Below are 72,089 nucleotides of genomic sequence, written 5' to 3' on the forward strand. Positions count from 1 at the left end.
GGGTCATGATGTGAGTATAAATACTGTACCAAAAGCACGTACAGATCACTGATCTCTGGGTTAGTCTGGGTACGCCTATTGTGCAACTTAACGTGGAGCAGTAGGTGACCAAGTGCCACACCCTAGATCAGCCCTAGCAAAGGAATTAGTGTGGGCGCGCAGCACGAGTTGCCGTTCCAGCTTACCTCCCTTTGTTAGGTTCTTCACGTCTTTGCCGGCTCGGTGAATGCCCTCGGACCTAAGTCTAGGGTTCATTCACCACCGCTAAAGCGTTGCCCCCCGTGTACCTTTACCTAGAAGCCAGATCACGTCATGATCCCCGCCATCTTAGCCATCTGGGGGTAAGATAATTTGCTAGTCAATAAGGCATAACTTAATTAAATAAAGTGGGTTACCTGTGGAATCCGGCGTATTCTTCCCCCTCAACCAACCCTTAACGTGACATGGTGGAGGCGCCTCGTTTCATCCCCGTCTGCTAATCCCCACATTAGTGGACACGCCCTCGCAGACGCAGTTAACGGCGCAGGAAAAGGGAATGAATAAAGGGTACAATTTGAGATCGGCAAAGACTGACAGCCCATTTGCACCAAGGCACAGAAGCTCAAGTGTAGGGGACATACGGAGTCAGGATACAGAAGGAACACCGAGATATATCACCCTGACCTTGGTACGTCAAAAAGACGCAACAATAACAGAAAAAAGAGACGAAAGACAAAGCGAAAACGAAGAATCAGAAAACGAAGAGAACGTAACGATACGTGAACAGACACACCCCCAAAGGATAATCAAGGAATTAGAAGCGCACACCGGAACAATGGCAAACATCACAATCTCCACAGTGGAAACAGGAGAAAAAACGCCCGCTTTGCCACAATTCATCAGCCCCCCGACATACAACCCTTGCACAGATTCAGCGCAATCATTCATAGCGACATACGACCGAATGGCCGTGGCCCACAATTGGAATGATGGCCTAAAAATTCTATACTTTCACTCCTTCTTGCAGGGGGCTGCAAATATATGGTACACAGAATACAAGGAAGGCCACCCTGACAGTAATTGGTCCCTCATATGTCAGGCCTTCAAAAATGAATTCTGCGACGATAACAGCAGCCTACGACTACTTGCGAAGGTTCGAGAAAGAACACAGGGTCCCTTAGAACCCACGAAGAACTATTTCTACGATCTAAGGGTCCTTTATGAAGAATACAAGCGGGAAGTCGATTTCGGGGAATTCCAAGAGATTTTTCAAAACGGTTTGACGACCGAAACAAAGGCTAAGTACTACTGGCTCACGCATTTTCCCAATCAGCCACCTAGATCATTAAAAGAAATTAAATTGCTATGCATCACGATAGATAACGCCCCTACAGAACCACCCCCACGGCCCGCTACACCAACATTCCGGCCGCAGCGCCAAGCATACGATCACTCGGGCTTCAGAGAACCGGCACGGTACGAAAACCACCGCCCTTATGCAGGCGAAAGGACCCCGCCACCGCCCAGGAGAGAATACGACACAAGGCGCACACCCCCGCCTCAAAGGCGTTACCCTAGCACAAGGGCACGAGACAATAGGCCAGCATGCTATAGCTGCGGAAAAATTGGGCACTTTGCCACAGTCTGCAGAAGCAGACCGCATCACCCAAACTTCGAAGGGTGGCAAAATTGAGTCCCGTCACCCTCTCCACTTGGGGGCCAACGCGCAATAAAGTATTGACAATCAACGTCATTTTAAATGGATTCTTTATACCAGCAATAATAGACACAGGGGCGGAGCTGAACATAGTAAGCGATCGCCTAATAGAAAACAAGCAAAGAAGCACAAGACACTCCACCCTCCTGCTCACGGCAGGGGGCCAGAAAATCCCCAGCCTGGGGGAAACGAAAACATCACTAGAGATAGTAGGGAGCTACGTAGGAAAATGGGACATACGAGCTACTATACTAAGAAACCCACCCCAACCACTCATCTTGGGAATGGAATTTTTGGTGGATACAAAAGCGACAATCGACATGGCAAAGAAAACGTTAACCCTCGAAGAAGGGTTGACCATAAGTTTCAGCCATCAAGCAAAAAGCACAAGCAAACAAGACCCACGTTTACACCCGCAAAACAAAAAAAATAATAACCCAAGCAAAGCAACCCAGCAAGCAAAAGCAGGAAAAAACAGGAAAAAGCAAGCAAATTCTCGTTTACCAGAGCCTAGCATACACGAGGTGCCCAGATCGATTTTCTCCTTCCCCAAGAACACGGCATGGGCATTTACAGTGTCCACGACACCCTGCAACGACGGGGGTATTGCTAGAGTTATCAGGAGCCACGCAGGGGTAGAAAAAATAAATGTCTTCCACCTGGGAGAACTGGACTTCTTCTCAAAAAACGGCCGACAGATAGTTCAGATGACGGCCAAAGAGGAGAACGCCCATTCGGTCGCCGTCGAACCGTTCAAAAGATGCTGCACGGCACTGAAACAATGGGCGAATCAACACGAGATTAGGAGCATCGCCTTACCAAGATTAAGCCAACGAGACGATCCCACAAGCTGGCTAACCAGCAAGGAAATACTAACAGACGCGTTTAGGGGCACTAACATAAAAATCTGGATATCGAAAGGAAAAGGAAAGAGGAAAACACGCGCCAGCAAAGCAAAAACAGGATGGGAAGTCCTACCTAACTACTTTGAGGAAATCCCGCCAGAACAAACTAAATTAAGGGCTGCGGAAGATGTGGTCATCATGCCTGGCGAAACAAGAACAATCACAACAGGACCGCAGAATACCCCAACAGAGGGAACACACGTGGTACCTAATGAAAACTGGTTAATCAGGAACCACTTGCTGGGCAACTACGGGCAAGACGGAGAGAGCCCCACGATAGAGCTCAAAAACGTCGGCCCAACGCCAAGAATAGTGTATAAAGGTACCACCATAGCAAAGATGGAAAAAGAAACGGCGTCCAGTCAAGTATTCTCGGTCCGCCAATCGAACGATGAAAAGGTGAACCTAGAGGACCATAAGCTCGAACACATACCAGAAGGACGCTTTAAAGAAAAGTTAAAGCAATTATTAGCGAGTTATGAAGACGTGTTCTGCAAATCACCTAAGTTCATGGGCAAAACAAACCTTATCGAACACAAGATAGAGGTAACTGAGAACAAACCAGTAAAATGCCGCCCGTACAGAGTCTCACAGAACGAAAGGGAAATAATAGATGCCCAGATACAGGAAATGTTAGACTGTGGGGTAATAAGACCCTGCCATTCACCCTGGGCAAGCCCGGTAGTCCTAGTCAAGAAAAAGGATGGTTCCACCAGATTCTGTGTGGATTACAAGAGAACCATTAACCCGGTGACAAAGAAATCCTGCTACCCCCTACCGCAGATAGATGATATATTGACCTATCTAGGAAACGCCAGATATTTCACGACACTGGACATGTTCTCGGGGTACTGGCAGATTCCGATCGAAGAATCTTCAAAGCAATATACGGCTTTCACAGCACAAGGCCATGGCTCGTATGAGTTCAATGTACTAAGCTTCGGACTCTGCAACGCCCCAGCCACCTTCCAGCAGCTAGCAGACAAAGTTTTTAGAGATCTTAAGTGGAGAGAAATACTGATATATTTAGACGACATAATAATATTCTCCGAAAACCTAGAGGATCACATCAAGAAGCTGGAAAAAGTATTCACAAGAATGAGAGAAGCTAACCTCACGCTTAAACCCAGCAAATGCGAGTATCTGCAGGAGCAAGTAAGAATACCTGGGCTATACAGTAAGCGGGGAAGGCATATACCCCGAAGAAGGGAAGTTAGCAGGGATTAAAGAATTCCCGACGCCGAAGAAAACGAAAGAACTTCAAAGTTTCCTGGGCTTATGCAACTTCTATAGGAAATTCATAAAAAATTATTCAGTGTTAGCTCGACCCCTACACGAGGCCACAAAGAAAAATAAATTTTATTGGGGTACAGAACAAGAAGAAGCATTCCAGGAACTGAAAAAGCGGCTAATAACAGCCCCGGTGTTGAAACACTACAACCCTAACATCGGGTGCACTCTCCACACAGACGCATGCACTGAAGGCATAGGGGCAATACTACTGCAGGAAGGGGAGGACAAGCAAAACCATCCCATAGCGTACATAAGCAGGTCACTATCAAAAGCTGAACAGAACTACTCTATAAGCGAACTGGAACTGCTAGCCGCTGTATGGGGGATGACGTACTTGAGACATCTCATTTACGGGAGACCGGTAGTAATAGTCACCGATCACCATGCACTCTGTTGGATCCACAACATAAAAGACCACTCGAGGCGGTTAGCACGGTGGGCACTAAAACTAGCCGAGTTCGACTACTCGGTGGTATACAAGAAAGGCAGCAAGCATCAAGACGCAGACTGTCTATCTCGCAACCCCGCTCTACATATAGATAATATGGAAATCGAAGAATTGGATGACGTACCCACCTTTACCATCTCGACAGTAAAGATAGACGAACTTCAAAACAGGGACAAGGATTTAAGGGAATTAAAAGAAGCAATTGTACCCCCTGATAACAGTACCTGCGACGCAATAACACGACGGAAGGCGAAGAATTTCAGGCTAAGGGACAACATATTATACAAAGCCACCACAGATAAAGACGGCTTAAAATATGCGCTCGTAATACCACGGGCACTAAGAGAGGAAGTGCTATGGGAAGCCCACAACGCACCCACAAGTGGACACATGGGCATGACCAAAACCCTGAGTAGACTAAGCCCAAAGTACTACTGGGACAACATGGTGAAGGACGTGCACAAATACATCCGGGGATGCAGGGATTGCCAAGCAAGGAAAGGACCCTCAAACAGAAAACCCCTAGGGCTACTACAGCCTATTCAAGTGGGACAAGTGTTTGATCAGGTGGGAATAGATCTGTTGGGTCCTTTTCGTAAAAGCAGTCTGGGAAAAACAACCATTGTGGTGGTAACCGACTACGCTACTAGGTACGCGATAACTGCAGCTCTACCCAACGGCAAGGCAGGGCCGGTAGCAAAATTCTTGCTAGAAAAAGTGCTCTTAATACATGGTGTGCCCCGCACTATTCTGAGCGACAGAGGAAAGGTTTTCCAGTCCGAGATAGTGCAAGAGCTTCAACAAATAATGGGCATCCAAAGCACCTTCACCACAGCATACCACCCTTCGTGCAATGGATTGACGGAAAGGCTAAACAAAACACTAGCCGACACGCTGTCTCTGTATTGTAACACGGAACAAACGGACTGGTGTTCGTACCTGCCCTTCGTCACCTTCGCGTACAACACGGCGAAACAGGAGACAACACAATTCACGCCCTTTGAATTAATATTTGCACGAAGCCCGACTCTGCCGTTGGATGCAGCACTCTTGGATAAAGAAACGCGCACGAATGCCAAAGAGCTAAGGGAAAAAGCGTTGATAATAAGGGCATTGGCCGTAGACAACATACAGAAAAAACAAGGGAAAGATAAGGAGCTCTACGACGCTAAACATAGAGAAGGGGAGTATGAAGTTGGGGACAGAGTAAAAATATTCATACCAATAAGAAAAGTGGGCAAGAGCGAGAAATTGTTGTTAAGGTGGTTTGGGCCATATAGAGTTACAAAAAAAATAAGCGAGGTAAATTACGAGGTAAAGCAAGAGGGAGGCAGAAAAACTGATGTGGTACACATAGGCAGAATACTACCATTCTATGACGAATGGACATTGGGGGACATATCAGAAGAAGAAGAAGAGGGGGATGATGAGGAACACAGGGCGCCCAAATCCTCGTAGCAGCAGTAGCAGTACAAAAAAAAAAGGGTAGACAATTCAGAGTAAGGGAAATTAGTAAGGTAGTAGAACATAATTATCGTTAATGAACACATAACATAGTTTTAAGAAAAAAATATATAAACATATTTTTCCATGATACCAGGCCACACTGCAACAACGCCACCTAGCACACAACCCAGACACCGGACCGAGACGAACCACCGGCCAGTAAACGAGTTTAACGTCAACACTGTCACCCATAATTGATAGTTTTTCAGTTGACTTATCTGCACTCAAACACGATTTAGCAGCAGAGTACTTCTTCTCCAGATTGCTGAGGAGGTGACTTCTGATCTGTCTGCGAGTTAGGGCTTTCGTAAACATCAGCACTTAGATTTGGGCTTTTTGCAGGTGTCGCTATTTTTAGGAATGGAATGGAATGGATGGTGATAGAAGATCCGAAAAGCGGGACGTATTCCCATGTTCTTCATCAGATGAGGTTTGCTGCATATGAAGCCATCATCACTGTCTTGTTTACCTCTATTTTCATGATAAATGTTTTCAAGACCTTGCAATTTCAGACAAAGCAAATCAATATCAAGGACATAGTTCTCTGTCTCTTGTAATTCTACTCTCTACTCTCACTACTCTACTCGAATTGACTTCCTCTGATTCTAGATCGTCTGTTTTGACCTCCGAAACTGGAATAGCGTCTTGTTCTTGCATGTGGATCAGAACTGGTTTTTCAGCAGAGTGCTTATTCTACAAATCCTGTTTGGTACTGATTTCCGTGCATGTCACTTAAGCCAGACTTGCTGAAAAATCGATTTCTGATCTGCCTATGGGCAGATTTGGCCTTTTTGCAGGTGTCACTTTTTTTTTAGAAGTGAAAGACGTTTGACTGGAGATAGAAAATTTGAAAAGCATAAAATTATTCCAATGCTCTTCGTCAGATGACGATTCGCTTTAACGCCTCACTGCCTCGTATGCTCTGCGTACTCTATGCTCGCGAGTCGCTTTCACTTCTCTGCATAGCAGTAGCGGTGATTTGTGACATAATGCACTACTTGCATTCTGACTGTAACCTTGCCTCGCGCATTTTATTATTTTTCCATCTTCGAATATCTGCTTCAAATTAATGAATTTACATTTTTTAAATAATAAGTCTATCTTTTAAATTAATAAATTTTCCATTCGTGACATATGCCCCCTCTCCAGAAAAACTGGTTCCCAGCTTTAAATCAACGAAAGTTTAGATTGACGTACATAAAATGTTATGTTACTACTAGGTACAGTTTGATTAAAACATAGTACCTTCTGCTTATGGTTAAAATAAATAACTTTTTGTTTCAAGCGGTCTCAAATAAGCCTATGTGTACCTGTACTGCCGGCGTAGAAAGGCTATTTCATATCCTAGGACGTAAAAAAATAATGTCCAGAACTTGATCCGGACTAAAAGCGTTGCATTTAGAAAAAAGCAGATGAAATTAATGCAACACTTACTATGCTTTGATTGGCTTATCAGGCTTGGCTCTGCAATACAATCCTTTCATGTTCTTATTCTGAAATACAGTTTTCCTGAAGGTGTCAGGGCTAAATTTGTGATCAAATTCAAAATCAACATAAACAAACGGACTGACACAGAAAGACAAAAACTGATTGAAACCACACGGCTAATACGATAACAACACGAAGCTATTTCCAAAGTTGTCTAACAGAGGGCGTATCACGGCTGTCTAGCGTCATCTGTCGATTACGGTTACGCGCTCCGAATTTACACGGAACGCGGTTCTTGAAAATAGGCTTTCAAAAACGTTATCGGCCATTTGCTCAGGTTTTCTGGCTTCAAATCTCCGTTGTTCTATGAGAATGATATTTTTTCAGTAACCGTTATATATGTATATTTACCAGTCCGAATTAATCGGTTAACCTGGCTAAGAAACGATACACATCCTATGTTTACCTTATTACGCTTTCACTGTGTCATCTGTCAAAAATCGTGATGTCCATGGCACACTAATTCAAAATTCAAACACCTTGTACTAATACTACTAATTGCGTTGTTGTATTGTCAAATAAAGTTTCAGTGAAGCCGTAAAGCGACCTAAATCGCCGAAATGAGTGATAGTACCCTGTATACATGCCGCTTGAAAAAAAAATAGTATACGTTACACGGACGTAGAAAGCGCTTATTGTGCTTCGCTCAGTTGTCGACCTCAGCTTCGCTTCGATCGGACAATTCCGAGCTCAGCACAATAATCGCCTCTTTCTACGCCTAATAACATAATGTTACGGTTTGGGCCTACTATGCTCGATACTCGATGAAACCGATGCGCGATATTAAAGTAGGCCACAGTTAGGAAGCGCGACACCTGGAAGTATCTTGATTATTCGAAGCAAATCGCGAAGCGGTTCGCGGTCATTCTAGAACGTGGTTTGCGAATATAAAAGAAGCGGCGTCGACAGTGTAGTGTAGTAGTGAATTTGGGAACGCGGTAAAGTTTAAATAGCGGAGTAATTGTGGAATTGTAGTAGTGTTTTTAGTAGCTGTGTTAATTATTGTACGGAGTGTTTTGAAGTATCAATAAAGTTATTAATTGTTGAGTTAAACTGACTTTGTGTGAACCCACGGGAAAATCGTAACAATTGGTGTCAGAAGTGCGATCAGACTTTAGTGCGACGTGAATTGGAACTAAACTTCAGGTTAGAGACTTGTGTTCAGAACCGGACTAGAGATTTTCTGGACAGTGGTGTGTTAAATTTATTTTATGCCAATAACAAGACGTCAAAGTGCAAACATGGAGGCCCAACTTGCAGCTATTATGGCAATGCTTGAAAAACAAGAAGAGAAACAAGAACAAACAGAAAGGATTCGACAACAAGACAAGGAAGAACAAGAAAGGATTCGACAACAAGACAAGGAAGAACAAGAAAGGATTCGACAACAAGACAAGGAAGAACAAGAAAGGATTCGACAACAACAAGAAAGAATGCTACAACAAGATATAGAAATGCGTCAAGAAGATAGAGAGCGGCAAGAAAAACGTAACGTAGAAATATTGAACGTTCTAGCACGGAACAAGACAGAAATCCAAGAGTATGTATCCGATAGTCTCAAAAAGATGGAGTATGACGTTCAGGTAAAATTAAATGATGCTCGGGAGGATATTAACAAAATTCAGAACGATGTTCGGGAGGACATTAATAAAATTCAGAATAATGTCGAGATAAAACTACGCGACTTAGAGCGGAAAATTGACAGCAGAGGAGCCAGCTCTACAGTGATCACCAGAAACGGGCTCAACAAGATCAAGCCTCCCACATACGATGGTCAAACTTCATGGGCAATGTACCAACTCCAATTTGAGGCCGCTGCAAATGCAAATGGATGGAGTAACGAGGAAATGGCTGTAGCACTAATAGTGGCATTACGAGGACCTGCATTGGAGCTGTTACAGACGGTGCCTATCGCCCAACGAAGCAACTATGAAGCATTAGTAGCTGCATTAGAACGTCGTTATGGGGATCAACATAAGAAAGGACTGTATCGAACGCAATTAATGGCAAGGCAGCAGAAAACTGGTGAAAATCTAGAAGAGTTTGAAACCGAAATTCGTCGCCTTGTGCATATGGCTTACCCAGTCGTCCCGGATGAAATCCAAGAAGAACTTGTGGCACAGTATTTTGTAGATGGGATTCGAGATCCGGAGGTAAAGAAATAGCTGAAGATGTTCAAAGGGAGCAACAACAGCGAATTACTGGTTCGAGCGCTGGAAATTGAAGCTGCGTGCAATGATTTAAAGCCAGAGCCTATTCAAGAGGAAAGAGTACCGCCAGCCGATCATGCTGCTACACCAATGAATAAAATTGAATCAATGTTCGGCCAAATAGTGCAACAAATGGCAGCATTAGGAAATGGTCTTTCCACACAGTTAGAACGATCACGCCCGATCACGAGAGTGGAGTGTTATCGATGCGGACGTACGGGACACATTAGAAGGAATTGCAGACAGCGGTCTTGTTCTCCAGACCCGCAGTGCCGACGGAATCAGGACATTAGAACAAATCACCGGAACTCTTCTGCTAAAAGAAACATTACATGTTATATTTGTGGACGTAAAGGACATTACCAATGGAATTGCAGACAGCAGTCTCGTTTATCGACCCCGCAGAACTGGCGTAACCAGGAGCAGGAAATGAAGAACCCTGAAGGACATTTACCGCGATATGTAGAGGATCGTCAAGCTTTGGATAGTGACTTAAGGTATCGGAAAGGACAAATTCATAATGGTTGGAGGATTGGTCAAATCGCGATGGTGACAGATAAAGAGGCTACAAAAAGAATGAAGAGCTGCGTTTCTAAGGAGGACATAATAAAAGGACAGCGCTCAGACTCTGATTTGAAAGTAATCAGAAGATGGTTGGAGAAGGATTTGAAACCGGATTGGCAACAGATTTCCAGATATGGACCAACAGTAAGGGGTTACTGGTTGCAGTGGAATTCGCTTCGACTGCGAGATGACTTAATTACTCGCAAATGGGAAAGTCCAGACGGAAAACGCTTTGTTTACCAAACAATAGTGCCCAATTCCTGCAAAGAGAATGTGCTGCGAGAACTACATGACAGTCGCGGAGGAGGACACTTTGGAGTAAACCAGACTTTGGCTAGAATAAGAGATCGATTTTACTGGATTAACTTCAGAAAGGACGTTGAGGAATGGTGTAAACGGTGTGACCAGTGTTCGTTACAGAAGGGATCCATCACAATTCGGGAACTTGAGAGAGAGAAGATGAAACCAAACAACAACCGTATGAAGATGACACTGGACCACAGACCAACTGGTGGCAATTATAAGGAAGGTGATGCTGTGTGGATGTTTCAACCCAGGAGGAGCAAAGGATTAAGTCAAAGATGGCAACGACACTGGGAGGGACCTTACAATGTGGTAAAAAAGATTAAATGACGTCGTGTACAGAGTCCAACGCAGCCCCAAAGACAAGATGAAAATTGTCCATCTGGACAGACTCAAAAAATACCAGGGACTAGATGAAGCGGATCGGGACGATCAGCTTTAAGAGGGGGGCAGTGTTACGGTTTGGGCCTACTATGCTCGATACTCGATGAAACCGATGCGCCGCAATATCTGGCCGGGCGCGTATTAAAGTAGGCCACAGTTAGGAAGCGCGACACCTGGAAGTATCTTGATTATTCGAAGCAAATCGCGAAGCGGTTCGCGGTCATTCTAGAACGTGGTTTGCGAATATAAAAGAAGCGGCGTCGACAGTGTAGTGTAGTAGTGAATTTGGGAACGCGGTAAAGTTTAAATAGCGGAGTAATTGTGGAATTGTAGTAGTGTTTTTAGTAGCTGTGTTAATTATTGTACGGAGTGTTTTGAAGTATCAATAAAGTTATTAATTGTTGAGTTAAACTGACTTTGTGTGAACCCACGGGAAAACCGTAACAATAATATACTATTAATATACCTAAAAAAGGATAATGGAGTAAAATTCTAAAGAAAGAAATATCTAGGCTTTGAAAATACCAATTATTGAATGTGCGTAATACTCTACTCCATTTGACTTAAGTCGGTTCTATTTAAATACATTTTTAATCTAACATAATTTAATAGCGCAATACAGAAAACATTATTGTTAAGGCGATAATTGTTCACTCTTACCACGAAGGTTTGCACTGCACAATGTCCGCACATCACTAAATGTCAATAAAATGTGATGTGGTTAAAAGTCTAATGACGTGTTGGTATTGCGTGTGGACTATGTTGTACACCAACGTCGACAGTCGTGGAAGAAATTAAATGTCTTCAGCAGAGCAGGATCAACGTGGGATATTACTTCGATCTGGCTTATGGACTCTCCTGTGTGCGTGTACATGAAATAAAAATATTGTCACGTTAAAGAGTAGCTCAGAAGAAGGAAACCACAGGTGTACCGGTAATCCACTTTTATTCAAGATGATTGATACAATGGTCTTACTCCCAGATTGCCAAGATGGCGAGGATCATGATGTACGGTGTATCAGTGGGAGTGGTTACTGAGGTTCGCGGAGGGTACGCGCTTACCGGGGGTGAATAGAACCCTAGACTAGTGTCCCAGGGGGGAGATGATTCAAGCAATGAAAGCAAGCCAAATAAGTCAAGAGCAGTTCGAGGAGTTAAAAGCAAGTCAGGAACAAAAGTTCGAAGAAATGAAAGCGAGCCAAGACCGTAGTCGCCAGTTCTAGTGTCTGCTCAAATATTAAGCCACCAGTTTTCGACGGTAAGACCTCATGGCAGGTTTACAAAAAACAGTTTGAGGCTGCTGCAGAGGCCAACAATTGGACATCAAGTGACAAAGCCACTGCCTTGGTTTTGTCACTTCGAGAAGAAGCACTGGAGGTTTTGCAGACTTTGGACGAGAGCCAGTACAAAAACTACGACTACTTAATCCAACATTTGGAGATGAGATTTGGAAATAAGCACCTAGAACAAGTATACGAAGCTCAGTTGTCTAGTAGGACCCAAAGAAGCACGGAAACACTTCAACAGTATGAGGCCGACATTGCTCGATTAGTTTGTCTGGCCTATCCAACGGCCTCTCACGACATTAGAGAGCGAATGGCAGTACGGGCTTTTGTACGAGGTCTTAAAGATTGTGACACAGAGCAAGCAATACGATTAGCGAGATGCCAAACATTGCATGATGCTCTTGCCTACGCTTTGGAGTTTGAGGCGGTCAAGCAAGTATCACGAGGACATACTCGAGTGCGTCAAGTCAGAAGCCTTACACCGGAACCGAGAAACCGATATTCCAATTCAGATCACACAATCACTCAGTCAGACTTGAATCGTCAGCTGGAGACATTTCGAAAAGAACTAATGGGAGCTTTAAATAGAAGAAGTCAGAACAACCGAAACGCTCAAACCACCACGTTTACTCGGTCATTGGAATGCTGGAACTGTGGAGAAAAGGGGCACATTCAATCGCAGTGCCGCAAACCTAGAAGAATGCAGAACCAGGAAAAACGAAGAGTAGCCAGTTTTCCGGGGCAAAAGCTGGCTACGCAACACTGTCAAGCCCCTCCAACCATAATTAAAGTAGCCCGTCTTCAGCACGAAAACACCAGCTTAATAGTGACCGGTAAGATTTGCGGCCGGGATTGCCAAATGGTTGTTGATACCAGTTCTTGCCATACTATCGTAAGGCCGGACATGGTGAAACACTGCAGGATTAGCGACACTGGTACAAAGTTTATATTGGAAACTGCCGCTGGTGAGTCAATGCCTGTTCTGGGAATCCATGAAGCTGAAGTGAAGCTTGGGCGACATGTCTTCAACCATACCGTTTTCGTGGCCAACATAACTGATGACGTCTAAATGGGCTTAGATCTTATGGAGCAACACAAGTTCCAGCTGGATTTGGAGAATAGACTGATCAAGACTGGACAAGACGAGATTGTTATGATGACACCCGAACAAGATATGCGTGTGAGGAAAGTCACGTTGCAAGAAGATGTCAACTTACCTGCAAGATCAGAGACCATCGTTAACGTTAATTTGGATAGAAAAACGGAATTGAGCAAACTTCAGCTGATAGAACCGAGTTATGAAGAGGAAGATGATGCTGTGAAGAAAGGAGTTCTTGTAGCCCGCACCCTAGTCCAGCAGAAAAACGGCCAAGCATACGTAAAAGTCACCAATTTGAAAGAATGTGGCCAAAGATTAAAAAAAGGCGATATAATAGCCAAATCCGAACCAGTACTTATGGTGACTAAGGAGTCGCACGAAACAAAACCAAACTCCGACAGTGACCTTCCTGAGTGTTTGGTGCACTTAATTAAAAAGACGAGCTCAATTTTGACTGATCAAGAAAAACAGACTTTTGGCCGTTTGCTTCACGACTACAAGGACGTGTTCGCCTTAAATGAAACGGATTTGGGAAGAACTCATTTAGTGAGGCATAAAATTGAAACAGGGGATTATTTGCCCATTAATCAAAGACCCAGACGACTCCCATTGGCTAAGCAGGCAGAAGTGGAAAATCTTATACAGGACATGGCGGATCGCAGCGTCATTGAGCCATCCACCAGCCCTTAGAGTTCTCCTGTGGTACTTGTTACTAAGAAAGATGGGTCGTTAAGATTCTGCGTGGACTATAGAAGACTAAATGAAGTTACTAAGAAAGACAGTTATCCCTTGCCCAGAATAGATGACACCATAGACACTCTGGCTAACGCAAAGTGGTTTTCCACCTTGGATCTAAAAAGTGGATACTGGCAAGTGGAGATGGATCAACGGGACAAAGAGAAAACTGCCTTCTCAACTGGAAATGGCTTGTGGCATTTTAACGTCATGCCTTTTGGACTTTGCACTGCTCCGGCAACCTTCGAAAGATTAATGGAAACTGTTCTACGAGGATTGACTTGGAAAACCTGTCTTGTTTATTTAGACGACATCATTATTATGGGCAAAACATTTGAAGAACACCTGCAAAACGTTGAAGAAATCTTCAAGAAGTTCAGAGGGGCAAACCTGAAATTAAATCCGAAGAAGTGCAGCTTTTTCCAAGAAGAAGTCGAATACTTGGGACACGTTATATCGTCAAAAGAAGTAAAAACCGACCCGAAGAAAACTGAAGCTGTAAAGAAAGACAAGCACGAATTAAGAAGTTTTCTGGGATTGTGTTCCTATTACAGAAGGTTTGTTCGTGGATTTGCTGATATAGCCAGACCCCTACACAAATTGACGGAGAATAACCAGCCCTTCGAATGGACTACAACATGTCAGGAAGCCATGGGAGAACTGAAAGTAACCCTTTGTTCTCCACGTACGGTCTCATCTTTTCGGTGCCCCAAACTATGGCCAGACACTCTTTTTCAGTCACAGAGTACTTCTTTTCGGCGGCGGACAGACTACGGCTGGCGTACGCTATGACATGGTCGCCATCGGTGTCATGCTGAATTAGAGCTGCCCCTAATCCAGCGTCGGAGGCGTCAGTCTGTAAAATAAACGGCTTGGTAAAGTCAGGACAGGTTAATACGGGCGCCTCTGTAAGCCGGATTTTTAACTGCTCAAATGCAGCCTGCTGTTCCTCCTGCCATTGCCAGCGTACGTTTTTCTTTAACAGGTGGTTCAACGGGGCGGCTAATTGTGAGAAATTTTCCACAAAACGGCGGTACCACGATGCAACTCCCAGAAATCTTCGTACGCCCCTCACGTTAGTCGGCGGCGGTAAAATGAGTATTGCCGAGACCTTTTCCGGGTCAGTGCGGATTCCCTCGGATGTGACAAGATGACCCAAATAACGGAGCGATCGGCGCCCGAATTGACACTTCTCTGGATTCAATTTCAGGTTGGCGACTCGTAGACGGTCAAATACCTGTTTTAAAAAGTGTAAATGCTCGTTAAATGTCTCGCCCAGTACTATTATGTCATCTAAATAGGCGAAACAGTACGGCTCTAACTCAGGCCCGATCACACGGTCCATTAGGCGCTGAAAGGTGGCGGGGGCGGAATGAAGACCAAACGGCATTACTCGGAACTGGAACAGGCCTCTACCCGGTACGGTAAACGCGGTAATCGGTTTACTTTCTTCCGTCAACGGTACCTGCCAATAACCTTGTTTCAAGTCTATACTAGAAATGTATCCGGCTCTGCGCAGCTTGTCCAGCATTGCGTTGATAAACGGCAACGGGCACGCATCCGGACGAGACACAGAGTTCACCCTCCGAAAATCGATACAGAACCGGTGCTTACCATCCTTCTTCTTGACAATCACCACCGGCGAGCTCCAGGGGCTCATGGAAGGCTCAATAACGCCCTCTTCCAGCATCCGATCAACCTCTGTGTTGATCACTTCCTGCATTCCTTTCAGTTCCTGCAGACTGCGGGGCTGGTATCTTTGTTTTATTGGGTCGCTTTGTGTCAAGTTAATGTGGTGGTAAATCAGCGGTGTTGTGACCTCTATTGACTCAAAACTCGGCAGTTCGGCGGCCAAAAAGTTCTGAACTCGGTCCTCTTCATCGGCGGTTAGCAACAGTTTCGGCGGTTCGGTAAGACCCAACGGACTGCATGGAAGAGGCAGCGGTACTACGGAAACCTGACTGGTGCCCAGATCAATCTGAAAAGCATGCTGCTTCAACAAATCCATGCCAAACACAACGTCGGAAGTGAGATTCGGCAAATAGCTCAGATCTGCCTGCAAACTAAGATCATCAATAGAGACGGTAAGCCGGAAAGCTTCGGTGATCTTGACCACGCCTCCACCAGCAACTTGAGCGGAACTGGTGTGCGGGGTGATCTGTTGCGAACGTTTAGCAACACACAACTCCCTAACGGCGTCACCTATGAAAGAATGAGCTGCTCCGGTATCTATTAATGCCCTAAACGGTTTTTCTAAAATTGTAACAGGTAGGTGCGGACGGCAATCTTCTTTTGTACGGACAGGCAAGGTTTCGGTTTGACGGTGCTGGACGGACCTTGCTGCAATGCAACACCGGCCTTGCCACAACGGGAGCAAAACAGCCTTGCCTGGTTGCTGCAAGCCGAACGGTAATGGCCTTTTTGACCGCAGTTCCAGCATTGAGGGCCGTTATCCGTAGCCTGTTGGCTTGGTCCGGCCCGTTCTTCGGTCCCGGTTGATGGTCTAGCTGGCGCCACTGTCGTTGACCTAATTGCCCGGTTTGCTTGATTATCTGTGAATTGACGGGTGTTAGTAAAATTTCGGGGCCCTGAGAATGGCCGTGACGACGGTACAGAGGCGGGAATCATAGGCGGCGGCGGTGAGTGCAGCTCCTTGAACAGTAGTTCGGTTTCTCGAACCGATCGGACAAAGCTGGTGCGATCCGAAAAATCACCCCGACGGATTTGTTGTCGGTATTCCGGCAAAAAATTACGATAGAGCCACCTCAGCTCTTCTTCCGGGCTAATCCCCCCATGGCGGCGGATTAACGTCTGTAGCTCAGTTATATACGCACCGGCCGATTCATTCGGTCGCTGACGTCGCCGACTGATTTCCAGCTCCAAATCTTCGGCATAATTTATGGGGAAATAGAAGCTGCGAAAATCAGCTAGAAACTGCCCCCAGGATCGCCAACTTCCCCTGTTATTACGGAACCACAATGCGGCCTCACCCTGTAACAGATCAGGCAAATGTGGCAATAAAACGTCCATGGAAATGCCCTGAGCATCACAGAGCTCTTGGACACGTTCCACAAATGCAACGGGGTCGTTTCGGCCATCAAAGTACACTTTCCAGTTGTGTACTTGCACATGGGCAGTCGGCGGCGGTACGGTGGTAAACGGGGATCCAGAAACGGCGGGCGGTGAGTGAACGGTCGGCGGCAGGGCAAACGTGACAGCTGGCAAGCCTGTCATAGTGACAGGAGGTGTTGTCACCACAGAAGTACCTGTAACAGTCGTAAAATACCGGGTGGTAGTGGACGTTACGGCGGTAGTGGTTGGCGGTGACAGTGGGTGGTTTGGAAACCCTACAACCGGTACTGCAAGAAACGCAAACTGTTGCAGGTGTGGGAACGGTGTTGCCACACCCTCACGCATTTAACGCACCAGTCGTCTACGCAACATATCCACGGTCCCAGTCACATCCAGGCAAAACTTACTGAGTTGACCCTGCAACTCTTCCTTTTTCAACCCGTAAATCCAACTCACCCTCACGTCAGTCGGTCCCGGTACTCCCGAAAACTCCATGTTGTCGCTGTCTCGACATTCGGTCACTCCACCAGCGGTCCTGTCTCCGCTACAGCCTTCCTCGTCCATATCTCGTCAACTAAAGAAAACCGGCAAAAGAAAACAGACTATAATAAAGGGAAAAAAAAACGGTCCCTGCTCGGGCGCCAAATTTGTAGCGCTTTTCTTGCGGATTTCTTCGGTTACGTTGCCTCGGGCGCCACCTTCGTTATTTATAGTGGCTGAAGGTCCACTTTGCGGTACCTGGGTAGCCTTTAGACAGCTGGAGAAAAGTTCCAAAGGGTTCGGGAAGAAAACAAAATTAAAACAACTGTTTCCTCTAAATGCACTGTATTGCGGCTCTCGGTACTTACAGTAAATACTTACGGTAACGGTTACCCAATGAAACGGAAGTTACCTTACTCGGTGATACGAGGAAAGCGTGTAACGGTTATGAAAACTAGCTACGGACCCTTCACTACTGTATAGCCTGACTACTGTAGGTTAAGACTGTCTGTGACACGGTGTAAGTACGGCTGTACGGTACGGTTATGTAAAACTGTCTACTCGGCGCCGGAATTTATTCCAAAAACCCAAAGAGGCCCAATTACGTGACCAGCGGTGTTCCCGTCACTCGACCTAACCTCTAGGTGCCGCCCCGATTCCCCGGGGTTCGACAAATAGAGCCTCCGTTGCACGCTGTTTCCCCAATCATGCAACCGAGGTTTCAAGTCTCGTGACGTTGCCAGTCACACAGCCGCTAATCCCTCCAGTATCCCAAACCCGTTTACTACTCCGTTTCCCCGGAGCTAAGCAAACGAGCTACAGGATTCACCGTTCCCGCTTGCTACACCGTTTCCCCGGTGTCCAACAAACAGGAACAGGACCAGAAGGATTACTTAACTGTTTTCAAAAACAAGTTACTGTAGCCGGCGCCGTCTTACCAGAAATACCCTCAAACGGAAAACCCCGGAAAGTTATAGCAAATGCCCCAAACGGAAATCCCCGGAAAATTACTGAAAATGCCCCCCCAATTTACAACTTGTTAAAATAGTTACAGTTAACGGTACGGGTTTAAACAGCAAACAGAACAAATACCGGACGGTCGGTATGTGCCTATTTTTTACTTACAGATTCGCGGAGATAAGAGGTAGCGGTCGGCACCGAACGGCTAAGCTGGCTGGTTTCGATCTTTTGATGATCGAAGAATCCCTATTTTCCGGTGCGGGGCCTTCTTTTATACACAAAACCCACGGTGGGGGCTGTTAGTGGCGGTACCCACTCTCAGCGCCCACCGAACCATTTCGAACGGCACCGGACGGCCCCGACAAAATCGACGCCACGACGGCCGCGGTCTAGCACCCAGCAGTGAAGGTCACGCGCAAATTCGATAGAAACAGCGAAAAATTAGTAACTTCGTTACAACATTTTCGAAAAAATATATTACCCTTCTAGTTTTTTTTAACATAAAAATTATTATTAAATTCCTTGTTCAATTCTAAAAATAAAACCCCTTTTATTATTTTTTGCTACGACGCACCGCTTTCGAGTAAAAAAATAAAAACCATCTTAATGCGTGCCTAAAATTAAATGCTGTTTTAATTTAAAATGTCAAATTATTAAAACTTAGTTCAAAGGCGGCTGAAATCTTTTATTCATGTTTATGTCTGATGATAAAGAATAACCTGTAGTTAGTTAAAATTAAATTTAAGTTATTTTTTATTTTGTTTTTTTTTTTTCAGTAAAATTTTGACACCCTGTATCTTCGTTATTGTTCATATTTCGAAAAAGCGTCAAACGAAAAAAAAACTTATTTTTTGAAGCCCTATTCGTAGGTGAAAGGAAAGCACCAACTTTGGAATCACCCTGTATATATACAGAGGGTGTCCCGCGAGGTAAGGGACAAAATTTTACTACGAGTTCTTTAGGTAAATTCTGGTCGAAAATGTCCTATGAACATGGGTCCGCCAATGCTTCCTTACCAAGATATGATTTTTTTAAATTTAATAGTATTATCGTGTGTTATTGGGAAAGCTATCAGCCACATCATTAAAAGAGCTAGACTATGCTTACAATGTGAAGGTGGACACTTTGAGCAATTATTGTAAACAGTTATTTTCACAGTAATATAATTTTTTTTTTCTTAAATAAAATTATTTTTCGGCATTATTGTAGTTTTTGGCACAATAACACTATTAAATTAAAAAAGTCATATCTTGGTAAGGAAGCATTTGCGGACCCATGTTCATAGGACATTTTCGACTCGAATTTACCTAAAGAACTCATAGTAAAATTTTGTCCCTTACCTCGCTGGACACCCTGTATTTACTAAGTAGTTTTATACTCACAATTGTTTACAGAATAAAGTACCTACCTTTTTTGCTATGAGAGGGAATCACTTAAGAGCAAAAAAAAACTTTTTGATCATAATTCTTACAAAATTTTATTACAAACAACAAACAATAAATAATCATGCATTTTTAATTCAAGTATAAAGTAGAAAAATGTATTATATTTATAGACATGCCAATGTATAGTTATTTTGTAATATCATCGATTTTAAAACCTTATATAAATTTTCTTCCTAAACCAAAATAAAATGGTAATAGTAATAAGTTATCAAACTTTTTATGTGGTGTAATAAGGATATAAGGTGTATAAGGTAATAAGGATATACAATATCTTACAATATATATAATACATTACAATATTCTCATCAATATCAACCTCTAGAACGCCATATTGTCACGTTAAGGGTTGGTTGCGGGGGAAGAATACACAGGATTCCACAGGTAACCCACTTTTATTAAGCTGTAGTGCAGAAGGAACACGGGGGGCGACGCTTTAACGGGGATGAATGAACCCTAGACTTAGGTCCGAGGGCATTCACCGAGCCGGTAAAGACGTGAAGAACCTAGCAAAGGGAGGTAAGTTGGAACGGCAACTTAAGCTGCGCGCCCACACTATTTCCTTTGCTAGGGCTGATCAGGGGTGTGGCACTTGGTCACCTACTGCTCCACGATTATGTTACACAATAGGCATACCCAGACTAACCCAGAGATCAGTCAGTGACCTCCCTCTGGGGAGACCCCAGAGTTCGGTAATCTGTACGTGCTGTATTTATACCCACATCATGACCCCAATTCGCCAATATTGCTGACACAAACATTGTACTGGGGGAGACCGGGGCAACTTAGGGTAACGGCGCCTAGTGTAATCTTTATGTTACAATATTTTATCCAGTACAAAGACTATAAATTCCATAGCAAGGCCCATAACGTCCATAGAAACCTTAAAATATCCAACTAGCCAACCCCTATCCCTTACACTTCTATGGATGTTATGGGTTAAAGACTTTTGTTTTAAAAAATATACATCCACTTGAAAATACATAAAACCAAACTTACCATCAATGTAAAATCACTATAAATACAAATTCAAATTATTCTGTTTAAAAAGCATAATATAATATAAGGTCATAACGCTCATACAACATATGAACCGTATTGACTTCCTCAAATCTAAACACCCAACCCCTATCCCTCACAGTACAATGAGCGTTATGTACTTATAATGGTATATAATTATAAGCATAAAGTATAAGTTCATATATACAATATACTGTTACGGGTTTTTTTTTTGGCAAAAGGTTTGTTTTCTTTGATTTTGGGGGGGTACTTACATTTTGCTATTCTACTGCAATTTACAGTGGGCTGTCACAAATTACCTTTTTTTTAACTAATTCACACACTATCTGAGCAAGTAAGCAAAATGTTTCACTTCTTCTAAAGTAATCTAACATTAAAGATAGTAATAACATAAAACTTTAATTTCAATAAATAAATACATGTAAACATTCTCTGGTTTGACATTGACATGATGGTTCAGCGACGGTTGACTGTATTGATTGATGTTTTGATTTTGTGGTTTTGTATTCTGTCATATTTAGAGTTCAAATTAATGACCAATGGTAAAATAGTTTTATTACAGGTTTCTATTTTGACCAATTGCAGCTTAACTTAAAAATGGTCTAGAATCTAGTTTAGGCAAACTGCCATTTTCTTTTTGGGTTTTGATTCCACATGGTGGACATTAACCATTAACGCTTGAGCGGATTTTTCAAATCAAAGTAGGTTCATCAGTCTTTAAAAATATTGTCACGTTTAGGGGGTAGCGCAGGAACAGAAACAACAAACGTAGTACAAGCATGACTTCTTTATTCGGCGCTGCATAACTCTTAGTATTGAACACTGTCCAAGAGGGGGTGTGTAGATGCGTGGGTGTGGGGGTATGGGCGTAAGGCCTTCTGAAGTGCCGCCAAGCGGTACCCGCTCGATACGAGCAGGGTGCCCCTATGTCCGACACGCCCAAAGGACTTACTTTAGGTACTGCAACAGGGTAACGAGCCGTCCGGGCACTAGGAAGTTCGGACTGTCGCTCGTGACCTCCCTCTGGGGATGACCCCAGAGTTCGGTGGTCGTCGATGGCTTGAGACGCCGATTAAATACTCGTCTCATGACCCCAATTTGCCGGTCTCGCTGATTCGGCAGTGCACTGGGGGAGACCGGGGCCAGACTAGGTACCGGAACATGGTGCAACTTATGTTATTCGTGACATCTCCCCCTTCCAACAAGTGTTCGCCCCGAACACTAAAATTCTATATTACAAAATAAATTTCTCGTCTTTCCTTTTTCCATATGAATCTTAAAATTAACCGATGTTGCTTATTTGCTAGAGAGGGTATGGGAAAAACTTTATTCCAAAAATATAAACACTTTTCTCTTAAAACTACTTCTAGATTCCTAGATAATGTTTTCAGCCACAAAAAAATTAATTCTTTCCTTGGGTCACCTTTCAACCTTGTGTTGCGTCTATCTTCTTGCTCTCCATTTTGGCCAAAATTTACGTCAACTGCACATTGTATTGTATACTCCTTTGGGCACCATCATCTAAGTGGAAACGCTTCACCTAGGCTTCATCTCGTAGTGCCGTCTCTTGGCACTGTATTCTCTAAGCGGCAAACTTCATCGCTTAGCTTCACTTCTTCCTACTGTGTCCTTTTGCGTGCTCCTTTAGCACACCTATCATTGGACATGTATACTTCTTCTTAATTAACGTGAGCACATTTGGAGATGCTTCTTCAGCTCGACTTATTAAAAGACTCTGGGTGCACACGGGTGTAAGTAGAACCGTCGTGGCGGGACCCATCTGAAGATGTCAGCTTCTCCAAGACTTGCTGCTTTACTTCCTTAAATGATATGGCAATGCGTTGATAGACGCAACAAGGTCGTCCGGTGGCCACTGAAATAAACAATATATATATATTTTTTAAATTAATAAACAAAGAATCCTATATCAAGTACTTGCACTTGACCTAGTTTTAAATAAACACACGATACTTGCACTATTTTGCTGTCTCAGCAAGGAACCTAGGTCACTGGCTTAGAAAATTGAGACAATGTTATTACTAAACTGCAACTATGCAAATTATATACTTATTTCTACTATACCCAATTACTCAGTTAAATTTTACCTTTACTAAATTAATATAAATTATACTTATTATTGTGCTCATCTGCACTGCATAGACTCTGTTGCTTTAGGGCGTCCTCCAGGTCGCTCTTTACTTTACCCTACTCGATTCGGGCAAATGCGAGTCTGTAAACTGGTCCTTCAAAATCTTCAACATCTTCATTTTTTGGGAGGGTCGTAGCGTCAGGGGTAGAGCTGGGGTGTGACTACTGATATGAAGATCAGTAGTCCGAGATCAAACGAGGCGCCTCCACCATGTCACGTTTAGGGGGTAGCGCAGGAACAGAAACAACAAACGTAGTACAAGCATGACTTCTTTATTCGGCGCTGCATAACTCTTAGTATTGAACACTGTCCAAGAGGGGGTGTGTAGATGCGTGGGTGTGGGGGTATGGGCGTAAGGCCTTCTGAAGTGCCGCCAAGCGGTACCCGCTCGATACGAGCAGGGTGCCCCTATGTCCGACACGCCCAAAGGACTTACTTTAGGTACTGCAACAGGGTAACGAGCCGTCCGGGCACTAGGAAGTTCGGACTGTCGCTCGTGACCTCCCTCTGGGGATGACCCCAGAGTTCGGTGGTCGTCGATGGCTTGAGACGCCGATTAAATACTCGTCTCATGACCCCAATTTGCCGGTCTCGCTGATTCGGCAGTGCACTGGGGGAGACCGGGGCCAGACTAGGTACCGGAACATGGTGCAACTTATGTTATTCGTGACAATATTATAGAATTAAGTTTCTGAAATACCTTCTTGGGGATTTAAAGAAAAGACTTTGGTAAATTCCTATTTTGTATTATCAGGAAAAGCCCATCAACAACTCGGGTAAGTTTAAGTTGCAATTGTGCTTATAAATACTCACTTAATGTAGGTTGCTATTGTCAATCCTAGCGTGCTTGACAGTCATTGTAACTAGAACATGTTTTCTATGCTTTTTCCTTTCCCACTTTTACCTCCGGTGCTCCACAAGGAAAACAGCATTTGACACAATCGATCACCAACTCAATGAACACCAACTCAACGAACACCAGCACATACACTTGCAATCAGCCCTTGTTGAGAGTTTAAGCTGTCCTGATTAATTGACACATTAGGCCTGCCTGAGCAGCATTAACTGAAGTGTCCAGGGAGTATTAGCAATCTTGAAATAAGGTCAGTTTAGTCATAAGCAGATCTGCATGCTGCAAACACAGTTTCCTGGTCTCTGATTCACCATTGAGCACAAGCAGTCGATATATAGTGGTAGTAAGGAACTTTGACATCCTCCATTACCAGTGAGAGTGTGCTTACTAAGATTTTTGGGTTTGTAAGCTCACACTAAATGCATTTAGTTGGGGTCCAGTGCTGCTTGAAGGCACAAGTTTGTCTAGTTTGATCTAAAATATTTGATTGAAGGTTACCTTTTTCTTTTGCCAACCTTCTGTGAACACAATTTAACACTCACCTATCCAGACTTGTACCGTAGTTAAGGTTCCGTATTCCCAAATACCCAACTTTGAGCCCATCATTAAAATAACCATTTACCCTCCCTTTTGTAAACTGATTTGATTATAAATAGCATACACAACATGTGGTACATATTGCTGTGCTTTTAAACTTAACATTTTAAGGTTAGGTTCTGAATTGTCACTCAGTACATTAATCGTATACTTTTGATTTTTGACAGTCGGTAAATTTGCTTTTAAATAAAGAAGAGGCCTTTGCCATAAAACGGGGTACTTGGTGGTATTATTTAGGATTTGTATTTTGCATTACTGATATTTAGTCTAGCGTTTGGGGATTTCCCGCTTTAGCGTTCGTTTACTGCTCTTCTCAAGCCCTACACGACGGTGCAAAGTGGGTGGCGCCATTGAAATTTAGCTTGTTAACCTACACCACTCTCCGTGAGTAGTTAGCCTGGGGCATTCACCGAGTGGCTTGAAGAGGTCCCGTGACCACCCAATCTTGTTTTGTAAAATAAAATCTTTCGGTTAGTATTTTCAATCTAGCAAATTCTATTGTTACAATACATAAAACTAATTTCTCAGTTCTTTACATTTGCAAAGTATTACAGCTACGGAATACTGACAACATTTTTTATATGCCACATGTATTTTGCAAAAATAAGACGGTCAAAAATCAAATTTGCTAATGCAATGCTTTGCAAATATTAAGATCAATTTACGTTCCATTGTGCTAATCTTAACAATAAAAATATACAAATAAAAATATACAAATTAACATAAAACAATAACATATTACATTAAACTACATTGTGATTTACAAAAAAAGAACTAGTGGCCTTAGTGATTTATTTATTACTATCCGACACACTGGACATCGCGCAGCTGCTTCATTAAAAACTCTTGAAGTGCAGCTCCCACGAAACGCGTGCCCACAATGCAAAACGTACTGCACGACGTTTGTCAAACAGACTTTGCATAACAGGAGAGAACTGGTCTCTTCCTGTTGTGTTGTGGGACGATCAGGTTCCTATGCTTTACAAATATTATTGTTTACTCTACAATTATAATATATAAATTTCAAGTTATACTTACGGTTTTCTTCAATATTAAAAAAAGGGTTCATTTTCGCTCCCGTCTTCGTCCAAACCTTGGCCTTGTCCTGGTACCTCTGGAGATGGTGGAGTACGGGGAGGGAGAGGAGGACTTGGGAGGTTCCAAATAGGAAAGTTAAATTCGGGTGACGGCAAACGGGGTGGAAAGAAAGGAGAATGTGAATGAGGTGGATTGGGAAGATTAAGAGGGAGGGTTGGACGGCCTGGATTAGAAATGTTAAAATCAGGAAGAGGAGAGGATGAACGCGGTGGATTGGGAAGATTAAGAGGAAGGGTTGGACGGCTTGGATTGGAAATGTTAAAGTCAGGAAGAGGAGAGGGTGAACGAGATGGAAGTGGTGGTAAAGGAGGGTTTGGGATGTGTTGTTGGGGAACAGGAGGATCAAAAAGATTTGGGAAGTTTATGGGAAATTCTTCTTCTTCTTCAGGTGGTACGTCTTGGTTCCATTCTTGTAGTTGGACATCGAAGTTTTCCATGAAATGAACAGCTTGCCTACTAGAACAAAAAGGGATTAAAGTTATCGTTCACAGGAAGATCAGCACACATAAACACACACAACAAACCTGAAGAAGTCTTGTAAATTAAATCTACCATCGGCCAACTTGTCCCATGCCTGTGCCAATCGCCTGTCAAATACCTCGTTTCGCTGAGCTACCCGAAAGACTCTTCCCTGCTGTTCCAGTTGTTGCAGTTCCAGTATCGCAATATTTTGAATGTCGATAAGCGTTTCTAAAATAAAATTAAGATTTGAAAAAAGTGCTAGCAGAGGTTCTAAAGACTAATGATAAATTTACAGAATAATTGTAGTAAGTAAGCACAGACTGTCAAATTTGTTAGGTAAGTGGGTAAATTTAAATTTTCACTTAGCAATTTGACATACCGATGGCTTAACCAGAGGAAACACAAACCCACATCAATATTTATCTCCGCGGTTCTACAATCAGGGCATCTCTATTCCAGAGATACGGTAAAAAACAGCAAAAATTCTACCATGATAATTAATATTAGCTTCAAGTAAATTTTAAGTACATGCCCACCTTTCGTTCAGTTTCAACTTAAACCCAAACCAATAAATATAGCATATTTTTTGGAACCCTGCTTAAAAAAATAATTAAAACCAAAATGCTCTTACCCATCAAATCCCAAATACCCGGATGTCTAACTAGTCTTCCATTCACTCTTCTGTGGTAGGCTTCCATGACATTATTGGTTCTGTGGCGCTCCCGAAACACGCTGAAATGGTGTGGTGTAACTCGGTCCATCCATTGCCGTCTTATATAAGTTCGTAGTTCTTGAAAAGCCTCACGCAGTTGTTCATCCTAAAAATAATAGAAATAGAGTCTTCTTGAATAAAAAAGTACAATTTTTTATGCATACCTGTAAAAATTCAAAAGCTTCTTCCATCCTGTCCGCAGGAACAAGCGCTAAGGCGTAGTATTTTCGAAGTAAAGCCTTTCCGTGGGGATTTTCTTCGACGGCTCTCATTACTCCTAAGATCCTCGCTTTCTGCATCACAGCCTGTTTAAGAAATAACCTCATCTGATTTTTGATAGTCAAATGATTGCATATTTAGATTATCTACTTATACAGGGTGATTCACGGTGATGGCATATTAAAAGTATCTAGAGAACAACAGTTCAATATTTTTGCGGCAACACCGCAAAGTCCAAAATATTTTAGATAGAGAGTTTGGACCCAACCTAGGCTAGACTTCAAATTTCAACGAAAATATAGGTATTTAGTCGTTCTCTAGATACTTCTAATATATCTACCATCAGCCTGAATCACCCTGTATATTACACATGTAGGAACTATTACATTAATGTGTTCTATGAATAGAATTAAAAATTAAATATGGATGATTATTGTTTTAAGGACAAAATAAGCCAAATCATATTATAAAAAGAAAAAAATGCATAACCCTTTATAATCCAAAGCAAAATATCATTTTTTTTCACCAACTAACCTGACAATGATGGAAGAAGCACCCTCTTAATGATGCTTGTGGATAGTTTTCTCGCAGGGATTCTACAAGCGCAGCTTCATAATCTGTTATGATTGTTCTGTTGAGGAGAGAGGGAAATGCCTGGCGAATATACAAAAAAACTACGTCGTATAATGCTTTGGTCCTCCTTTCCATGAAAATGTGTATGACAGGAAATGCCTATTTTAAAGAAAATAATAGTATATTATTTTGTATAGCATCTGAGATTCCACACTTTTAAAAAGCACTTCATATTAGCAAAAGTATAAAGGGCGACAGCTGCATAAAATGATTATTGGGGGAGTTAAAAAATTAGGAGATACATTTTTGGAAACACTTACATGGTCCATACATGTTGCAAAAATGGTGAATATTTGAGAAAAAGCAGGTTGTCTTGGTACTGCTTTAAACGTTCCGTCCATGAAGGTGTACATAGAGTCGCCGAAGTTGCGAATGAAATCTTCATTTGCAAAAACGATAGCCTTATGAGCACCAGCCGCAGTTGTCCCTGAAAAGAAAGGGCCATTTGTACAGCTGTCATATTGTCACACCCGTGTTAGTAGTTACGGTGCACACCCAGTAACCACCATAGTCAGCAAGGTTAGCGTAATGAGGTCGCTGACGAGTATAAAAGATGCACCGTAACTCGGCTAAGGCACCGAACTCTGGGGTCATCCCCAGAGGGAGGTCACGAGCGACAGTCCGAACTTTCTAGTGCCCGGACGGCTCGTTACCCTGTTGCAGTGCCTTAAGTAAATCCTTTGGGCGTGTCGGACATAGGGGCACCCTGCTCGTATCGAGTGGGTTCCGCTTGGCGGCACTTCAGAAGGCCTTACGCACATACACCCACACCCACACACTTCTCCTGGACGGTGTTCGATGCTAAGAGTAATACAGTGCCTAATAAAGAAGACTTACTTGAGCTACAGTCTTGTTTCTCTTCCTACGCTACCCCCCAAAACGTGACAATATCTAGGCCACTCACCTGTCTGCAGTATTTAAGCCAGCTCTGCTAATGTTGTGGGCACATTTGGAATTGTTGCCCGCTTCCACCGCCACATGGATGACCTTACAGAATTGTAAGGTACATGTAAAGCACCTTCTGGGTGTCTGAAATAATTGAGTTGGGACATGAACAATAATATTGTTGCTATTATTGAGCTCAAATGTTGATCTTTTTGTTGATCCATTTGAAAAAAAACAGAACTGAATTTCGCTTTTCTATAAACATCAAATAATTTATGCATTTTTTGCTTCCAAACCTCAAGGAAAAATTATCCTTTTGTGAGCAGGAGTTTACTTTAGCAGTGTGTCTAGGATAAGGAGGGCTCCTATGGAGATCTTGAAAAAGGTTAGAGATACAGATTTGGTTAAATGGGGGGACAGTTTCCTAATCATGGCCTTAATAAAATGACATTTAGAAAACATTTTTTAAATGACACTCAAGTAACATCAACTATAGCTCAATTAGCTTATCTGTAGATTTTACCTGTTACCTGCATTCTAACTACATTTCAAAACTTCCCACCCCCACCAAGTTTTTCAGCAAAGAAAATTAGTTTTTACCAAAAAGACCTCAATTTAGATATCGAGGGGGATAGTTAAAGTCAGTGTGCATTGTATTTTTAGGATTTGTCCTAAAAATTGTGTCGGGTTTTTAAGACCTTTAAAATAAAGTGCTACAAGCTAGGGATGCCATTTAAAAATTTTAAGTGAGGGCACCTAAGGGCAAAGGGGCGAAATCTAAAATACAAAGCCCACTATAGTTTTAAACTTCCCCCTCGATATCTAAGTTGACATATTTTTTGGTCACAACTAATTTTGTTTGCTGAAAAAAGTAGTGAGGGTGGGAAGTTTTGAAATGATGGCACTGTATACAGTGCGTTTTTTTTAACGCGCAACATAGGATTTTACGTGTTAAATTTTTAAGCCCATGTTAGACCATTTTATTTTGGAACTGCAAGTCTATAACTTGACTGGTGTGTCTTTAGTACCCTGAAGCTTAAGTAAGTCTACCAATTTGGTCTAAAAAGTGATTAAAAACTAGAAAAAAATCATTTTTTTTCGAAAAGATTTTATCGTTCCATACTCCCTGTATGCATTGTTGTTCCTTGTTGTTTTTATACTGGCAGGGCAGGTAGCAGGTAAAGTGACATATTTTGACTGCATCACGACCCGACATCTTTTGAACGTCAAAAGGGCATTTTATGATTGTTTGGAATACTGTTTGGCTTCAAACGGAGGTCACTTTGAACAATTCACTTATAAAAATACTTCTTTTGTTCTTAACTTTCTTGATATAAAGTTAATGATCACCCTGTTTTACTTTCTACGCCAAATTTTACCTGCTACCTGCCGTGCCAGTATCAAAAACAACAAAGAACAACAATGCATCCAGGGAGTATGAAACGATAAAACCTTTTCGAACAAAGATGATTTTTTGCAAGCTTTTTACCACTTTTTAGGCCGAATTGGTAAACTTACTTAAGCTTCAGGGTACGAAACAGCCACCCGTCAAGTTTTATACTTGTAGTTCCAAAATAACATGGTCTAACATGGGCTTAAAAATTTAACACGTGAAATCCTATGTAGCGCGTTAAAAAAAACGCACTGTGTAGGTAAACAAAGTTTGTCAAAAGACGAAATAAAAATTTTCTAATAGCCAATATTTCGAAAAACTATTTAAAAACCAAATTTTTTTCTAGAAAATATTAGCAGAATTTTGAGAACATTCCGAAAATGTTTCAATAGACCCAGTGATCCATTAGAAAAAAGAAATTATTAGCTGTAGCCCTTTTATTTTGAGGTTAGGAATATTTTGGTAATAATTTTTGGATTCAACTTTTTAAATTACCTCAAATGGCTACTTAAGTATTTTCAATTACAAATAGTGAAGCCCAAAAAAGGAGTAGTAGGCAAACTTAAATACTATGTCTAAAAAATAACTTTAGTTTGCTGTGTACCTAAACTAGATTCCAAAAATAAAGCATTCAATAAGGATTTTAAATTTATAAAAAAAAGATTACTGACGCAATACAGAAAAAAGTTTGAAGAAGTAAAACTTAAAAAAACAAAACTTCAAAGAACACCCTGTATTTCTTTAATAAAGCATTTTTGAAATTTGGTTTATACAGGGTGATTCCAAAGTTGGTGCTTTCCTTTCACCTGCGAATAGGGCTTCAAAAAATAAGGTTTTTTTTTCTTTGACGTTTTTTTCGAAATATGAACAATAACCAAGATATAGGGTGTCAAAGTTTTACTGAAAAAAAAACAAAATAAAAAATAACTTAAATTTTATTTTAACTAACTACAAGTTATTCCTTATCAACAGACATAAACAAAAACAAAAGATTTCAGCCGCCTTTGAACTAAGTTTTAATTAACAGCATTTGATTTAAGTTTTAGTTAACAGCATTTAAATTTAGGCATTCAGACGGTTTTTATTTTTTTACTCGAATGCGGTGCGTTGTAGCAAAAATTAATAAAAGGGGTTTTATTTTTAGAATTGAACAAGGAATTCAATAATAAATTTTATGTTGAAAAAAAACCAGTAGGGTAACATTTTTTTTCGAAAATGTTTTAAAAAAATTATACGCTCGCCACTGGTAAACGCAAGAAAATTGTTGTTTCTTGGAAAATTTCCTTTCCACGTAGCTACTGACACCTACAAAATTTTGTCTAATTACTTCAAGTGGTTTGGCCAAAATCATTAAATTTTTATTTTGTCAGTAAAACTTTGACACCCTGTATCTTCGTTATGGTTCATATTTCGAAAAAGCGTCAAAGGAAAAAAAACCTTATTTTTTTAAGCCCTATTCGCAGGTGAAAGGAAATCACCAACTTTGGAATCACCCTGTATAGCAAACTATAGTTATTTTTAGACGTAGAATACGCGATTTAAGCTTGCATATTAAAACGTGAAACACCCTGTATACAGGCTTTGCTATTTTCTTTATAGATATAGAATAAGATATTATCTTACCTTGTGGCTACACGGTCGTAAATAAATTTGAGAGTGCCTCGCTGGGTGACAGAAGCTTCCCTTAGCTGTGCCCTGAATGCTTCAGCTTCTTGGTACCTTGCCTCCCTCGGATGATTGTGGTGTGCATTCATAACCGTCACCTCACCATTTGACACTTTTCCAGAAGCCCTGCACCCCAACCTTCTGTCCTTCGTGCAAACAAGATACCTATAAATGGACAATAATAAGACTCAATAAGATATAGTGATATGGTCAGCCGTCCAGGAGCTAAGTGTTATGATATGGCGAGTTGTTTTATGCAAATAAATACATTTTTACCTGGTGGTAACTGTTCTGCGACGAGTTTTGTAGGAAAATCCGTCGTGGAATACTACTCCCTCATCCATGATGAGCGTCCTGATGTTCGGTGATATACCTATTTAAAAAAATCAAAACACTAAAACAACAACAGGATTAGTAAACAGTAATATCGCTCGAATGGTAAATGTAGGATCAAATTGCAATCACAAAATGAAAAGTCGCATGTAAAATTTCTGACTCAATCGTTAAACGCTCAGGACCAGAAAGAAAGAATGTATCAAAAACGCCCAATTTATATGAAAATTTTTAACGGTTTTCTAAGAAATGGTTTCATTTTGTAATGTTCTCTTATAGAAGAGTGCATTTTTTTCCATAACAATGTGTTACGGGTTGATTTGGCAAGAATAGATTTGTCTGGGAGTACGTAGTATTACCAGCTCTACGTGACAACATCGCATTACAGTTTCGGTCACATACGGTCGTACCTACGCCGGATTGGGCTAAAGTACTGCCCGCTTTCTGAGGGGTCTGCGCCTTCTTGCTGGTACGAGTATTGATCGACGCGACAGGTGCTTTCTTCTTGAATCGCGCCTTCGACGTTGCCACGAGATATTCTTTCTCTGTCTTCGTTTGGCTTGTGGACAGTAGATTGCCGTTGAAGGGTCATTTTTTTTTGCTGGTAGAGATATTCTTTTTTTGGTTGAGGGAAAAGGGAATCTAGAGAGGGCTTTTTGACAAAACCTTTTCACGTGTGAAGTTCGAAAAATGGAGGCAATTCTACTTAGAATCCTGAATTGATTCTACCCCACTGATTGGGACTTTGTATAGCCTCTGTTTTTATCAATTAATTGCCATAGTTTTGGTAGCAGCGCCGTATGAGTTTTAGCGATCGCATTGTGTTCTGGAGGCAATTAATTAGCCGCATGGTGGCGTTATAAAGGTTCGAACTTCGGCCATTTTAAATCGGCTATATTATCGGCGGTTGTCATAAAGACGCGGATCTTTAATTTTTGGTGTTCCTCGTTAAACGAGGTAAATAATTGGTTTTAGTTTGTTTAGTTTGTGTATTTGTATTATATATAGGGTTGCACTTACAGGAACTAGTACCAGGACTAAGGTCATTTAGTCCAGAAGGCTTTTCCAAAGACGTTTGGATTAGTTCAGATAGGTAAATTGGGAATTGTATTTGTCTATGGATGTACGGAGTTGTTGTTTTCACGCACCTTTTTCACCTAACAAGTCACCAGAGTATTTCACGAGTTGACCAATCGGGATAGCTTCATATGTGGGTCAATAGATGGTTTAATTAATCTAAAACGTCACTAGATTCGGAGGTCTGTCAAGATAAGTACCTATATCTAAGTTTCTGTTAGTGTAATTTGATCATACAACAACTAATTACTTCATTTATTACTGGAAATACGTAATTGTATTTGCTCAACATATTGATAAGGGTTTTCATATTTTAATTGCTTTGACCCAGTGTAAAAAGCTAATCACAGTCGACTATGGTTTCTTTTGGGGGTGTACTCAGGGTACATAGTGCTATATTTGGTAGCGTAATTACATTTTTAAGTGTTTAACCTACAGCGGTGTAAACCCACTCATTTATTGTTTCATTACTGTTTGGTAGCGTCCGCAGTGTGCCCAGCGTTGTAATTATTTGCTGCACACCTTTGCTATTTGTTTTGTCATTATTCCGATAATGATTAAATGTATTTTGTTCACTTAATGGTGTGGCCTTTCTTTGATTAGATTTTGAAGCCATATTACGGGCAACAAGTCAGTATTTGTTTTCCATATTTTGTTTAGGGTTTGTTGCAGCTAACTTTAAAGAACTTTAGTTGTTAAATCAAAATTTCGGTGGCGCCTAAAACTTATTCTCGTTTTTGACAAAGCAGCAGTTTGAAATACAGAGGGAAAAACCTCACGAACCCCCGTCTGAGCTAGAGTATTTTAATCACCACCTAGGGGAGGAAATTTGTTGGTAAGTTGGTTTATAGACAACTTAATATTTTGGGTGAATCCACACTCTTCCTGTTTCGGGCTAAGGAAGGTTGCAGCGATTTGCTTTGGGTAGTGCTATAAACGCCTACGTGTTATAATTGCGTTACAAATGTTAAGATAAGAAAAGGATGAACAGAACACTGCACAAAAAAAAACAAAGGCTTTGGGGGTGGCGAATGGTAGATTTGTATTTACCGGTGGATGTGTTGATTGACAGTTGACAAATTAAATTTCATAGGAATATAGAAAGCGGGAGCTTCAAAATGAAATGGAAGAAATTAGAAAATTTTAGTTTTTAAATTACGACACTTACAATTATTGACAAAAATGTCCTTTACATGATTTGCAGTAGCTCCATAAACTTGAAAATACCAAAATACTCAAGGTATAAACAAAAACATTGATCATAGAAGTTTTTGATCATTTTTACTAAGTGCCATGGCAAATAGCAAAACAATTCAAGATTAATTATTGCTAGGTATTTACTTATTATTTGCCCATACCTGCCATTATTTAAATTATTTAACAATAACTTAATGCATGCCTAGTTTAGATTTAGGTAAGTAAGTATAGATGTTATTTGACAAGGCAAGTCGTATTACGACCTGAAACTCAACAGAGTATCATTTTGTTATTTGCCAAAGCATTTACACTTTGTGTAGCTCTAAATTAAAAATTATAATCCAAAAACATTAAACTGTATTTAAGAGAGTTCCTAATTTGCTAACTCGTTAGAAATTATGATATAGGTATTCTACATGTTTCGTATAGAAATCAATTGACAATACAAATTTGCAGTATGTAATTTTTTTGTTAAATTATCAATGTAGAGCTGGACAAAATAATAGTACGTGAATCTAAACTAGGCATTTATTGGGCATTTATTGTCTTTGGCATATAAAGGCAAGTAGTAAATGCCTAACATTGAACCCATCAAGAAAACATATCAATTTGATGGGATACCACACATAAACATTTATTTTTTATTTAAAAATTGCAATACTTACCTATACCCACCCACTATTGGCCATTTGCATCTACTTATCTGGCACTATAGCTCTTATTGGACAGTCAATTTTTTTGGCATTTACTTAAAAGTACAGTACAAGTACGTAGCTATAGGTATAATAAGAAGTAAGTAACTACAAATATGCTTATAATATACGGCAGTTTTAAATACAGGAGTATACCATTATAATGAGTACTTATAAAGTACCTGAGGTTCACTTCACCCTATTAATGTCCATACCCTATTAAAATGTCCATTGCCTAATAAGTGTCAATCTGTACATAGAACAAACGGATAATTTCTTTTTGAATTGTTTTCTTTTACCTCCAATATAATATGTTCACTGTAATCTACAGTGGAATCACTTTAGTTTCAGACCATTTTTCAATCAATTTCTGGCCATTAACTAGCGCTACAATTATATTTTTTAAAAATATATGAAAAAACTTTATCTGTAAAAAAAACTAAGGTACATAAATATTTTTTCATCCAAGATCTCATCATTATAGCAGCATAACTATGCTCATTTTAATTGAATTATATAGCTCATAACTCACTAGTGACTTATAATTAAAAATGCATACGCAAACAAAAACGCATAAACAAAAACGCTAAAAATGTCAAAAAAAATGCGTTTTTAACGAAGTTGTGGAGGTGTTGGATAATAGTTATTTACATTACTAGTGTGGTATGAGCATTTTTATAGTCACGAGTGGGAAGGATTGCCACGACGAGATCGCAGATCGAGTTGTGGTGATCACACGAGTCCATTAATTTGCCATACCACACGAGTAATGTACAATATTTTATCTACGATTAACACAAAAATTATCAATTTTTTAACTATAACTTGCTTTAGGGTGCTTAACCGCACTAGTGCGATAAAATCAATTATTATCGCACTAGTGTAGTAAAATCGATCGTTATGTAACTCAAACGAAGCTATGTAATGGATCATTACCGTGCTAGTAGTAGATAAAATTATGTATGATCCGGCTTGTGTTATGGCAAATAACTCACTCCAGAAAAATAAAAAGTCGATTAAATTAGAAAAAAGTTGCGCAATTAGGGGGCCATATAGGATTCGCTATTAAAAGGGCTATCTAATACTGTATGTACTTTTTTTCAGTCCATATGAAATACAAAAATTGATGATGGTTTGAAAGAAACGAGACGTTGTAATAAATTTCCATAGACACCTTCTTGTAGACCTCAAAAAGGTGCCATGAGAAAGATTTTTTTGTTTTTTGATATGATTTGAAATAACTTCGAAAATTGGCAAAATCACTTCTTTCTAAATATCTCAAAAATGAAAAGAAATACTTGATTTTCGAAAGTATATGGCCCCCTGATTGCGCAACTTTTTTCTAATTTAACCGACGGTTTCTGAGATCCCCATGCAATGCATCGATATCTTGGTCACCCTGTATATCATAATGGTTGGATGCAAAATGCTACTTGGTCACCGTCACCCACTTAGTTATTTGGTGTGTAAATCTGCAATTCAACATTAATGGCGTTTTCAATTGGCAAGTTTAGTGCAAAATCTCATGTATCTGTATTCTGCTATATGCTCTATCTAACGTCATTGAAAGAGTATGGCAATGCACGAGTTTTGCACTAAACATCCCAATCGAAAACGCCATAAGATGACTAGTGTATTGCCCCAGCAAGAGATGTCGTAAAAAATGTGACTTGAAAATTTTGTAACAATACTTGTTTGTTATCTGCATATATCAAAAATACACATAATGATTATAAAATATATACTTTTATTCATTCAAAAAACTTATTATTAGTACACTCATATGTACATGGTGATTGATTCAATTTTGACCACCCCCTTAACTTCAATAATTTTGATTTTAGCAAAAAACGTTAAATACAAAACTAGTAGATATTTAGGTCTACTTTATTCTTAGATAAACAGTTATTATACAGGGTGTCCGAAATTTGAGTAACAAACCAAACTTATGTTTTTTTAAATACAATGACCAACTTTTTATCCGATATTTGAATTCTACGTCAAATTCTAGGCCTAATTGATGTAAAATGTTTGTATAGATATTGAACTGTTTCCGCAGCAGTGTCCTTGATTGATTGAATTTTGACCACCCCCTTAACTTTTTTATTTTTGATTTTAGTTAAAAAACTAGTTGTAACAACTTAATTGTATATATTTAAGTCTACTTTACTCTTAGATAAACAATTATTATATAAGGTGTCCCAAATTTGAGTAACCAAATTAACCCTTAATCACATAATCGAGGCAATATTGTTAATATACAATAAGTATAACAGATCCTGCTGCGGAAAAAGTTGAATATTGATACAGACATTTTACATCAATTAGGTCTAGAATTTGACGTAGAATTCAAATATCGGATAAAAAGTTAGTCATTGTATTTAAAAAAACATAAGTTTGGTTCGTTACTCAGATTTGGGACACCCTGTATAATAACTGTTTAGCTAAGAATAAAGTAGACCTAAATAATTACTAGTTTTGTATTTAACGTTTTTTGCTAAAATCAAAATTAGGGAAGTTAAGGGGGTGGTCAAAATTCAATCAATCACCCTGTACATATTATGTGTTATATTATTATATTTCTACAAACTACCTTAAAATAAATAACAAAACATAATGAATAGTTTGGGCAAAGTTGGCAGATTTATCCAGCATAAGAATCTTATTTTGTTTGTTTATTTTAAAATCCCTAAGAAAAAGCAGCATTTTATCATAAACAAATATGAATGTTTTACATAGATTTACGGCTTTGTTTGAAGATAGGCATTAATCTATTGCAAATAAAGTGAAACTAATGACTATTTTCTTGACACAGATTAAGTTGGTTTTAGGGACTGATTTAATTATTTGAGATTTAAATGTGACACACCAGATGAAAAATTGAAGTCAAAACACAACTTGGCCTAAACTGTCCTTATATAGGCTCCATGTAGCATGTGTTGGAAAAAACAGGCATACTACAAACCTAAAAACCTATTTTACTCTTTAAATTCAACCATCCCACACATAAACTTAATTTTTGTCCGTATCAACCCATAGTAAACAAGTAACCTGGACTACTTTAATTACTAGTGTTGTTATTGACAAAAATTAAGTTTATGATTAGGACTGTGAAGTTGGGTAAACCCAGAACCCGGGTATAATTAATATCTGATGTGTAAATATTATTATCAATATTTATACTGTAAACCCTATTTTGCAATAAAGTTCAGAGTAAAAATATCTAAATCATACATATATTAATATGGTAATTACTGAGGTACAGTTACTAATTACCTACTGATGTTAATAATGTAACTGTAACTGGCATGACAGTATAAACTCCACACATAATAAATTAAATGAAAAGATCCAAAATTGCCCAAAAGCTAAAACCACAATACATTACATACCAATAATGAACTACAAATAAATACTAATCTGACCCACAGTGCTATTACAGAAAATAGTTAATATGCAAATCCAGACTCCAGACTGTTTTTTATTACTGAAATTGAGCATCAAATATTTCTCATTCCCTTTCTCCAAGATCAGACCCAGAGTAAAACCAGTCCTCCAGTTCACTCACTACCCTATAATAAAATTAATTATTTACATCATATACACTAACTACATTTTACTTTACCTAGGTATAGGGTTTCAAAATTTAAGGCCACTGAAACATCACAAAAAGTCAGATATGGACACATTTTTTACACAAATAAATTTAAGGATTAAACAAATAACAGTAATAACAAAACAACCAAATAGAGAGTTTGTATTGTTTGTAGGTAAGGCGTGGTGTTCTGTAGTTCTGTACATAATATATACATGCATTTCTATCTTAGTCGCCTCCATACATAACACAGGCGCCCAAGCCTCCACTATAACCGCCATCGTTACAAGAGTGTATTTTGCATGATTACACTTCATAATTCAAGGTCTTTCATGGGCACAGCAGAGGGGTAAGGAAAAACTATAAGGAAAAAAGTTGTATATATGGTATGGGTTTAAATGTAACCGGCCTCCACGATGCTGCGGTTTACTGGCCTCCGCGCAATATACAGCGCCATGTGGAACCGACGCAGGCGTCACCGACACAGTTGCGAATTTTATCTGTCTGGTTCGCCGACTGATTTGGCCTTGACAGCTAAAAATAGATTTCTTGGAACAGGAAACTTATTTTAATATTCAGGCCAGTAGTATTTTCGTTCTTTTTCAATCGCTACAGGAGCCACATTAGACAGTTTTTGGTGTTCTATATTATATTCTGATCGTACAGTTTCTGCGTTATTCATTCTAATATTAGACACATGTCTGACAATAACTGAATATAATGACATCATTATTTTTGTTTCTTTTTTAATACTTCATTAACTCAAGCAAATTGATAAAATAAATGGCTGAACAGGTTTTGTCAAACATTGCAATATAATTATAAATCGTTTATTAATTTATTATGTTCACTTTGACTTCCATTTCTACACCATTTACACATGTAGTGTAGAAAATATCACTTTGATTTTAGAAAATATAAGTTGGATCTCAGAACTTAAAAATTGTATTTCAGTATCGTAAATTTGATTTTAGAAAGCGTGAGTTGTATTTCAGATTAGTCACTTGTATTTCAGAAAACGTATGTTGGATATTAGAATAGTTATTTTAATTTCAGAATTTGTCACGTGTATTTTGAAAAAAGTTATTTCAATTTCAGAATTTTATTATGTTTCTGTCTGGTTATTAGTCCATTTTTTTAATTTAATATCGCTTACAGAAAAAAAAACCGCCCATCTGGATTATTAATTTATATAAAATATACAAACAGCAAATTGTTCTCTATGTAGTAACAATTACGAGTTACAAAACGTCAACAAGAATAACTTTGTCAATGAATACAAAATTTACATCCGAATTGACATATCTTCATTTGCTAAAACTTTTAATAACTTTGTAGCAATGACAGCACAAAAACCTTTCACTACAAAAATGTTAGTATGAAGATTTCTGATATACAACTTTAATTTTCCAAATTACAAATAACCGTGTCAAAAATCCAACTGATCTTTTCTGAAATACAAGAAACTATTCTAAAATCCATCACATGGTTTCTAAAATTCAAATACCGTTTTATAAATTACATATGTAAATGGTGTAGACTATCTCATTTTAGTTATAATACCAGTCGTTGAGTATTTAAAATTACTATTGTTATTATTTTATTCACGTGATTTATTCCTTAGATTAACAATATTTATTGAGTTGGGTCATTTTTCAGTGTCCTCAATTTTTCAATAGGTTGTTAAAAAGGAAATTTTCCTAGTGTTTGTTTAAAACTTTAAATTCTAGTTTTTTGGGGGAAACAAATTATAGCTTTTAGGGTGGCAAATTAAAAAACGTTCTAACTTATTACGCTTATAGATTAAAAAGGCCTGTCATTTTTGTTTGACGACCAAGTAACTTAATTTTTAGCGTAAAAAAGCCTACAATTTGTTCAAAAATTTGTTCAATCTATAAACTAAAATATTTTCAGTCTGTCAACTGATTTGTTACAAAAAAATCAACTTGCCACAAATGTAATTTTCATAATACCAAAAAAAATGCATTATTATTTGATGCTTGTAGACAAAAACTATTTGCTGAGAATACATATATTCATGTGCCAATATAAAGAAAAAGTTTAAAAACGTAACCTTACTACTACTACTACTTACTAACTGTCTAATATCAGGCATTATGCCTAAAAACACCATCATATAACTATAATCCGTGGAATTCATGGTCAACTTTACAGAGTGCCGCAGAAACTCAAGATGTGGTAAAGTTGTATTTTTTTAAATGCTTTATTTATTTGTGTATTACATTTATTTAAATAGTTCTATTGTAAGAAATTAGAAGTAGTGAAGGTCAAGGAATTTGACTTGAACTTTTTCATTTATCATAAACTATGTCAAAATGCGTTTTGTGATCCTTTTCCGGTAAAAAAATATTCAACAAAATTTGGAATAGAATGTCTGCTTTAAATTTAAATTTAATGCAGCATATAACTAACCTTTCTTATAAAGAAATAAAACTATTCACAAATTGTAATAAAGTAAAACCTCTAATAGATGACGAACTATAAAAAGTTTAAAAAACTTAAAAATGAACCCCCAGACGAAGGGTCAAAATATTTGAGAAAATCTCAATCAGTATAGTTTGTCCAAAAACAAGTTATTTGCAATGAAACTGATGTACTACCTGCCATAAATATGGACCAACATTTATTTAGAGTATGGCAGCCGGAAATCAGTGTGAAGAAAGAGAGAATGAGCTATGTTTGAAGAAACTGAGTACCAATCTAACTTTGCGAGTGTCATCTGTTGGCAACATGGCCATGCCAACTTTTAGTATGTTGTCTATTGCTTAAAACGCATGCCGTCTTTTAGCAAATTGGGAATATTTATGTAAGGGATAAATACACCTCAAAATAAATAAAAGTTATAAATTTGTTGTCTAACCTTTTATAAAAAAAGTACTACATAGGTCGATAAAAAAGGCTATGGCAAATAACTAGTGCATACAATTTGTTTAAAAACATAATAATTTAAAACTTTACCTTAGTAAACAAGCTGTTCAATTTTAAAGCAAATCTTTTCTATACCACAATTTTCTGGGACAGCCTGTTCCAACCGACACTTATTTTTTTCAATTGGGCGTGACATAAATCCGTATGCATCCGAGGGATTTCTGGTGCAGCACACTGCATATTAACTTGCCTTAAAATGTTTTGATTTGCAGCTTATTGTAATTTGTTATTGCAGCAGTATGCAATATACGTAGCGGATGGCGCTAATACAAATTCAACATCCAAAATTAATGTGAAATGCCTAACACATTTTAACAAGAAGGGACATAATTCCTTTGATGATGGGGTGATGTTTTTGGCTGACGTCGGTTTCCCTTTGGTTGAGAGGAAACATGTTGCCGGTTGTCTCTTATAAAAATTGCATCCAATTTTCAGAATCAAATATAATATAAACTAATTTCTTATAATCATTGTTTACTTCTTTTGAGTCAAAGTGTTTTAAGTTCGCCTATTAATCATTGGAATATATCAGTCCTTATTAACTATAATTAACTTTAAACCAATGTTTCAAAACAAATATTTGATGTTGTCTGAGATACGACAACGTTTTTCAACAACTTGAATAAACAACCAATAAAACTCCTGATATTCAACGGCCAAAGCCGATATCAGTCGCTTGTCAATTAAACTGTGGTAGGAAGAGTCCATCTCTGTATAATTCGCGTTCTCTTTTCAACTGTCTGTTCTTGTTACATAGCTATTCTTTGATATTAGCTACTAAATAGTATTCAAACAATATTGTCTTAAATTTTTGTAGCAATCCATTCAAGAATGGTATACTTTTACTACTATACTTTTATTTTACTGGCTCTTAACCTAGTACACAATTACTGTCAAATTAAATGAACGTAAAAATGTAAAAAATGACTTCTGTCCATTTGAAAATTTTTACATTTTTGGCTGACATTTTTGTACAACAAAATACTGACATTTTGCACAACCCTTAGAGAGCTTGAACTAAGACTTTAAATTAGTAAAAGCTAATTAGTTAGATAAGTTTAAGTTGGTTATTCTTATAAGTTACTTTTCAAAAACTGCACTCCTACTAGTCAATTCTTCTAATGGTGGAAGTCTTCGAACTAAAGTGCAACACCATAAAATGTAATATTAAAATAGACATTACGCTTGCAAGTTTGTGAATTAAATTTTAAAAATCTCTAAACGTGTGTTTTGAGATACCATTCAGGCCTATTATTGTATATGATACAACTAAAGTTCTAAAACGTTCCCAGCTATTAAATAAACTAGGTTGTATGCAAAAACGTCTAGTACAATATTTCTTACCCTGTATTCTGTAATTAATAAAGGAATTACTTTTATTGAAAATCAATCTGTGCATCTCATCTTATAAGAAACGGTTTTTCGAACCCCTCTTTGCTATTAAACGTCCAAAATCCAAAATTGGAGGTTCAGGTGGTTCAAAATAACCCGAAATTTTGCTATTTTAAAAGAAGGTCGGAAATATTTAAATTTTTGGTTATTTTCCAAGTTAGCGCAAGATCAATCAAAATTGAAAACTTATAATAGACAGAATAGCACAAAATTAAAAAAATTAAGTCATCCAGTTGATCTCTACTTCCGACACGAATAAAAGTGCCTTTCTCTAAATATTCAAAATGAGTATGCCAACTCAGCTTTAGTTTGAGACATAACTTTTTAAAAGATCACACATTCAATTAATGAAGCCGATATTGGTGCGACACTCTGTATAAGATAGCAAACTAGTTAGGACGCCCGGTATATATTAAAATTCTGTTGATGTTGGGGTGATGTTTTTGACTGACCTCTGTTTCCCTTTGGTAGGAAACATTTTGCCGGTGGTCTCTTTCTTTGAAATAAAAATTGCATCCAATTTTCAGAATCAAATATAATATAATATAAACTAATTTCTTATAATCATTGTCATATTGTGCCAATATGAAAAAAAAGTTTAAAAACGTAACCTTACCAATAACTGTCTAATATCAGGCATTGTGCCTAAAAACACCATCATATGACTATAATCCGTCGAATTCATGGTCAACTTTACAGAGTGCCACAGAAATTTAAGATGTGGTAAAGTTGTATTTTTTAAAGGCCTTTTTAAAGGCCCATTTATTTAAATAATTCTATTGTTTGTAAGAACGATTTGTTAAATAAATGACACATCTAGCAAGCACCGTTTTTTCAGAAAAAAACGTGCAAGAGTTAAAAATTTCAATGTTTGCAAATCCGAAAACCAAAGAAGAAATTAGAAGTACTGAACGTCAAGAAATTTGACTTGAACTTTTTCATTTATCATAAACTATGTCAAATGCCTTTTGTGATCCTTTTCGGGTAAAAAAATTATCAACAAAATTTGGAATAAAATGTCTGCTTTAAATTTAAATTTAATACAGCATATAACTAATTCTTCTTATAAATAAATAAAACTATTCACAAAATGTAATAAGGTAAAACTACCAATAGATGACGACCTATAAAAAGTCTAAAAAACTTAAAAATGAACCCCCAGACGAAGAATTTAAATAAATAAATAGATAGATATTTATTGTGCAAACTTCAAGGGGTTACACAAAAGGCAGTCATTCGCTAGAGCGTTCTTCCATGATGCCCACTAACCAGAGATTTATTACAATAATACCCACTAAGTCTATCTATATTTACATACCTAGTTGTATCCAATTTAATCAACCCCTACTCTGTTCTTCAAAGTAAATAGCCTTTAGTTTGTTTTTGAGTGAGCTTTTACTGCAACCCAACACTAACCAGTACAGAGGCGAGTTAAGTAATTCTGTACAATAAAATAAAAAGCAGTGCTTGAATTTCGAAGTGTTATGACGTGGAATATTAAATCTAACAATATTTCTTAGATTTAATGGATGCATATCATCCCTTGCTATAATGAGTTCATAAAGGTAGCTTGGAGTTTTAGTTAAAAGTATTGTCACGTTTATTTATGAGCCCTTTCGGATTCATTAATTAAACTGACTCACGACGTTAAACGTCTTGCCGGGATCTCAGTTTTAAGGATGGAATCAAACACTGAGTTTTCTATTAAACACTTAAATCTATTAAATACAGTATACACAAATGGGTCTGCACAATAGGGTCATAAACACACTAACAATTAACAATTCAACAATGGTACTTACACAAATTCATACGCTAAGGACTTAGCATTTTCTGGCGGCTAGCTTGGTCACTTTTGTGTTGGAACAACTTATGAGAATGGACTATTTAACTTGATCTTCTTGACCGAGGAGAGTCGACATCTCGACTTCCTGGTTCAGCTGGTCGCACTACTGTCGATTTATTCACACTCTCCCTATACTGCTGAAATCGGCGTGTTTTATACCCGATTGATCGGCTGACGTAGTTTGTTATTGTTCGTCGCCTATTTTTCATATTCCTGCAAAGCAGGTGGTGGTGACTCATCACCGATACGGTGCACTCGGTGCATGACACATTCGGTGCATCGTGATGCGACCTTGCCTCGTGCGCTTAATATTTCGCAATCCTCGAATACTCTTATGTTTTTTAAGTTAATCAGTCCATCTTTCCAATTAACGGATTTTCCATTCGTGACAGTATTTTCTGTATAAACAACACGGTATGTAGTTTTATACGGTAATTCATTTTTAAAATATTGTTACTTACATACAGAGGAGATATATGATCGTATTTATTTACACAGTAAATGAATCCCATACAAGCATTTTGCGCCTTTTGAATTTTTTTCTTATATTCATCAGTAAGATATTCATAATAAAGTACATCACAGTAATCGAGATACGGTAATAAAAGAGTGTCAACTAGTCTAAGTTTAACCTCAGGTGGTAAAATAAATTTTAGGGGATACAGAGATCTCAGTTTTATAAATACGGCTGATATCTTTCTAATGACATGCGCTTCAAAATTCAAACTACTGTCAAACACCATTCCCAAATTTTTTGCCGTTTCTACTTGGGGAATTATTATGTTATTTATATGTATGGTATTGAAGTTGTACACAGGAACCTTATTTATATTGGCTTTTGAGCCTATCAGCAAATACATACATTTAGCCACATTCAATCTCAACCCTTTATTTGCCGAGCATAGATCTATTCTACTTAAATCCTCATTTATTTTTTCTAATGCCCAACCAGCCGCTTCAGGGTAGAAATTTGCGACTAGCTGGGTGTCATCTGCATACAGGTGCACAGTACAAAATCGGATCTGTGCTGGCAGATCGGCAGTATATAAATTAAAAAGCAATGGGCCCAGAATACTGCCTTGGGGCACTCCTCTATCAACCGTAACAAAATTTGACCTCGCGCCATCTAATTCGACCATCTGCTTTCTTTCAAGCAGATAGCTTGAGAAGAAAGAAAGAACAAGTTCACTGAAGTTATAATAGTGAAGTTTAGCCAACAACATGTCATGTATCACCATATCAAACGCCTTTATATAGTCTAGCAGCATGAGGCAAGATAGAGAGTTATCTAAGCTTACCGAAATATCTGTAGATACTTTACACAGCGCAGTTGCTGTGCTATGTTTGGTTCTAAACCCGGATTGTATCTCAGGTAGAATATTCCTATCAGCAAGAAAGTCATTGACCCTATCAGCTATTGCAATTTCAAACATCTTAGCAAGTATTAGAAGTTTATTTATAGGTCTAAGTTCCCCATAAGAGGTAATTCTCGAATTTTTTAGTAACGGATGCACCAGGGCAATTTTCCACTCCTCCGGAAAATCTCCAGTCAGAATACACTAGTTAAATAATTTACATAAAGGCTTAGCTATATAGTCGAGGCCAAATAAAAGTATATCATACGTTATACAATCTATTCCTGCAGCTTTTGACTTAAGCCTCCCGAAGATACTGAAGATTTCCTGCTCAGAAATTAATTTAAATGACAGAGGTTAATATTGACCAGTGGGGTAGAATTTACGTTCCTTGAAATAAGTTAACGTATCCATATCAGTACAGTATAGTTGTGTGCAAATAGATGACACTCGCAAAGTACCAATGTAACTTTGCGAGTGTCATCTATTTGCAAGATGGCCATGCCATCTTTTAGTAGAACATGTTTTCTATTGCTTAAAACGCATGCCATCTTTTAGCAAATTGGGCACATTTATGTAAGGGTTAAACACACTTCAAAATAAATAAAAGGTATAAATTTGTTGTCGAACCTTTTATAAAAAAAACTACTACATAGGTCGATAAAAAAGGCTATGGCCAATAACTAGTGCATACAATTTGTTTAAAAACGTAATAATTTAAAACTGTATTATTAAATGTTTACATTTTATCTTCAAAGTGCAACATATAAGAATGATTACCTTAGTATATAGGGTGTTCAATTTTAAAGCAAATCTTTTCTATACCACAATTTTCTGGGACAGCCTGTTCCAACCGACAATTTTTTTTTTATTAGGCAAGACATGAATCCGTATGCAACCGAGGGATTTCAGGTGCAGCACACTGTATATTAACTTGTCTTAAAATGTTTTTATTTGTAGCTTATTGTAATTTGTTGTTGCAGCGGATGGCGCTAATACAAATTCAACATGCAAAAAAAAATGTGAAATGCCTAACATATTTTAAGAAGAAGAGACATAATTCTGTTGATGTTGGGGTGATGTTTTTGACTGACCTCTGTTTCCCTTTGGTAGGAAACATTTTGCCGGTGGTCTCTTTCTTTGAAATAAAAATTGCATCCAATTTTCAGAATCAAATATAATATAATATAAACTAATTTCTTATAATCATTGTTTACTTCTTTTGAGTCAAAGTGTTTTAAGTTCGCCTATTAATCACAAGTCGAAAACTTATAATAGACAGAATTAAAAAAATGAAGTCAACCAGTTGGCCTCTACTTCCGACATGAATAAAAGTGCCTCTCTCTAGAAAATATTCTAAATGAGTATGCCAAGTCAGTTTTAGTTTGATACATAACTTTTTAAAAGATCACACATTCAATTAATGAAGTCGATATTGGTGCGACACTCGGTATAAGACAGCAAACTAGTTAGGACGCCCAGTATATATTAATATAAGTTGAGTGGCCTTCAAATTCGTTATGTACTCTCGATCATTTGGCCTCCAACCCCCTCACTCTTATATGCAACTACGAAATTTGGTATATGCTCTCGATCAACTGGCCTCCAGTGAGTTAAGCCGCGGTGTTGCCGCTTTTTTGAGTCGGATTAGCGGTATTTTATGCGGAGTTGATGCCGCACAGGCCATGTGTCGTTTGTATAAACGTATGAGATCGCTCCGCCACGTGGTGGAATTTTCGTGAACTACATTGTATAACTGTATATGTGTATTGCTAAAATGGCCTCCGACATAAATTTTGCGTACGGCCTCCAGGAGGCCAGAGAGACATCCTGAGAAATTATTAAGGTCGATTCGTATTGGCCTCCGATTTTTCGAATTCGCCTCCGTTTTGGAGGCGTGTGCGAATGTTAAACTATGCGAGTCGGAGGTGTATATGTCGAAATGCATATATATATATATAAATTTTTAGCAAAAAAAATAAATAAAAAAGTTTTCACGTGGCGCCGGGTATTGACCCCACCACCAAGAGCGTACGATTCCACAGCGGTATCATTGCGCCACAAGCATTACATTTACTTATTTACTAAAACGTGGTTAAAACCGGCGTGCTGTGTAACACTGATTTTTTTTTTGTTTGTTTGGCCTGGAAAATATGTCTATCGTATGGAACACGTGAAAATAGAACGTTTTTCACTCTCGGTATTTTTTCGACAAGTGCACCGTTTTCGAGTAAATGAGTGGTTTGTGTGAAAAAAAGTGAAAAAATCGTAGTTTGATGGTAGTATATCCGATTTTTACCGTATGTAGAAAGATTTTTGCGTATGAATGTGACACCTATTCAATGAAACAGATCGAGGTCAAGCTTTTTTCACTCGTGACATTTTGTCGAAAAATGCACCGTTTTCGAATAAATGACAAATTTATGTCGGACAGAAAGTCAAAATTGGGCGGTGCCGACGTGCATCGAGATGGTCCGAGCGACGTCACGGAAACAAAAGCCGTTAGCGAACTCAGCGAACTGTAACGGTTTTTTCAGTTTCGGCGCGGTTTACGTTGCGTTCACGTCGGTCCGTGAATTTCCGTTCGGTTTTTCCGGGATTTTTCCGCAAAAATTGCGCGTTTATTGTTTTAAAGTGCTGTGTTGGTGTAGGGCCTTTGTATTATCCACCTGGATTAGTTTTTTTTCGTCAAAGGTTGGTGATTTTCGGTTATTTTTAGGTCGACTTTTTTATTTCAACTCCAATTGCATTTTTAACCCCAAAATCGGATACAGCACGACGAAATACTCAATTAAATCTATTTTTTGTGCCAAAATTCCGATTTTTGATTTTGAATTTATGGCCATTTTTTCGATTTTTTGGAGGTGCACAAACCGTGCGCGTAGCGTCTCGGTTATTTCAACTCTAATTGCGTTTTTGACTTCAAATTCGGTTTCAATTCGACGGAATGCTTAATTAGTAACCAGTTTTATTTTTTAATTCGATTTTTTGCTTAATATTTTGACAAAGATTAATAGTGTTGCGGGGTGGGGGGGAGAGTGTATGCACAAATTACTTTCAAAATTGGTTATATCCTGTACAATATAACTAAATTAAGCTTATTTATCTGTGTTTTTTTTTTAAAAAAGTGAGTAGTTTTCAAGTAAATGAGTATTTTTCGTCCTTATGACGTCACGTGACTGTTTTTTAATGACTGAAAATGTGTCAATAGTAGTTTGAATAGCTTTAGACAGTTTGTTGTAAACAAAGTCAGTAAAGTAGCAGTTTTGTGTTTATTAGTCTAATATCTAACGTAATTAATGTAAATTTGTCATTATTTGATTTGTCCTGTCACATAACCTCAAACATTCTGTCATAAAATCTAACCTAATTCAACTACTCTGTTCAACTACTACAAACAAAGGAAAAATCGTTATTTTAATATTAAATTAAACCAATCCAGAGATGTCCGATTACCTTTGTCCACGTTTTCATATTCCTTTTCTGTCATTTTTTGTCTTATATACTTACCTAAGTATATATTATGATTATTTATAGTTATACATAGGTTATACCTACCTATATTAGTCAAGTATAGGCTAATTTAATTTCACTGATTTAAGCTTAATTAAGGTGTATTTAGGTATATGGTGTACAATAATAAGTTATCATTTAATGGGGTAAGTTTTCAAGGCTTATAGTTTTTAAGAAATTTTATGATAAAACTCAGGACAATTACGTTTTTCCCAACATTTAAAACGTGTCTAGATGCTTTTGCGAAATTTTGCAATTTCTAAAGTCACTTATAATTGCTTTACATCATCAAAACTGTCATTTTAACTGTTTTGTGTTCTACAATCGATATGCACCACTAAAACTGTTTTTTAACAATTTCAAAATGTGTGTTTTTTTTGACAAAAACATATACCATTAAAACTGTTTTTAACTTTTTCAAAAATTTAAAAAAAGTGTTTTTTTGATTAAAATTAATTCTATTAAATTTTTAAAGTGTTCTGCAATTGATTTGCACCATTAAAATTGTCATTTTAACTGTTTTTAACTTTTTTTAAAAATGTTCAAAAACTTAAAAAGTGTATTTTGATAAAAATCGATTTAATTCAATTTTTATAGTGTTCTACAATCGATCTGCTTTATTAAAATTGTCATTTTGACTAATTTTTTTAATTTTTAAAATTTTAAAAAATTTCCAAAAGTGTTTTTTTGATTAAAATTAATTCTATTAAATTTTTAAAGTGTTCTGCAATCGTTTTGCACCATTAAAACTGTCATTTTAACTGTTTTTAACTTTTGTTAAAAATGTTCAAAAACTTAAAAAGTGTGTTTTTTTAATAAAAATCGATTTTATTAAATTTTTTTAGTGTTCTGCAATCATTTAGCATCATTAAAACTGTCATTTTAACTGTTTTTAATTTTTTCAAAAACTTTCAAAAAATCAAAAAGTGTGATTTTTTGATAAAAATCGATTTTATTCAATTTTTATACTGTTCTATAATCGATTTGCTTTATTAAAACTGTCATTTTGACTAATTTTTTCAATTTTCAAAAATTTGAAATATGTGTTTTTTTGATAAAAAATGATTGTATTCAATTTTTATAGTGTTCTACAATAGATCTACTTTATTAAAATTGTCATTTTGACTAATTTTTTCAAATTACAAAATTTTTCAAAAATTTAAATTACTTTTTCTATTTTAAAATTAATTGTAATTAATTTTTTCGACGACTTACTTTGAAAGTACCTCATGTACGCTTCCATTTAGAAGCAGAAAGGGGTTATTTGCCGCGCGCGAGCAGAAAGAGAGATTTTCTGCTCTAGAGCGTTTTCGCTTTCTACTAACAATCTAGTCACCAACTTTTTTCGGCGTTTCCATAACAACGCTTGACATACCTGTTTGAAATATACACATTCCGTCAAAGTGATTTATCGGTGACAATGAGTTCGAGCGACGAAAATGATGTGAGTTGTCCTTCTAATCCACCCCACAGCAGTCGTCGAAAAAATATCGTCTATATTTCGAGCCAAAAGTACTTTTGCCGCTTTTACATGATTGCAGCGTTCGGCTTCGCCTCAAGCTGCAAATTTCATGTGCAAGCGGCAAATATATACTTTCCGCTCTTAATATAGAATATACTATTTAAAGTGTTTTGCAATCATTTAGCGCCATTAAAACAGCCATTTTAACTGTTTTTAACATTATGAAAAATTCAAAAGTGTGTTTTTTTGATAAAAATTAATTCTATTTTTAAAGTCATCTACAATTGATTTGCACAATTAAAACTGTCATTCTGACTGTTTTTTTTTTTTAATTTTGAAGAATTTTAAAATCATTTTTAAATTAATTTAAACATCTTCAGAACGGTTATTTTTTACGGAAACGAAACGTGTTTAGGCATTGTTTTGAGTGGAACGAGAAAACGTAATTTTTCAATTGAGGCAGTGGTTTTTTTGAAAAGAGGGAATTTTTGGGAAATTTTAACAACGACGACGAGCGCCAACAACAGTTGGTGCTCGAGCGGTTCGATTGGGAGCGCCGCATTGAGCGATTGATGAGGGAATTGCGCGTGGTACTGGAACGTTGCGTCGAAAGACAGCGTCAACTACGCGTAATTCTAAATCGTGCGGATGTGTTGTCCAATTCATTGGTTCGACCGCTGTCTTTTCAAAATAATGATGACAATAATGTAATTTTGGTAATTGACGATGACGACGTCGTAACAGCAACGGAACCGATATTGGTTGACGCGTCCGTACCATCATCGCCACCACCACCACCACCATCTCCTGTCGAGTATATTGTTGTTACACCTGATTTACCAGTTTTGTCCCAAGGTTCGCGTTCGTCGCGTTTTTGTCAGCAACGTCGTCGTCACAAGGTTCTTCTGCGTCTCCTGTTTTTGCAGCGGATTTTGATCTGCTTTCCCCCCCTTTACCACCTTTTTTACCGGCTTTGCACATACCAACTCCGGCGGAACAACGACGGGAACGTGTTCACGCTCCCGATCCAATCACACGAACTTACAGACAAGCCATAACTGTGGGCACGCGTCTCGATGCCGATTCCCGTGCAGTTTACAATGTGGGCGATTTAACAAAACGGTGTTTGTTGTGTTCAGCCGTGGGCTTTGAACAAGAAAAATCTGTCGGCAAAGAGTTTTGCTGTAAGAGTGGCGATGTTGTGTTACCGCTGTTGGGTTCATGTCCCCGCGAGATGTTTGAATATCTCACGGACGATTCACCGATGGCCGTTCAATTTCGGAACAACGTCCGTACAATAAACAGTTTATTTGCTATGGCATCGTTCAAATCGACTGTTCCTACCGATGTTCATCCGGAAGGAGTGAGTGGTCATTGGTATTTTACGATTTGCGGACAGATTTACCACTATACTCACGCCATTCCGGTTCGTCTTTTTGCAGCAGACAATAGTAATGGTCAAGTAACGGTAAATAATAGCCAGCAGGTTAGGGACGACACCATTACTCTCAATCTTAATCAGTATTATTTCGTTGACTCGAATAATGCTGTCAATCGAATTAAATTAAACGAATTTTCAATTTTCAAAAGCGAAAAATGAAGTCGATCGTTCAATGGAGGCGTGTTGGCGCCTGTTCCAATTTAAGATGAGCGATCGAAGTCATTCGGTTGTATGTCTGCCTGTTCACCTTGAGGACCAGCAGACCATCGAGTACGAGGAGGACGAGGACGCGGCGCAAATTTTGCTCCGTGCCACCATCGACACCAAACTCACGGCTTACTTTAAGCTAAACCAAATGGAGGGAGCGCCACGTGATTTATTTTATAGGAAAATCCCAGAAAATTACAAGTGGAACGCAAGGCGCGGTCAATGGCAATCACGTGTTTATAATCGTAAGGTGGTTGGCGTTGTCGTGGACGTCAAATCAACGCACGACGATGAATTGTACTGTTTGCGTACACTGTTGCAACACGTGCGTGGCTGCCGATCATTTGTCGAACTGCGCACTGTCCGTGCATTTGATTCGGACAGTGGTCAGTTTGAAACGATCGTGTGCGACACGTATCGTGAAGCGTGTGTGCGTCGCGGTTTTTTCGCAAACACGAATATTTTTGAACGTGCGATGCAACAAGCTTCTACGCGTGCGGCACCATATCGTTTACGTACATTTTATTCTCTATTAGTGTTGATTAGTTTGGACGCGGGCCAATCCTATGTGGTCAATGTTTAAGCGCTTTGGTCCAAATTCAAGTTTCCGCACATGATTCCGACTTGGTATTGGGTCCACGTCCCACCACCACTTCATACGGTCATGCCTATCATCTTGCCATTGCACAGATCGATTCGATCGTGGCGAGAAATAGTAATGACGATAACTTGACCTTGGCCAGGTTGGGTTTGCACGATCCCGAAGCAATATCCTACGATGACGGACGTAATGACGCAGATACAACATCAGTGATGACGACGACAACAACACCAGTAGCAACAATAACAACAACAACAATTGCTGCTGCTGCTGCTGCCGCTGCAACAGGGACAACATCAACGGTACAAGTGATGGAGTCGTCTGTAGTACCAGTGGTTCCGCAAGTAGAAGTAACGGAAGTGACGGAACCGCAAGTGGTGGAACAGGTTGTGATGAAGGAGACGGAAGTGGCGGCGACGGCGGCGGAGGGAGTTGCAGTAGTTGTAGTTACAACTGCTGTGACTACCACCACCACCACCACGACCACAACCAACATTACAACTTTGACCACAACAACAACGACGGCCATTACTAGGATTACTTCTTCTTCCGATGCTACTACTACCACCACCACCATCAGTACTCCTGTCACGAATACTGTTGATGATGTTGTTGTTGCTGGGGCGGCGAATGCTGCTGCTGCTGTTGCACAAGCTGCTACTGATGCTGCTGCTGCTGCCCTCAATGATGACGATAATTATGCCGACGAAAGTAATCGTGAACGGATTGCTTGGGAGGAGTATTGCTCTAAATACCGTGTTGTTAGTTTGACGGTAGAACAGCTTGCCATCTACCGTCGTATAGTGTTTGCCATTTTACGGCGAAAAAATTTACTAAACAATGGTGATGCGTGTTTTCATTTTGGTGTTAGTGAGTGGTTAGTGTCGCAACGTCTCCATCGATTTGGTCAGTCCGATGACGACGACTACGACGACGAGGACCAGAATAGAGACCAACAAGGAGTCAATGACGGTTGCGTCACACCAACCAACACATCCAATCATGTATTGCCACCGATGCCTAATGTTCGCGATTGCCAGAATTTGTTTTATATTGATGGCCCGGCTGGCACGGGCAAAACCTTTTTGTATAACGTATTAAATGCTCGATTAAAGTCAAGCCGGTATATACATGGATTGACAGTATTGGCGGTGGCGTGGACGGGAATTGCAGCATCCCTAATTATGGATGGCATGACGTGCCACAAGGCCTTTCGTATCGGCTTGGACCTCAACGAAACGTCCACGGTGGGCTGGCCCGTTGAGCACAATCGCAGCAAGCGGTTGGCTGAAGTTGACGTCATCTTTTGGGATGAAGTGTCAATGACCAGTCGATTTGCTTTGGAGGCCGTCGATCGTTATTTGCGAGACATTACGCGCTCTCAAGTACCGTTCGGCGGCAAAGTGATTGTGTTTGGCGGGGACTTTCGTCAAACCTTGCCCATTGTGATGCGTGAACATGGGAATGCAATGTCGATACTGAATCGATCGGTTTTGAGTAGTTTTCTCTGGCATTACGTGATGCCAGGCAAGCAGAGTCCTCTGAAAATTTGAGAGCCAGATCGTGTCCAGATCCCGTCGTCGCAGCGCGGTACGCCCAACAGCTGTTGGAAATTGGTGAGGGACGTTTTCCGCTCAAGTTGACGCGTGTAGCTTATGCTCCGCGGGATTTGATCGACATCCCACCCGACTTTCGGGTGCCAACGCGGCAACACCTCATCGATTTCGTATACGGCGGTGCGGGTACTACGGCCAGTCGAATACGGGATACCATACACGAACGCGTCATTTTATGTCCAACCAACGCCGAAGTTAGCGAAATTAACGACAAAGTGTTGGAATTGCTTCCCGGTGAGGTCTGCTCCTTCTTCTCCGTTGACGAGCAACTGAGCGACAATCGGCCGGCGCCCCGTCAACGAGCAAGACACCAACAGGAGCAACAGCAGCAGCAGCAACAACCAGCAGCAGCACCACAAGCCAATAACGGAATGCCACCACCACCCCCCGATCGTGACAATAACGATATTGGCCACGATGCAATCGAACAACTGATGCTAAACATCTGTGTGGACGACGACGGGATTGTGCGAACACCACCACCACCACCACTACCACCTGTGGTACAAGCCATTCCACCAGCCACAGAAGATGTCGTCGCCAATATTGTACCCGGAGAAGCAGCTGCAGCAGCAGCTCAACAACCTCCCACCACCACCAACAATGACGAAGAACCCAATGACCTGTACGTGCCCGTTGATGTTCTCAATGGCATCAATACGTCCAATTTACCGCCGCACGATTTGCGGTTAAATGTTGGAGCCGTAGTGATGTTGTTGCGCAACATCGATCTGGGTAACGGACAGTGTAACGGATGCAGGTTGTTGGTACGAAGAATGCAGGATCAATTGCTCGAATTGGAAACGTTGACTGGACCGTCTAAGGGGAAAATAGTTTGGCTACCACGTATGGTATTGCGCAGTACCGTTCTAGAATCGATTTCGCCCATACAGCGAACTCAATTCCCGGTATGCCTTGCATTCGCTATGACTGTCAACAAGTCGCAAGGACAAACTTTTAAGCGGGTAGGGATTGCGCTCACCAATCCCTGCTTTGCTCACGGCCAGTTGTATGTCGCCATGTCGCGAGTCGGCGATCCTGCACAGGTTCGAATTTTCGTGGGGCCACATCCGATGCAAGGTCGTTTTACATTTCCTACTACGCGGAATGTGGTACACCGCGAAGTGTTTACGGTAAGACCGGATCCGCCTGTAGTCGTATATAATATACGGAAACCGGCCCATCAAAACGTCAATGCTGTAGTCGTTGGTCCCGATGGTGGCAATGTGGTTGATGGTGATGGCGGTAATGATGGTGGACCACCACGATTATTGTCGCTGCCACAATTATTGTTGCCCCCATTGGACACGGCGGTATTACGTGTTGTGAAAAAAAAAAAAAAATAATATAAAGTATTTTAAATTGATACAAAAGTGTAGACGAATTTGATCTTGCTAGGCAATTTTAAATGATTTATATTTACCAAAAAAATTTAAAAAAATGTAAAATCAATTTAAAATGTTTACAGATTGGTGTGGTCAATCTGAAATACGTTTTTCAGATGATCTCGCACATACAGTCTGTAGGTGTTTAAAATTGACCCAAAAAAAATATTGTTAGTTTTAGGTGCGCATAGTTTTTAAGTTCCCCTCTGGTCTCTGTTGTAGCTATAGTATAATAGAATAGGAATAAAAAAAAACCCAAAAAAAATTAATATACAGAATGTAAAGTTTACTTAGAAATTTGTTCGATAATATGACATTTCGATACAACTTTACATATTGTATATTGCCCCAAAAAAATGTTTATAAATAAAAACCAAAAAAATTTAAAAAACAGAAAAATTAAAAATACACAAACGACACAAGTGTTTAAAGTGGAACACTTGAATCTGGACATTTAAGTGTAATCACTTTAAATACTAACACACACACAACAAAAACACACAATCGACATAAAGTGTTTAAAGTTTAACTAACGTACCCAATTTTTTTTTAGTATTTTATTCATTCAATTTTTACAACTTTAAATGCTTTATGTTGTGACAAATACTTTAGTGTAATTCAAGTACTGTACGAGTATGACAATTTCACTGGGGTAACAACAAATAGATAAGTTTTAGGTGAAATATTTATTTACCTGTTTCTAATCTAAACGGTACCCTTCCATGGAGCTGTGTGACCTTGACGTGGGTGGAAGGGCTTAGTAGATTAATGTGTTGTTTGCATATTTTTTGCATGCAACAACATTGATCGAAGCCAAGGACAGCTCAAAGTGTTTTTCTTACATTTTTAAAAGTACTATTGACATTTTTGACCCACTACAATTCCTCACCAAGCCAGCGCCGCTGCGACGTTTAGTCTAGGCCCAGCAGCCGTCAACGATGGAGCTTCCTCTTGCGTCTCCCGCCAGCTGCGAGTTGCGGTCTGTTATTCGTTTCCTGGCCGCTAAGAAGAAATCGGCGGAGGAAATTCACGAAGAACTTTGTGAAGTGTATGGAGAAGAGTGTATGAGCTCCGGGATGGTGCGCAGATGGGTCAGGGAATTTAAAAATGGCCGAACAGACGTCCACGACGAAGCCCGTGCAGGGCGGCCATCGGTTTCCGACGAAACAATTGCCCGAGTCGAAGCGGCAATGCTCGAAGATCGACGGATTACAGTTAGGGAGCTGTGCGAACAGATTCCGGAGGCCAGCAAAACCACAATCGATTTTGACTGAACATTTAGGCTATTCAAAGGTCTGCGCAAGATGGGTACCAAAAATGCTCACTGCAGACCACCAGCGGCAGCGGGTTGAAGCGGCCCAAGAATTTCTCGCTTTTCACGGAACAACCGAAGAGGAATTTCTGGACTCTATTGTTACTGGCGACGAGACCTGGGTACACTACACCACACCGGAAACAAAGGAGCAATCGAAGCAGTGGAAGCACCCTTCTTCGCCAAGAGCAAAGAAGTTCAAACAAATCCTGTCTGCCGGAAAAATCATGGCTAGCGTTTTTTGGGATCGAAAGGGCGTATTGTTGTGCGAGTTTATGCCTCGCGGGACAACAATCAATGCTGAACGGTACTGTGAGAAATCTTAGACGTGCAATTCAGAACAAGAGAAGAGGAATGCTGACCAAAGGAGTGCGATTTCACCATGACAACGCCCGACCACACACCGCCTATCGAACCACAGCCTTCATCGAAAAATTTTGATAGAAAATGGTGTCTCACCCACCCTACAGTCCAGACTTAGCACCAAGTGACTTCCATCTTTTCCCCGAGTTGAAGAAAAACTTTGGCGGAACCCAATTCAAGACAGATGAAGAGGTACAAAATGCGGTTGTTAGTTTTCTACGCGGACAGGCGGCAGAGTTCTATGACTCTGGTTTAAAGAAGTGGGTGCCTCGAATGCAGAAGTGCATAGAACGCAACGGCGATTATGTAGAAAAATAAAAGAAGGACTGAACTTTTCAAAAATATACTTTTCTTTAAAATTAAACCAGTTTTTTTATGTGAAAAAAATTCGTGGAACCTATTTTACGGACACGCCTCGTATGAAGCAATAATTAATTGTTTTAAAAATACAGTTGAACACATGGAAGAAAAAGAAAAATATTGCTCAATAATGTTTGATCAAATGGTTTTGGCTCGGCTGTGCGTTATACTAGTAGTAAAGCCTTCATTGAGGGATTTCAAGAAAACGGATCCAGAGAAGAAAAGAGACTATTAATTGCTAACACAGCCATAGTGATTATGTCCAGGAGTTTATACAGAAAATGGAGGCAAGCGTGTCCAAATGTTGGATTTAATGCAATAATACATTGATTTGTGTTCAAGGAAGTGCAAATGTTGCAGCATTTAATCAGCTGTATGCGAAAAGTAAAAAGTTTTTTTTTTTCGGAATAAGGTGGTGTTCTTGGACTTTAGAATAGCTTTTCAACTTTTGAAAGGTTTACATTATTGAAAAAGATGGAAAAGTTAGGAATGCGAAATTTGGTTTTAAGTTGGTTTAAATTATATTTACTTAACAGAACTTCAGCAGAAACCTATTGCCTTATTGACAAGTCAAACAAAAAGTGTGACGTCGTCATCGCGGCCAACGCCTAATGACCTGAGTCATTTCTGAAAATTGAGATCTCGAGTGCGCAAATACATTCTTTTGAAATCAGGAGTTATGATCCTTATAAAAGAATCTAATTATTCAACCAATGGCTTGAAGATTGCTCTAAGTTAAAAAGAGAACAGAAAGTCGGCGATATTAGAATATTCAGCAAAGCAGGCAACGAACCAAAACATAAAAGGGATCATTACTATCGCGTATGAGAATTCCTTTCTAGAATATGGGACAAGTATACAGTGCGTTTTTTTTAACGCGCAACATAGGATTTTACGTGTTAAATTTTTAAGCCCATGTTAGACCATTTTATTTTGGAACTGCAAGTCTATAACTTGACGGGTGTGTCTTTAGTACCCTGAAGCTTAAGTAAGTCTACCAATTTGGTCTAAAAAGTGATTAAAAACTGGAAAAAAATCATTTTTTTTCGAAAAGATTTTATCTTTCCATACTCCCTGTATGCATTGTTGTTCCTTGTTGTTTTTATACTGGCAGGGCAGGTAGCAGGTAAAGTGACATATTTTGACTGCATCACGACCCGACATCTTTTGAACGTCAAAAGGGCATTTTATGATTGTTTGGAATACTGTTTGGCTTCAAACGGAGGTCACTTTGAACAATTCACTTATAAAAATACTTCTTTTGTTCTTAACTTTCTTGATATAAAGTTAATGATCACCCTGTTTTACTTTCTACGCCAAATTTTACCTGCTACCTGCCGTGCCAGTATCAAAAACAACAAAGAACAACAATGCATACAGGGAGTATGAAACGATAAAACCTTTTCGAAAAAAGATGATTTTTTTGCAAGCTTTTCAACACTTTTTAGGCCGAATTGGTAAACTTACTTAAGCTTCAGGGTACGAAACAACCACCCGTCAAGTTTTATACTTGTAGTTCCAAAATAACATGGTCTAACATGGGCTTAAAAATTTAACACGTGAAATCCTATGTTGCGCGTTAAAAAAAACGCACTGTATTTAGAAAATGCGGAAAGACTTTTATCGGTCGAAAATGGGTCGGTGTCTAAAGAAATACATGAAAAATTGTAAAGCGTGCAAGCGTTGAGTATAATCAAATGCCGTTTCAAGAGTCGTTTAAAATGGACAGATTATTATGATATTGAATAATATGTTTCTTTGACATTCTAAAAGGATAGTTTTTTTAGAAAGTGAATTATCTGATGTGCCAAAACGAAAGAAGTTATTCACACTGTCCGTTTCTAGAAGTCAACTTTAAGGGCGTGCGCGCACTGTGCGACCAAGTCGCAACGGCCAGGTCGCTGCGACCATAAATATCATTATAGCAAATGGTGCAACACGTTTTACCGACAGCGACCAATAATGATGTTTATTGATATTTATTTTTATTTTTATGGTCGCAGCGACCTGGTCGTTAGGTATTTAGAAATAGCGGATTTCCAGAAAAAAAAGTTAGCAGTAAAACTGGACAAATTATTATGTTAATGAATGATATTGAACATATTTCTTTGTTTTGTAAAAAATGTTTTAAAATACTTTTCAGACGATTCCAAGTCATTAAGCGCTATTTTTCAGGAAGCAAATTATATATCTTTATCATTGTAAATGTAACATTTCTCTGAAGAAAACTAAACACATATCTTTCGCAAATAAGATTAGACGCATATCTAGTATTATAGCTATGGTCCACATCTAAATGCTTCAAACAAATCCTTATTATTTCTAAAAACAAACAAAACACACTCCATAATGTACAAACAAGTGACAGTCAAAATTTGGTTACATACAAATACAGGCTTACATGACTCTATCAGACTCATAGAAAATATATTTCGAATACAACGCTTCTGCCAAATCAATACCCTTTTTATATCTCTGAAGTTACCCCAGAAAATCAAGTCATATCTGATTTTAGAGTCGATGTAGTCATGATAAGCAGTCAACGCTGCTTCGATTCCCGCTCCTTCGCTCACTATCCTTAGCGCATAACAATAGCGACTCAGGCTAGCAGCAACCTCCCCAACATGCACTCCCCAGTCCATGCTGTCATCAATGTTAATACGCAAAAAATTAATATGTTTTACAGATGTTAAGTTTTCCGAGTTGTAAGTCAAATGGAACTCATTGTGCGTTCGATTACCAAACAAAATGCCGTGCGTTTTAAGAATATTTAAGACCAAGTCATTATTGCAAAAATAGTCATTCAACCTGTTTATAACCGTTTCAACAGAAGTCAACATAAGTTCACCGTTTTTTTCGCTAAAAATTGGCGTAGTATTATCCGCATATAAGTCTGTGTTTTCCCCAGAAACAGCGACTAGATCATTTGTATAAATAATATAAAGGAGTGGCCTCAGTATGCACCCCCCTTTTAATGCCAATTTTATTAGATTTTAATAATTGCCCTTCATGATCACGTTCTACTATCTGCTGCGTTCTACACGTCAAGTATGACTTGATAAGCTCATGTGCACGACCTCTAATCCCATATCTTTCCAATAGTTCTTTATGATTTACGGTATCGAAAGCTTTTGATAAATCTAGACATAGACATCGCTAATGTATGTTTCTTCTTGTTTAGCGAAGAAAACACATCCGACAGTAGTAGTAGACCTTTGTATCACTTTCGTATTGAAAGTTTTTCTCTAATACTAAAAATAAAACTTTATTGTATTGGGGTGGTCTATATTCAATCAGTAACCCTGTACATTATTCCACACTACATTTTGCATTATGCTATTCACAAATCCTCCACACTTATTTTTTTTTTTTTTGGTTTTGACGACGTAAATAAGACAACTGGGTCATCCAAAACTGCACGCGATTATTTGATGAGGTGGATGACCTAACAGTAAATAAGATACTGCACATCAAGGTTATTGAAACCATTTCTGTCAATTTAATAATACAGTTTAATAGTTTCTTGTACACATCTCACTAAATTTGTAATAGTATATTAAGTATCAAGAACAGTAAGTAAGCATTACTTATCAATGACAAAGTTTGGATGAAAAATCAAAATCATATGCTTTACTTCCAATGTTACTTATCTATTAGGTATCAATCTGGTTCCAACTACCATGTGTCATTATGACAAATCTAAGAATCAGAGAGCCAATTAAGGGTTCAAAGTGACATACCGCGGAAGTCACGGAAGTTTGGATCCATACCAATTTCAAGACAAGATTTATTGGAATTTATTGATCCTCCAACAGTTACATTGAATTTGGTCAGGACTACACCAGATATTACCGTCACAGAAATAGATCAAGATCATTTGGATGACATTGATGAAAGAATGTAAGCTTTTGTAGTATACATAGCAGGTTATGCTGCTCACGCTGCAATAAAAAAAACAAAATGTGAGTATTGCAAAGTCTATTAAATTTAAAAAGAAGAGGACTGTTCCATTAATTTTATGAATAGTGGGCTTTGCTACCCCAACAAAGATGTAGTACTGTATACAGATTTTACATATTTAACCATAAAAAGTGTAGTAGAAGAAGTAGAAGCAGAATATTTTTTTTACTTGTAATTCCGAAAAATCCATTTGAACTACATATACTTTGTTAAACTTATCAAATATTTGAATATTTGAGAGGCACAGCTGCAATACACATAATTGTGAATATAATTTAAATATTTTATTAAATTCATTGACCAATATCTTTTTTAAATAACTACAGTAAAAAACAAAATGATGTACCTAAAATTAAAAATTAAAAAGATTCTTGGTGATACTAAAAATGAATGATCCTCCCTTTTGAATAAGTAAAACTTGTACTTACAGTTTAATTTTAAATAAGAATAAATAAAATTTAGTACTATATGTATTAGATATATTAGAGTTTACATGTCCCATTGGTCTCATAAAATTCTTAGCAATAGTCTGAAAAAACTTATTTTTTTTAGAACTTTAAGAAAACATGTATTTACCGTTAACTAGAGGGTCTACTAATGTGTTCTGTAAATGTATATTTTAGTTATTGTGTACATTGTATGTACACATACATACAAACAAACAAATCTCTACACATGTATTACAGTTGCAATTTAATGCATACAATACTAGTTTTGATTTTGTGAATCGTGATAATGTATGCAAGGAAGTATGAGACAAATTATTTGTTTACCCAGATACAGCAAGAATTTCAGACATTTACAATTTAATAGCGTTTTTCATTTGCTTTATGAGTGCGACACTGTTTGCGCACTTGCCCTTAAAATATTCCTGCGGATATCTGCTTCAGTGCAATTCAAATGGTTCACAGAAATTGGTCGTTGCATTCGTTTCGTTTGGACTTTTGACATGACACATGACATTTAAAATTTCAATATTGTCACGTTTGGGGGTGCGTAGTGAGGGATGGTAGAGAAACAACTTAGGTCACTGGCAAGCCTCGTTTATTATAAAAATATACCAAACACTTAAGAGGGGTTATTCTTACCCCCAGAATAGAAGGGCCAACACGGCCGTAATCGTTGTTGGGCGCATGAGAGTTCGGGGAGGGTGAGTTTGGTTTTAGCCCTTCAGCTACACCGTAAAGGGGCACGCAAAGGTGTTCTTGTACGATGTGACCAAAAGACCAAGTGACCAACTGACAGGGTTAAGGGTTCTAACGGTCACTTCAAGTTGCGAGAGAACCCTTCTCTTATCAGCCTGGGATCCTAAGAAGGTAGCGAGCCGACCCACCACTTCAAGTTAGGGAATGTTGCTCGCCGACCAACCCGGAGACCAGTGATTTTAGATGGCCAGCCTTGCTGAATAAATACTCGTCGATTGACCCAGATTCCTACCAGACTTGCTGACATAAACGATTATTCAGTATATTGTACGATAGGTATGGTGAATGTAAATGTTGGAATCTGCGACATCTCCCTCCCCCAAAAAGTGTTCGCCCCGAACACTACTTATCCTAGTTTCTATTGTGGAAATTATCTACTGCTGTTGCCCTTAGAAGTAGTGCCTTTTCTCTCAATTTATGGGAGTTCAAGTCATCATTACTGTCCAGTAGAGATGCGTCCAGCGGCAGTGTGGGATCTCTAGCAAACACCAGTGGAAATGGACTGAACTGCGTTGTTTCTTGTTTTGCTGTGTTGTAAGCAAAGGTGACGAAAGGCAAGTATGAGCACCAGTTTGTTTGATCAGAGCTGCAGTAGAGTGACAACATGTCAGCCAGTGTTTTGTTCAGCCGTTCTGTAAGGCCGTTGCAGGATGGATGGTAGGCAGTTGTAAAGGTACTCCTCATCCCCATGATTTGCTGCAACTCCTGTACTACTTCCGACTGAAAAACTTTTCCCCTATCGCTGAGGATGCTCCGTGGGACCCCGTGAATCAGTATTACTTTTTCTAGCAGAAATTTTGCCACGGGACCTGCTTTTCCATTGGGTAGGGCAGCTGTAATGGCATATCTGCTTGCATAATCCGTTACTACTATAATGGTGGTTTTTCCCTGGCTGCTTTTCCTGAATGGCCCCAGTAAGTCTATGCCTATTTGATCAAAAACCCGACCAACTTTTATGGGTTGAAGAAACCCTAGTGGTTTTCTGTTTGTGGGCCCCTTCCTTGCCTGACAATCCCTGCATCCTCTAATGTATCCGCGGACATCTTTAATCATAGAGTCCCAGTAATATTTAGGGACTAATCTGCTTAGTGTCTTTGTTACGCCCATGTGTCCACTGGTGGGTGCATTATGAGCTTCCCATAGGATTTCTTCTCTTAATGCCCTTGGAATTACGAGTGCGTATTCCAGTCCATCTTTCGTAGGAGTAGTTTTGAATAAAATGTCGTTTTCTAGTCTATAATTTTTTGCTTTTCTGCGTGTCAGTGCGTTAATACTGCTTTCTTCAGGATTGCGTATTGCAAGTTTTAAGTCCTGTAAATTCTTGTCTTGATCTTGCAAGTACCCCATATTAACTGTTGAGATGGTGAACGTTGGTACCTCGTCTAAGTCTTCTATGATGTACTCATCTGCACTACCCACTGGGTTCCGCGACAGGCAGTCTGCATCCTGATGTTTACTCCCTTTCCTGTACACTACAGTGTAGTCGAATTCTGCTAGTTTGAGAGCCCAGCGCGCCAACCTCCTTGAGTGATCCTTAATATTATGAATCCAGCATAAAGCGTGGTGATCGGTCACTATTTTTACCGGGTGTCCATAAATTAAATGCCTTAAGTAGGTCATTCCCCAAACTGCTGCTAGTAACTCTAATTCGCTGATTGAATAATTTTTTTCTGCTTTCGACAGCGACCTGCTTATATAGGCTATAGGGTGTTCTTGTCCGTCGTCGCTTTCCTGTAGTAGAATTGCCCCTATTCCTTCTGTGCAGGCGTCTGTATGCATTGTGCAGCCAATGTTGGGATTGTAATGTTTCAGGACTGGTGCTGAAGTGAGTTTTTCTTTTAGTACTTGAAATGCTTCTTCTTGTTCCCTACCCCAGCAGAATTTGTTCTTTCTTGTTGCCTCATGCAAGGGCCGAGCTAATACTGCGTAATTTTTAATAAACTTTCTATAAAAATTACATAATCCCAAAAAGCTTTGTAATTCTTTTGTTTTCTTAGGGGTGGGAAATTGCTTAATTCCAGCTAACTTATCCTCTTCGGGGCTTATTCCTTCACTGCTTACAGAGAATCCTAGAATTCTTATCTTTTGCTGTAAATATTCGCACTTGCTTGGCTTAAGGGTTAAATGGGCTTCTCTCATTTTTTGAAACACTTTTCTTAATTTTGTGATGTGTTCATCTAGGTTTTCTGAGTAGATTATAATGTCATCTAGGTAGATTAGGATGTGTTTCCATTTCATGTCTTTGAATATCTTATCTGCTAATTGTTGGAAAGTTGCCGGTGCGTTGCACAGTCCGAAACTCAACACATTGAATTCGTATGACCCGTGTCCTTGTGCCGTAAATGCCGTGTATTGTTTTGATGACTCTTCGATTGGTATTTGCCAATACCCTGAAAACATATCCAAGGTGGTAAAGTACTTGGCATTTCCCAGATATGTAAGAATGTCGTCGATCTGCGGTATTGGGTAGCAAGATTTTTTAGTCACTGAGTTTATTGTTCTTTTGTAGTCTACGCAGAATCTGGTGGAGCCATCTTTTTTCTTCACCAGTACAACTGGGCTTGCCCAAGGTGAATGGCACGGTCTTACTACGCCGCACTCTAACATTTCTTGTATCTGTGCGTCAATGATTTCTCGCTCAGTTTGAGATACTCTGTAAGGGCGGCACTTGACTGGTTTATTTTCCGTGACTTCTATTTTGTGCTCTATTAGTTGTGTTTTTCCCATGTACTTAGGCGATTTACAAAATATGTCCTCATATTCGGTTAGCAAATTTTCCAGCTTCTTTTTGTATTCTTTTTCTGCGATGTGATCTAATTTATGGTCGTCTAGTGTCACTACGTCCTCTTCAGTTTTGTACGTTGTATAGAGGTGGCTTATGTCTTCATTTGTAGCTTCTAACCGTGCTATCGTTGTGCCTTTGAAAATTACTCTATTTGTGGGTCCTATGTTTGTCAGATTTACCGTGATTTTCTCTCCGGCCTGATCTAAGCTGCACAAGAGGTTATTGCGGACCAACCACCCTTCGTTTGGCACCATGAGTTTTTTGTCGTTTCCTGGGGGCTGAGGTTCAACTTTTACTGCTTTCTTTTCCCCTGGATTAAGGACGCAATCTTCAGACATTCTTATTTTTTCAGCCATGTTTTCTTCGTCCTTTACGAAGTACGGCAGGGCGTCCCATGAGCTGCCTTTGCTCAGTTTATGGGGTTTTGGCCGCGGGTTCTTATCTTTCGAGACCCATAATGTTAGGTTTGTGTTTGAACTCTTCGTAGAGTGCATTTTTAATTTCTGTCCAGTCGGTTCTGTTATTTGCGGCAGTCGATCTCGGGATGGCTATGTTAGAGATACCGTTCCGTACTGTCCATTCTTTTAATTTATTGCAGCAGTTTTTGAGTGTCTGAGCGGACGTGCATTCACCATTATTTTCTATTATCGCCATCTGTAGGACGTGCCTGTTTCCTTTCTGAAAGCTGGTCGTACTGCCTAAGCTTATTTTGCCTGATTCGTTTTCCGCTAAGTAATTTCTAATGGCTTTTCCGACTCCTCTGTCTTTGCTTGGCGTTGTGGAGCACGTAAAGGCCCATGCAACGTTGCTTGGCAAGCTGAAAATTGATCCGGGCATTTCTCGGAAAACTTCTTTCCAGGTTCGTATGCTGTTTTCCTGTCCTGGCTCTAATTTAAAATTGTGGGTGCTTCTTATATTGGCAATTGGGTGCAGCTTGTGGGTGCTTTTCGTATTATGTTTTAGTGGTATAATCATGTTTTGTGCCAAGCTGAGTGTGTTCATTATTAAACATATGGAGGCCTTCATTTCCCTTAAAAATCCCATCCCTAATATCAAAGGTTGGGGAGGGCCTGACAATACTGTTGCTTTCACTTTCAATTTTCTTACTTTATTGCCCCTAAGTTCAAGAGATGCCCATGTCTCTCCTTGACTAGCTATTCTTTGTCCTCCTGCTGTGAGTAGTAGGGTAGGGTGTTGGCCACGCTTGTACACCCCCTCTGTGAGGTGATGGCTTATTATGTTTAACTCTGCACCTGTGTCGATAATTACTGGTACATAGTAACCGTTCACCACCGCGTTGATGTGTAGAATTTTGCAGCACGTTGGGCCCTGAGTAGAGAGGGTGACAGGGCTTAGTTTTGCCACCCCCTGGCGTTTGGGTACTGCTGCCTGCTTCTGCAGACTGCAGCAAAGTGCCCTGGTTTCCCGCAGTAATAGCACGCGGGTTTATTGTCTCTAGTTCTTGTGGAGACGTAGCGCCTTTCTGGCGGGGGCGTGCGCCTTGTATCGTACGTCCTTCTGGGTGGTGGCGGGGTTCTTTCTCGATAGGGGCGGTTTACTTCGTAGCTTGACTGTTGCCTGGGGGCTGAATTGTACTCGAATTGGCGCTGGGGTCTAAATGCTGGTGGTGGGGTGGTTTCTACAGGAGCGTTGTCCATTGTAATGCACAGCATTTTCATTTCATCCAAGTTTCGAGGGGCCCGGTTGGGGAAATGCGTGAGCCAGTAGTATCTTGCTCTGGATTCGTCTCTTAGGCCGTTGTGAAAAATTTCTTGGAACTCGTCAAGGTCTACCACTTGCTTGTACTCTTCGTATAGAACCCTTAGGTCGTAAAAGTAGTTTTTTGTTGGTTCCAGAGACCCTTGTTTCCTTTCCCGCACTTTTGAGAGTAGCCGTGAATTGATGTCGCCGTCACTAAACTCGATTTTAAAGGCCTGGCAAATATGGTGCCAATTACTGTCGGGGTAAGTTTCTTTATATTCCCTGTACCATATGTTTGCAGCCCCCTGTAAGAAGGAGTAAAAGTACAGTATTTTTAAGGCATCATTCCAGTTGTTAGCCACCGCTGTTCGCTCGTAGGTAGCTATAAATACTGGTGCTGAATCCGTACAGGGGTTGAAAGTTGGGAGGCTGATGAACTGGGGTAGTGCGGGTGTTTTTTCTCCTGTCTCTACAGTGGAGATTGTAACGTCTGCCATGGCGTTGGTGCCTATTATCACTTTCTTTCTGCTTTCTAATCTCTCTGATTGTGCTTGTGCTAGCGGGGGTGAGTTTTTCTCTCTTATTGTTACGTCGAGTTCGCTTTCTGTATCCTCGTTGTCCCCCTATCCGCCTTCTTTCTTTTCAACTATTGCTTTTTCTTTCTGTCTCACTACAGTGACGGTGATGTATTCAGGTAGGCCCTCTGGCTCCTGTCTTCGTGTATCCCCCACACTCGAGCTTCTATGTCTTGGTTCAAACGGGCTGTCTGGCTTTATTGACCTCAGGTTATACCCTTTATTCATTCCTTTTTCCTCTTGAGCCTTCAGTGGCTTGGATTACGAGGGTGTGTCTATCAATATGAGGATTAATAGACGGGGATTGAACGGAGAGCCTCCACCACGTCACGTTTGGGGGTGCGTAGTGAGGGATGGTAGAGAAACAACTTAGGTCACTGGCAAGCCTCGTTTATTATAAAAATATACCAAACACTTAATAGAAGGGCCAACACGGCCGTAATCGTTGTTGGGCGCATGAGAGTTCGGGGAGGGTGAGTTTGGTTTTAGCCCTTCAGCTACACCGTAAAGGGGCACGCAAAGGTGTTCTTGTACGATGTGACCAAAAGACCAAGTGACCAACTGACAGGGTTAAGGGTTCTAACGGTCACTTCAAGTTGCGAGAGAACCCTTCTCTTATCAGCCTGGGATCCTAAGAAGGTAGCGAGCCGACCCACCACTTCAAGTTAGGGAATGTTGCTCGCCGACCAACCCGGAGACCAGTGATTTTAGATGGCCAGCCTTGCTGAATAAATACTCGTCGATTGACCCAGATTCCTACCAGACTTGCTGACATAAACGATTATTCAGTATATTGTACGATAGGTATGGTGAATGTAAATGTTGGAATCTGCGACAATATACCTAATAGTAACCAAGATTTTCTCATTTTTGATTCAAATATGTAACTGTAATGTCAGGAACTTTATTTTCTCAAAAGCTTTGTAGTTTGTGACGCTCTTTTGTTGGGGGCAAAAGAAATACCCCTTACGACACTAGTCTGATTTTAATTGCCTCGGGCGCCACCTGGTTTCAAATAACCGCGGAGCGTAAACCAGGAAAACGCTCCGTCCACCGGGGTAACTTTTAAGACAGTCGAAGAAGGTAAGCGGGCGCTAAGGTTTTGCAAGGCTGACAGGCCCAATGAAAGACAAAAATTAATTTACAAGCTCACCGGGTCGTGTTTTCAAACAAACTAAACAGAAATTAACACTCTGAAACACTTAACCAAAATTATGACTACGGACCTACGGTGGTTAACGAACAGAACCAATCGGAAAAACAAAAGTCGGAACCCTAACGGTATCTTAAGTCTTAAACGGAAACAACAGCAAGTGTAAAAATGAGAGAGAGCGTGTAACTTTGTTTTAAGTGATCAATTTCAACCTAAAGCGTGTAAGTCGGGACGCGGGTGACAAAGCAGTTAAACGTACCAATAAAAGCGGTCAAATAAAAGGTGTACACGTTAACGGTGTCCACGGCAGCTGTCCTGGCGGTCAAGAACAGGAGAAATGCGGGTGCTAACTACGGTATACTAATTACTGGGGAAAATCCGTCGGGTCAATACGAGTCCAAACGACGGCTAACTACGGTGTACTAATTACTGGGAAAATCCGTCGGGTCAATACGAGTCCAAACGACGGCTAACTACGGTATACTAACTACGGGGGAAAATCCGTCGGGTCAATACGAGTCCAAACGACGGCTAACTACGGTGTACTAATTACTGGGAAAATCCGTCGGGTCAATACGAGTCCTAACGACGGCTAACTACGGTGTACTAATTACTGGGAAAATCCGTCGGGTCAATACGAGTCCTAACGACGGCTAACTACGGTGTACTAACTACTGGGAAAATCCGTCGGGTCAATACGAGTCCTAACGACGGCTAACTACGGTGTACTAATTACTGGGAAAATCCGTCGGGTCAATACGAGTCCAAACGACGGCTAACTACGGTATACTAACTACGGGGGAAAATCCGTCGGGTCAATACGAGTCCAAACGACGGCTAACTACGGTGTACTAATTACTGGGAAAATCCGTCGGGTCAATACGAGTCCTAACGACGGCTAACTACGGTGTACTAATTACTGGGAAAATCCGTCGGGTCAATACGAGTCCTAACGACGGCTAACTACGGTGTACTAACTACTGGGAAAATCCGTCGGGTCAATACGAGTCCTAACGACGGCTAACTACGGTGTACTAATTACTGGGAAAATCCGTCGGGTCAATACGAGTCCTAACGACGGCTAACTACGGTGTACTAACTACGGGGAAAATCAAAAGGAACGGTCAGGTATTGCGGTATAGGCCCAGAACAGATGCCGTACCGGTACACGTGGTTGAATGGTACTTACTGCTGGTCGGGTTTCGTGTCGGAGCAGGCTGGCTGGTTCGGTCGCTGACCGCAGGTGGAAGAGGCCGTTTGCCACGTGCAGGCCAGTTTTTATTTCCTGCAATCTCCCACTCACCTACGTACCATGTATGGGGGACCGGAACCGCGCGCACTGCCACACACTGGGTGCCGGCAGGACGCCCTTGCAGGTTAACTGCGGTACTATAACCGCTGAACATTCGACCGCGTAAAACTTATTAACCACGCACTCATCAATTAGCGGTTTTCCGCGACACATCGCTAGGACCCTAACGAAAAGTAACCGACGTCCCGAACCTAAACTGACAAGAACGGAGAAAATCCGACTGTTGGAACTTAAGTAATTAAAATGATGATTCCGGTTGATCGATTTAATTAAGAAAACGGTAAAAACTTAGTAACTTCGTTACACACCCCCTCCTCGTACGGAAAAAAAAAAGCGTTTACTGCTTTTTTTTTAAACAAAACTTTTCAAAACGGACGGCCCTACCTTAAAACTCCCCGGCAACTCGAGAAAACAAAAACTTAACGGCTTAGCTCTAACGCTACGATTAACAAAAGAATCACAAAAAATAAATCACAGACTCGATACAATAAAAAAAATAAAAATCACAGATCCTACAACAGTACAAAAATAAATTTTCAACCTGGAGCAAACAACTCCCCTTAACCTAACTTAACCTAAATCGCGGAACCCGCACACCTCTGCCCGCACACCGCATACCCCCCTCACTCACGGTCGGACTCCTCCTGAACGGCCCGCCCACCAACGCTGCCCCATCGGTCAGGCGACGCCCGGTGAACTTGCCGGGAACTTCGGACCTGGCTTCTGGAGGTTCGGACTTGGCCCGGGAAACGGGAACGGAATGTTTCCCGACCCAAATCACACTGAACTCCGCGAGAAACCAGACGGTCGCGCTCCGGAACAATCCGCGGCGGCGGAAGCATCTGCCGATCTTCTTCGGTAAATCAGCACGGGCAGTTCTTTGACAATCGGTCTAAGCCTCCACATCGGGAGCAAAATAAAATTGGCGGATGTGTACAGGCATTCCTGTGGTGGCCCTCTCTGCCGCACCTCCAACAGAGTTTTCGAGACCGAACGGGTAAGAACAACGGACCATCCGCTGGATTTTCCGGCGGTACAAACGGTACTGGGATATACGGCCGAGTAACTTCGATCTCGGAATACGGCGCCAACAGATCCTCAAGGGACCTCGAACGACTTTCCATCCCAGGACTAGGAGGTCGTCG

General features: G+C 39.7%; 2 protein-coding genes and 2 long non-coding RNA genes across 5 annotated transcripts; 1 reads left to right on the top strand and 3 right to left on the bottom strand.

The window, feature by feature from the left end:
* Positions 1-22,189: 22,189 nt before the first annotated feature.
* On the bottom strand, positions 22,190-28,403 carry LOC145736475 (uncharacterized). 2 transcript variants are annotated; one of them, XM_081990930.1, is made up of 7 exons: positions 27,875-28,403; positions 27,516-27,713; positions 26,927-27,067; positions 26,682-26,868; positions 26,113-26,278; positions 25,529-26,041; positions 22,190-25,468 (listed from the first exon to the last, which is right to left on the bottom strand). In XM_081990930.1, exons 1-6 carry the CDS (start codon positions 27,965-27,967, stop codon positions 25,543-25,545), a joined length of 1,284 nt encoding a protein of 427 aa, XP_081847056.1. In that variant the 5' UTR covers positions 27,968-28,403; the 3' UTR covers positions 22,190-25,468; positions 25,529-25,542. The 2 variants fall into 2 exon arrangements, with proteins under 2 accessions (XP_081847056.1, XP_081847057.1); XM_081990931.1 differs by having other exon boundaries at positions 25,525-26,041.
* Positions 28,404-28,502: 99 nt separating this feature from the next.
* Positions 28,503-31,997, bottom strand: LOC145736477 (uncharacterized). Its single transcript, XM_081990932.1, has 3 exons — positions 31,834-31,997; positions 31,516-31,722; positions 28,503-28,643 (listed from the first exon to the last, which is right to left on the bottom strand). Exons 1-3 carry the CDS (start codon positions 31,899-31,901, stop codon positions 28,532-28,534), a joined length of 387 nt encoding a protein of 128 aa, XP_081847058.1. The 5' UTR covers positions 31,902-31,997; the 3' UTR covers positions 28,503-28,531.
* Positions 31,998-32,567: 570 nt separating this feature from the next.
* Positions 32,568-33,547, top strand: LOC145736636 (uncharacterized). Its single transcript, XR_014180063.1, has 2 exons — positions 32,568-32,847; positions 32,913-33,547. It is a non-coding gene; the product is annotated as an uncharacterized LOC145736636 (long non-coding RNA).
* A 4,110-nt stretch (positions 33,548-37,657) lies between these two features.
* On the bottom strand, positions 37,658-38,659 carry LOC145736325 (uncharacterized). The gene is made up of 2 exons (XR_014179898.1): positions 38,482-38,659; positions 37,658-38,428 (listed from the first exon to the last, which is right to left on the bottom strand). It is a non-coding gene; the product is annotated as an uncharacterized LOC145736325 (long non-coding RNA).
* Positions 38,660-72,089: the final 33,430 nt, after the last annotated feature.

This window comes from Ips typographus, linkage group LG12 (genome assembly GCF_016097725.1).
Source record: "Ips typographus isolate SLU linkage group LG12, UJ_Ityp_2.0, whole genome shotgun sequence".
Taxonomy (NCBI): domain Eukaryota; kingdom Metazoa; phylum Arthropoda; class Insecta; order Coleoptera; family Curculionidae; genus Ips; species Ips typographus.

Excerpts from the sequence above, each read along its gene's own strand:
- LOC145736475 (XM_081990930.1), bottom strand. The coding sequence starts at position 27,967 with ATGTACACCTTCATGGACGGAACGTTTAAAGCAGTACCAAGACAACCT. Across the intron at positions 26,869-26,926 it reads AAGCTTTTGAATTTTTACAG|GATGAACAACTGCGTGAGGC; the intron begins GTATGCATAAAA and ends TATTATTTTTAG. Across the intron at positions 26,042-26,112 it reads AATTTACAAGACTTCTTCAG|GCAAGCTGTTCATTTCATGG; the intron begins GTTTGTTGTGTG and ends TTGTTCTAGTAG.
- LOC145736477 (XM_081990932.1), bottom strand. The coding sequence starts at position 31,901 with ATGGATGAGGGAGTAGTATTCCACGACGGATTTTCCTACAAAACTCGT. Across the intron at positions 31,723-31,833 it reads CGCAGAACAGTTACCACCAG|GTATCTTGTTTGCACGAAGG; the intron begins GTAAAAATGTAT and ends GTCCATTTATAG. Across the intron at positions 28,644-31,515 it reads TACGACCGTGTAGCCACAAG|ACACCCAGAAGGTGCTTTAC; the intron begins GTAAGATAATAT and ends CAATTATTTCAG.